Genomic DNA, 72,089 nt, shown 5'->3' with positions numbered 1-72,089 from the left:
GGTACAAACACATGCCCTTCCTGTGCGCATGGAGATACAGACACATGCCCATATGGTGGGTGTGAGGGCACAGACACATGCCCTTTAAGTGGACATGGGGGTATAGACACATGCCATTATTGTGGGCCTGGGGGTACAAACGCATGCCCTCCCTGTGGGCATGGGGGTACAGACATATGCCCTTCCTGTGGGCATGGGGGTACAGACATATACCATTCATGTTGGCATGCCGGTACAAACACATGCCCTTCCTGTGGGTATGGAGGTACAGACACATATCCTTGTGGGCATGGGGATACAGACACATGCCCTTCCTGTGGGCATTGGGGTACAGACACATGCCCTTCCTCTGGGCATGGGGGAACAGACACATGCCCTTCCTGTGGGCACAGGGGTTCAGACACACGGCCCTCCTGTCGGCATGGGGGTGCAGACACACGCCCTTTCTGTGGGCATGGGGGCACAGACATACCATTCCTGTGGGCATGGGGGTACAAACACATGCCCTTCCTGTGCACATGGGGATACAGACACATGCCCATACGGTGGGTGTGAGGGTACAGACACATGCCCTTTAAGTGGGCATGGGGGTACAGACACATGCCATTATTTTGGGTCTGGGGGTACAAACACATGCCCTCCCTGTGGGCATGGGGGTACAGACATATGCCCTTCCTGTGGGCATGGGGGTACAGACATATACCATTCATGTTGGCATGCCGGTACAAAAACATGCCCTTCCTGTGGGCATGGAGGTACAGACACATATCCTTGTGGGCATGAGGGTACAGTAACATGCCCTTCTTGTGGGCATGAGGGGTACAGACACATGCTCTTCCTGTGGGCATAGGGGTACAGACACATACCATTCCAGTGGGCATATGCATACAAACACATGCCCTTCCTGTGGGCATGGGGATACAGAGACATGCCATTCCTGTGGCCATGGGGGTACAGACACATGCCCTTCCTGTGGGCATGGGGCTACAAACACATGCCCTTCCTGTAAGCATGGGAGTACAGACACGTGCCCTTATTGTGGGCATGGGGTACAAACACATCCCCTTCCAGTAGGCATGTGGGTACAGACACATGCCCTTCCTGTGGACATGGGGGTAAAGACACATGCACTTACTGTCCACATGGGGTATAGACATTTGCCCTTCCTGTGGGCATGGGGGTACAAACATATGCCCTGCCTGAGGGCATGGGGGTACAGACATATACAATTCCTGTGAGCATGAGGGAACAGACACATGCCCTTCCTGTGGACATAAGGGTACAGACATATACCCTTACTGTGGGCATGGGGATAGACACATACCCATCATGTGGACAATGTGTTACAGACACATGACCTTCCTGTGGGCATAGGGGTACAGGCACATGTCCTTGTGGGCATGGGGGAACAGACACATGCCCTTCCTGTGGGCATGGGGGTACAGACACATGCTCTTCCTGTGGGCATGGGAGTACAAAAACATGCCCTTCCTCTGGGCATGGGGGAACAGACACATGCCCTTCCTGTGATCATGGGGGTACAGACACATGCCCTTCCTGTGGGCATAGGGGTACAGACACATACTATTCCTGTGGGCATATGCATACAAACACATGCCCTTCCAGTGGGCATGGGGATACAGACACATGCCACTCCTGTGGCCATGGGGGTACAGACACATACCCTTCCTGTGGGCATGGGGCTACAAACACATGCCCTTTCTGTAATCATGGGAGTACAGACACGTGCCCTTATTGTGGGCATGGGGGTAAAAACACATGACCTTCCTGTGGGCATGGAAGTACAAACACATGCCCTTCCAGTGGGCATGGGGGTACAGACACATGCCCTTCCTGTGGACATGGGTTACAGGCACATGCACTTCCTGTCCACCTGGGTTATAGACACATGCCCTTCCTGTGGGCATAGGGGTACAAAAATATGCCCTGCCTGTGGGCATGGGGGTACAGACATATACAATTCCTGTGAGCATGCGGGTACAGACACATGCCCTTCCTGTGGACATAAGGGTGCAGACATATACCATTACTGTGGGCATGGGGGTAGACACATACCCATCATGTGGGCAATGTGTTACAGACACATACCCTTCCTGTGGGCATGGGGGTACAGGTACATGTCCTTTTGGGCATGGGGGTACAGACACATGCCCTTCCTGTTGGCATAGGGGTACAGACACATGCCCTTCGTGTGGGCATGGGAGTGCAAAAACATGCCCTTCCTCTGGGCATAGTGGTACAGATACATGGCCTTCCTGTGGGCATAGGGGTTCAGACACATGGCCTTCCTGTGGGCATGGGGGTAGACACATGCCCTTCCTGTGGGCATGGGGGTACAGACATACCATTCCTGGGGGCATGGGGGTACAAACACATGTCCTTCCTGGGCGCATGGGGATACAGACATATGCCCATATGGTGGGTGTGAGGGTACAGACACATGCCCTTTAAATGGGCATGGGGGTACAGACACATGCCATTCCTGTGGGCCTGCGGGTACAAACATATGCCCTCCCTGTGGGCATAGGGGTACAGACACATGCCCTTCCTGTGGGCATGGGGGTACAGACGTATGCCATTCATGTTGGCATGCCGATAAAAACACATGTCCTTCCTGTGGGCATGGAGGTACAGACACATATCCTTGTGGGCATGGGGGTACAGACACATGCCCTTCCTGTGGGCATGGGGGTACAGACACATGCCCTTCCTGTAGGCACAGGGGTTCAGACACATACCATTCCTGTTGGCATATGCATACAAACACATGCCCTTCCTGTGGGCATGGGGATACAGACACATGCCATTCCTGTGGGCATTGGGGTACAGACACATGCCCTTCCTGTGGTCATGGGGCTACAAACACATGCGCTTCCTGTAAGCATGGGAGTACAGACACGTGCCCTTATTGTCGGCATGGGGTACAAACACATGACCTTCCTGTGGGCATAGAGGTACAAACATTCCCTTCCAGTGGGCATGGGGGTACAGACACATGCCCTTCCTGTGGGCATGGGGATACAAACACATGTGCTTCCTGTTGGCATGGGGATACAGACACATGCGATTTCTGTGCGCATGGGGGTATAGACACATTCACTTCCTGTGGGCATAGGGGTACAGACACATGCCCTACCTGTGGGCATGGGGGTACAGACACATGCGATTCCTGTGGCCAAGGGGGTATAGACACATTCACTTACTTTGGGCATGGGTACAGACACATGCCCTTCCTGTGGGCATGGGGGAACAGACACATGCATTTACTGTAGGCATGGGGGTACAGACACATACCCTTCCTTAGGCATAGGGGAAGAGACACATGCCCTTCCTGTGGGTATTGGGGTACAGACACATACCCTTCCTGTGGGAATTGGGGTACAGACACATACCCTTCCTCTGTGCATAGAGGTACAAACACATACCCTTCCTGTGGGCATGTGGGTACAGACACATGCCCTTCCTGTGGGCATGGGGGTACAGACACGTTTCATTCGTGTGGGCATCGGGCTACAGAAACATGCCCTTCCTCTGGGCATTGGGGTACAGACACATGCCTTTCCTGTGGGTATGAGTGTATACACACATGGCCTTCCTGTGGGCATGGGGTTACAGACACATGCACTTCCTGTGGGCATGTGGATACAGACACATACCATTCTTGTGGGCATAGGGGTACAGACACATACCCTTCCTGTGGGCATAGGGGTACAGACACATGCCCTTCCTGTGAGCATGGGGGTACAGACACATGCCCTTCCTGCGGGCATGGGAGTACAGACACATGCCCTTCCTGTGGGAAAGGGGATACAGACACATGCCCTTCCGGTGGGCATGGAGGAACAGACGCATACCCTTCCTGTAGGCATGGGGGTACAGACATACCCTTCATATGGGCATGGGGGTACAAACACATACCATCAGTGGACATGGTCATACTAACACATTCCCTTCCTGTGGGCATAGGGGTACAGACACATGCCCTTCCTGTCTGCATGGGGTACAGACACATGCCCTTCCTGTAGGCATGTGGGTACAGACATACACTTCCTGTGGCCATGGGAGTACAGTCATGCCCTTCAAGTGGGTATGAGGGTACAGACACATGCCCTTCCTGTGGGCATGATGGTTCAGACAAATACCCTTCCTGTGGGCATGGGGGTACTGACACATTCCCTTCCTCTAGGCAAGGGGTTAGACACATACCCTTCCTGTGGGCATGGAGGTACAGACATTCCCTTCCTCTACGCATAGGGTTAGACAAATACCCTTCCTGTGGGCATGGGGGTTCAGACACATACCCTTCCTGTGGGCATGGGGTTACAGACACATACTCTTCCTTTGGGCATGGGGGTACAGACATATGCCCTTCCTGTGGGCATGAGGGAAGAGACACAAGCCCTTCCTGTGGGGATGGAGGTACAGACACGTGCCCCTCCTGTAGGCATGGGGGTACAGACACATATCCTTCACGAGGGCATGAGGGTACAGACACATACCCTTCCAGTGGGCATGGGCATACTAACACATACCCTTCCTATGGGCATAGGGGTACATACACATTCCCCTCCTCTAGGCAATGGGCTAGACACATACCCTTCATGTGGGCATGGGGGTACAGACACATTCCCTTCCTCTAGGCATGGGGTTAGACACATACCCTTCCTGTGGGCATGGGGGTACAGACACATACCCTTTTTGTGGGCATGGGGGTACAGACATACCCTACATGTTGGCATGGGGGTACACACACATACCCTTCCAGTGGGCATGGGCATACTAACACATACCCTTCCTGTGGGCATAGGGGTACAGACACATGCCCTTCCTGTGGGCATGGGGTACAGACATATGCCCTTCCTGTCTGCATGGGGTACAAACACATGCCCTTCCTGTACTCATGTGGGTACAGACACATACACTTCCTGTGGCCATGGGAGTACAGATACATGCCCTTCCAGTAGGTATGGGGGTACAGACACATACCCTTCCTGTGGGCATGGGGGTACAGACACATTCCCTTCCTCTAGGCATGGGGTTAAACACATACCCTTCCTCTGGGCATGGGGGTACAGACACATTCCCTTCCTCTATGAATGGGGTTAGACACATACCATTCCTGTGGGCATGGGGGTACCGACACATACCCTTCCTGTGGGCTTGGGGTTACAGACACATACTATTCCTCTGGGCATGTGGGTACAGACATATGCCCTTCCTGTGGGCATGAGGGTACAGACACATACCCTTCCAGTGGGCTTGGGGGTACAGACACATACCCTTCCTGTGGGCATGGGGTACAGGCACATACCCTTCCTGTGGGCATGGGTGTGCAGACACGTGCCCCTGCTGTGGGCATAGGGATACAGACACATGCCCTTCTTGTGGGCATGGGGGTACAGACAAGTCCCTCTCCTGTAGGCATGGGGGTACAGACACATATCCTTCACGAGGGCATGAGGGTACAGACACATGACCTTCCTGTGTGCATGGGGTACAGACACATACCCTTCCAGTGGGCATGGGGGTACAGGCACATGACCTTCCTGTTTCATGGGGGTACAGACACATGCCCTTTCTGTGGGCATGGGGGCACAGACACATGACGCTCCTGTGGGAATGGGGTACAAACACATACCCTTCCTGTGGGCATGGGGGTACAGACACATGACCTTCCTGTATGCATGGGGGTACAAACACGTCCTTCATGTGGGCATGGGGTAGACACATGCCCTTCCTGTGGGTATAGGGGTACAAACATGTGACCTTCCTGTGGGCATGGTGGTAGACACATGCCCTTCCTGTGGGCATGGGGGTACAGACACATGCCCTTCCTGTGGGCATGGGGGTACAGACACATGGTCTTCCTGTGGGTATAGGGGTACAAACATGTGACCTTCCTGTGGGCGTGGTGGTAGACACATGCCCTTCCTGTGGGCATGGGGGTACAGACACATGCCCTTCCTGTGGGCATGGGGTAGAGACACATGCCCTTCCTGTGGGCATGGGGGTACAGACACATGCCCTTCCTGTGGGCATGGGGGTACAGACACATGCCCTTCCTGTGGGCATGGGGGTACAGACACATGCCCTTCCTGTGGGCATGGGGGTACAGACACATGCCCTTCCTGTGGGCATGGGGTACAGACACATGCCCTTCCTTTGGGCATGGGGGTACAGACACATGCCCTTCCTGTGGGCATGGGGGTACAGACACATGCCCTTCCTGTGGGCATGGGGGTACAGACACATGCCCTTCCTGTGGGCGTGGGGTACAGACACATGCCCTTCCTGTGGGCATGGGGGTACAGACACATGCCCTTCCTGTGGGCATGGGGTACAGACACATGCCCTTCCTGTGGGCATGGGGGTACAGACACATGCCCTTCCTGTGGGCATGGTGGTACAGACACATGCCCTTCCTGTGGGCGTGCTGTACAGACACATGCTCTTCCTGTGGGCATGGGGTACAGACACATACCCTACCTGTGGGCATGGGGGTACAGACACATGCCCTACTTGTGGGCATGGGCGTACAGACACATGCCCTTCCTGTGGGCATGGGGGTACAGACACATTCCATTCCTGTGGACATGGGGGTACAGACACATGCCCTACCTGTGGGCATGGGGGTACAGACACATGCCCTACCTGTGGGCATGGGGGTACAGACACATGCCCTTCCTGTGGGCATGGGGGTACAGACACATTCCCTTCCTGTGGACATGGGGGTACAGACACATGCCCTTCCTGTGGGCATGGGGTACAGACACATGCCCTACCTGTGGGCATGGGGTACAGACACATGCCCTTCCTGTGGGCTTGGGGTTACAGACACATACTATTCCTCTGGGCATGTGGGTACAGACATATGCCCTTCCTGTGGGCATGAGGGTACAGACACATACCCTTCCAGTGGGCTTGGGGGTACAGACACATACCCTTCCTGTGGGCATGGGGTACAGGCACATACCCTTCCTGTGGGCATGGGTGTGCAGACACGTGCCCCTGCTGTGGGCATGGGGATACAGACACATGCCCTTCTTGTGGGCATGGGGGTTTCAGACAAGTCCCTCTCCTGTAGGCATGGGGGTACAGACACATATCCTTCACGAGGGCATGAGGGTACAGACACATGACCTTCCTGTGTGCATGGGGTACAGACACATACCCTTCCAGTGGGCATGGGGGTACAGGCACATGACCTTCCTGTTTCATGGGGGTACAGACACATGCCCTTTCTGTGGGCATGGGGGCACAGACACATGACGCTCCTGTGGGAATGGGGTACAAACACATACCCTTCCTGTGGGCATGGGGGTACAGACACATGACCTTCCTGTATGCATGGGGGTACAAACACGTCCTTCATGTGGGCATGGGGTAGACACATGCCCTTCCTGTGGGTATAGGGGTACAAACATGTGACCTTCCTGTGGGCATGGTGGTAGACACATGCCCTTCCTGTGGGCATGGGGGTACAGACACATGCCCTTCCAGTGGGCATGGGGGTATAGACACATGCTCTTCCTGTGGGTATAGGGGTACAAACATGTGACCTTCCTGTGGGCATGGTGGTAGACACATGCCCTTCCTGTGGGCATGGGGGTACAGACACATGCCCTTCCTGTGGGCATGGGGTAGAGACACATGCCCTTCCTGTGGGCATGGGGGTACAGACACATGCCCTTCCTGTGGGCATGGGGGTACAGACACATGCCCTTCCTGTGGGCATGGGGGTACAGACACATGCCCTTCCTGTGGGCATGGGGGTACAGACACATGCCCTTCCTGTGGGCATGGGGTACAGACACATGCCCTTCCTTTGGGCATGGGGGTACAGACACATGCCCTTCCTGTGGGCATGGGGGTACAGACACATGCCCTACCTGTGGGCATGGGGGTACAGACACATGCCCTTCCTGTGGGCATGGGGGTACAGACACATGCCCTTCCTGTGGGCATGGGGGTACAGACACATGCCCTACCTGTGGGCATGGGGGTACAGACACATGCCCTTCCTGTGGGCATGGGGGTACAGACACATGCCCTTCCTGTGGGCATGGGGGTACAGACACATGCCCTTCCTGTGGGCGTGGGGTACAGACACATGCCCTTCCTGTGGGCATGGGGGTACAGACACATGCCCTTCCTGTGGGCATGGGGTACAGACACATGCCCTTCCTGTGGGCATGGGGGTACAGACACATGCCCTTCCTGTGGGCATGGTGGTACAGACACATGCCCTTCCTGTGGGCGTGGGGTACAGACACATGCTCTTCCTGTGGGCATGGGGTACAGACACATGCCCTACCTGTGGGCATGGGGGTACAGACACATGCCCTACTTGTGGGCATGGGGGTACAGACACATGCCCTTCCTGTGGGCATGGGGGTACAGACACATTCCCTTCCTGTGGACATGGGGGTACAGACACATGCCCTACCTGTGGGCATGGGGGTACAGACACATGCCCTACCTGTGGGCATGGGGGTACAGACACATGCCCTTCCTGTGGGCATGGGGGTACAGACACATTCCCTTCCTGTGGACATGGGGGTACAGACACATGCCCTTCCTGTGGGCATGGGGTACAGACACATGCCCTACCTGTGGGCATGGGGTACAGACACATGCCCTTCCTGTGGGCATGGGGGTACAGACACATTCCCTTCCTGTGGACATGGGGGTACAGACACATGCCCTTCCTGTGGGCATGGGGTACAGACACATGCCCTACCTGTGGGCATGGGGTACAGACACATGCCCTACCTGTGGGCATGGGGTACAGACATGTGACCTTCTGGACAATATCTTTTCCCACATAAAAGTTTGAAAATACAATTTAAAACATTTGAAAAAACTGAAATTAGAAAAATTTGATGTTGTATTATGTTGTATTATGTTGTATTATGTTGTATTATGTTGTATTATGTTGTATTATGCAAGAAGTGAGAGAATTCCCGACAAAATACAGAACTGCTCAGAGTGAAGAAATTGACTGTATGTAGTGAGAGCTTAACTGGAGAGGGTTTCGGGGGTCAATGTCCGCACGGCTCGGTCTGAGACCAGGCCTCATGGTGGATCAGGGTCTGATCAATCAGGATGTTGCTGCTGGCCTTGCACAGACTGACGTACAAACCACAGCCCGGTTGGTCAGGTACTGACTTTAGGTGCTTGTCCAGTGTTACGCGCCCCTACTTCACTCCATTATATACAAAAATAAAAGGCCTGGTTAAAATAAGTTCTGTAATAATATATCGCGAACCACTTTATTACTAGCTAGATAAAGCAGGTTCGACTATATATTATTATCGGGTACAGTATGAATCAAAAGTACTCTCATTGTATTATATTGTATATTATATCTTTCCCCATGATTATTATAATTATAATATTATATTATATTATTATTAGGATAGGTATTACGAATGTGTAACCACTACTGTAGTGACCAATTGGTGGTTCTAGAATTGACGCCACGCGTCGCCTTCTGGCAGAGCTGAAGTCTGACTATGAAGTAGTTGAGTGAGTCAGTCAGCTCCTAGCTCTGACTCGGTACGGGTCTTCAAGTAGTTGAGTGAGTCAGTCAGCTCCTAGCTCTGACTCGGTACGGGTCTTCAAGTAGTTGAGTGAGTCAGTCAGCTCCTAGCTCTGACTCGGTACGGGTCTTCAAGTAGTTGAGTGAGTCAGTCAGCTCCTAGCTCTGACTCGGTACGGGTCTTCAAGTAGTTGAGTGAGTCAGTCAGCTCCTAGCTCTGACTCGGTACGGGTCTTCAAGTAGTTGAGTGAGTCAGTCAGCTCCTAGCTCTGACTCGGTACGGGTCTTCAAGTAGTTGAGTGAGTCAGTCAGCTCCTAGCTCTGACTCGGTACGGGTCTTCAAGTAGTTGAGTGAGTCAGTCAGCTCCTAGCTCTGACTCGGTACGGGTCTTCAAGTAGTTGAGTGAGTCAGTCAGCTCCTAGCTCTGACTCGGTACGGGTCTTCAAGTAGTTGAGTGAGTCAGTCAGCTCCTAGCTCTGACTCGGTACGGGTCTTCAAGTAGTTGAGTGAGTCAGTCAGCTCCTAGCTCTGACTCGGTACGGGTCTTCAAGTAGTTGAGTGAGTCAGTCAGCTCCTAGCTCTGACTCGGTACGGGTCTTCAAGTAGTTGAGTCAGTCAGCTCCTAGCTCTGACTCGGTACGGGTCTTCAAGTAGTTGAGTGAGTCAGTCAGCTCCTAGCTCTGACTCGGTACAGGTCTTCAACCCAAAGCTCCTAGCTTAAACTAAAACTTTATACCAAGTCTTGCCTTTGCCATTAGTCTGGTAATTCATGTCACTTATGAAAGATAACTATTTCGTTACCCTAGACCTTTCTAAAAGAGTAGATTATTAATTGAAATTATTGTATCATACTCTGTTATTGAGAATTTGAACGTAAGATTGGGTTTCTTGCTGTATAGTGTTTCATTTATAATTGCTTGTGGGTATTTTAATTCACTAACCAAATACCAATGAAACTAAATGATTGGTAATAAAATAAAACTAACAAAAAAAATGGATTTATTTGTGCCCCTATTGTTACGGTGAAGATTAAGTCGTAACATCCAGTGCCTTCTTGAAGACAGTCAGGGTTCTATTGGTAATCCCCCTTATGTATGCTTGGAGGCAGTTGAGCAGTCTTGGGCCCCAGACAATTATTGTGTTGTCTCTCAGTGTACTCGTGGCGCCCTTGATTTTCACTGAGGGAATGTTGCATCTCCTGCCGAGTCTTTTGCTTTCATGTGGAGTGATTTTCGTGTGCAAATTTGGTACCAATCCCTACAGGACCTTCCAAGTGTATATTATCATGTATCTCTCTCGCCTGTGTTCCAGGGAATACAGATCAAGGACCTTCAACCATTCCCAGTATTCTTGGAGTCTTATGATACTTATGTGTGCCGTGAAAGTTCTTGTACACTCTCCAGGTCAGTAATGTTACCAGCCTTGAAGGGGGCCGTTAGTTGGTATAAAAACTCACGTATGTCAAGCCATTAACCTTTAAACTGTCCAAACGTAGATCTAAGTTCAGAGCGCTACACACGTCAACATAGATCTAAGTTCAGAGCGCTACACACGTCAACATAGATCTAAGTTCAGAGCGCTACACACCTCAACATAGATCTAAGTTCAGAGCGCTACACACGTCAACATAGATCTAAGTTCAGAGTGCTACACACGTCAACGTAGTTTTACCTTCATAGCGCTACACATGTCAATGTAGATCTATGTTTGGACAGTTTAAGGTTTCAGAGAGTTTAAGAAGCAAATGTGATAAAATAAGCCATCTTGAAAGTGGAAGAGGGAACTGTATTTACAAGAGGTGGCAAGACAACTTCACACAACATTAACCTGACATCACTGCTTCCAACCTTCAATGTTGCAGTGTTTAAAACCCATGACTCACACTGGCTTAAATAATAATGATAATCTTTATTTCTACAAGTACATGTACAAGGTAGCTGACATCATCTACCTTAGGTCAATTTTGTCCCAGGATGCAACCCACACCAATAGAATAACACCCAGGTACATATTTTACTGATACATAAACATTGATAGCAGGTGTCTTAAGGAAACACATCCTTATGTTTCCACCCGTACTGGGGATTGACACCCAAACCTTAGTGTGTGAGCAGTGCTAGCAATCAAGCTAACTTTGTGCCCTGATACATTCCCCTTTTTTGCCTCTATCAAGTTTCTTTACACAGCAGCCTCAATTATACCTACTTTTCAGCCTATATTTACCATAGTCTTGCATAGATTCATCTGTCGACAAGTTCACTCCCAAATATCTGAATACAGTCACTTCCTCCAGTCTCCCTCCCTCCTGTCTGATAGCCACTCCCAAATATCTGAATACAGTCACTTCCTCCAGACTCCCTCCCTCCTGTCTGATAGCCACTCCCAAATATCTGAATACAGTCACTTCCTCCAGTCTCCCTCCCTCCTGTCTGATAGCCACTCCCAAATATCTGAATACAGTCACTTCCTCCAGTCTCCCTCCCTCCTGTCTGATAGCCACTCCCAAATATCTGAATACAGTCACTTCCTCCAGACTCCCTCCCTCCTGTCTGATAGCCACTCCCAAATATCTGAATACAGTCACTTCCTCCAGTCTCCCTCCCTCCTGTCTGATAGCCACTCCCAAATATCTGAATACAGTCACTTCCTCCAGTCTCCCTCCCTCCTGTCTGATAGCCACTCCCAAATATCTGAATACAGTCACTTCCTCCAGTCTCCCTCCTGTCTGATAGCCAGTCTTCAACTGCAAATAATTTTTGATACTTTCAATACTTTGCTTTTTTCTAAGTTCACTTTTAATTTCATTATTTTACATTAACTCCCAAATTACTCCACCAAGGTTTGCAACTTGTCTTCAGTATCTTCCTAAAGAATTATCATCAGTCAAGAACAACCATTATTACTGCCACTTTGTATCAGATTCATTATCTTTTAAACTCATGTCTCTTCCTTTACAACCTTTTAAAAAGTAGAAGATCATATAGGTATAAATCAGAGGGATGGAAAGAGGTTATTGAGGTGGTTTAGACATTTAGAAGGATGGTGTAGAATAGGATAACCAGTGAAGGTTTATAAATCTTGGGTAAAAGGAAGGATGGGGTAGGGTTATTCTAGGAAGGGTTGGAAGGAAGGGTTGGAAGGAAGGGTTGGAAGGAAGGGTTGGAAGGAAGGGTTGGAAGGAAGGGTTGGAAGGAAGGGATAAAAGATTTTTGTTTTTCTTGTATATTTCCTCTTATCTCCATGGGGAAGTGGAACAGAATTCTTCCTCCGTAAGCCATGCGTGTTGTAAGAGGCGACTAAAATGCTGGGAGCAAGGGACTAGTAACCCCTTCTCTTGTAAAAATTACTAAATTTAAAAATAGAAACTTTCGTTTTTCTTTTTTGGGCCACCCTGCCTTGGTGGGATACGGCCGGTTTGTTGAAAAAAAAAAATATTAATTAACCATTAAGTTTTTTTTTTTTCAACAAGTCGGCCGTCTCCCACCGAGGCAGGGTGACCCAAAAAAAGAAAGAAAATCCCCAAAAAAGAAAATACTTTCATCATCATTCAACACTTTCACCTCACTCACACATAATCACTCTTTTTGCAGAGGTGCTCAGAACACAACAGTTTACATATCGAACCTTTCGAAAATAGGACCATTTTTTCGGACAAACTGTGTCCCTATTATCGAATGTGCCCCTATTTTTGGACTGCCGGGTACGGGACCTGTCTGCCGCTCGCTCTGTCTGCGTCCCCGCGCAGGCGCCGTGAGCAGTCTAGCTTTGTTTATGCTTGAGTGAACACTAACCTGCGCTCTCATTCACACATTTTACGATTATTTCGTTGTGTTTAGTGCTTGTGGGACTTTGAAATAAGCTGCCATGGGCCCAAAGAAACTTGCTAGTGGTACCCCTGTGGTAAAGAAAGTGAGAAACACCATAGATGTGAAGAAGGAAATAATACAGAAGTATGAGAGTGGTGTGAGACTTGTTGAGCTTGCCAGGATGTATGGGAAACACAAGTCGACCATCGGTTCTATCCTGTCAAAGAAAGAACAAATCAAGGAAGCTGATGTTGCAAAAGGTGTTAATATGCTAACCAAAATAAGACCACAAATAGTTGAAGAGGTTGAGAAGTTGTTGCTGGTGTGGATCAAGGATAAAGAGATTGCAGGTGATAGTGTTTCAGAGACGATTATTTGCGAAAAGGCAAGGAAGTTGCATGCCGATCTGGTACAGAAAACTCCTGGAACCAGTGCTGATAGTGAATTTAAGGCCGGCAGAAGCTGGTTTGAGAGATTTAAGAAGCGTAGTGGCATACACAATGTTGTAAGACATGGTGAGGCAGCCAGTTCAGAAAAACGGGCTGCTGAGAAGTTTGTACAGGAGTTTAAGGGGTACATAGATAGTGAAGAATTGAAACCTGAACAAGTGTTTAATTGTGACGAAACAGGCTTGTTTTGGAAGAAAATGCCAAAAAGGACCTTCATCACACAGGAGGAAAAGGCACAGCCAGGACACAAGCCTATGAAAGACAGGCTTACTCTTTTGTTCTGTGCTAATGCTAGTGGTGATTTTAAAGTGAAGCCTTTACTTGTGTATCATTCAGAAAATCCCAGTGTGTTTAAGAAAAACAATGTCTTTAAGAACAAGTTATGTGTCTTGTGGAAAGCTAATCATAAGGCATGGGTCACAAGACAAATTTTCAAAGAGTGGGTCCATGAAGTGTTTGGCCCCAGTGTGAAAAAATACCTCCAGGAAAAGAAATTGCCACTCAAGTGCCTCCTGTTAATGGATAATGCTCCTGCTCATCCTCCAAACTTATTAGACCTCTTGTCTAAGGACTTCAGTTTTATAAAAGTGAAGTTCTTGCCTCCTAACACCACTCCTCTCCTCCAGCCCATGGACCAGCAGGTCATTTCTAACTTCAAAAAACTCTACACAAAAGCAGTATTTGAAAAGTGCTTTGAAGTGACCACATACACTAAGTTGACTATAAGAGAGTTCTGGAGGAATCACTTCAACATCTACAACTCCATAAGCCTTATAGGTAAGGCTTGGGAGGGAGTGATTTCTAGGACTTTTAACTCTGCTTGGAGACAATTGTGGCCAGATTGTGTCCAAAAGAGGGATTTTGAAGGGTTTGAGGCTGACCCTGACCCTGACCCAGCTCACCCTCTGCCTGTTGTGGACTCTACTGTGGCATTGGGGAACACCCTGGGGTTGGAGGTGAGTGGTGAGGATGTGGAAGAGTTGATGGAGGACCACAGGGAAGAGCTAACCACTGAAGAGCTGCAAGAGCTTCTCCTGGAGCAGTATCAGACCACAGCTGAGGAACTTGCTTCAGAGGAGGAGGAAGAGGGAGTGGATGAGGTGCCTTCTTCAAAGATTAAGGAGATTTGTGCCAAGTGGAATGATGTCCAAATGTTTGTGCAGAAGTACCACCCTGAGCAAGCTGAAACAAGCCATCTCTGCAACAAGTTCAGTGACAGAACCATGTCCCATTTTAGGGAAATCTTAAAGAGGCACCAGAAACAGAGGACTGTGGACAGTTATTTTGTGAGACAGGGGTCCAGTGACTCTCAAACTGGTCCTAGTGGGATTAAAAGACAGAGAAGCAAAGTAACCCCAGAGAGGACTTTACCTGAAGTCCTCATGGAGGGGGATTCTCCTTCCAAACACTAACCCCAACTCCCTCTCTCCTCCTCCCTATCTTCCAGATACCATCACCAATCTTCAATAAAGGTAAGTAAAAATGTTATTTTATATGTATTACTATACATAATTAAAAACTATAGTATTTGTTGTATGTAAAACTGTAATTAATCTCTATAAAATATATTTTTTGTGTGAATATTTTTGGATTTCTGGAACGGATTAATTGTATTTCCATTATTTCTTATGGGAAATATTGCTTCGAATTTCAGACTTTTCGAATTTAGAACTAGCTCCTGGAACGGATTAAGTTCGATTTTTGAGGTTTCACTGTACCTGTAAAGATACACAGCATATCCCTCAAAACTGCTAATATCTCAAACCCCTCCTTTAGAGTGCAGGCATTGTACTTCCCATTTCCAGGACTCAAGTCCGGCTATATAAAAATAACCGGTTGCTATCTTCTTATATTAGATGATAAATCTCAAGTTTGCTTTTTTTCCAATTCATTCACTGATAAGATGTTGCTTGATGCTTCTGGTGATCTTAACCCTTTGACTGTTTCAGTCAAAGGGTTAAGATCACCAGGAGAAAGCTGGTAGGCCCACATGTGAGAGAATGGGTCTGTGTGGTCAATGTGCACCATATAAAACAAATCCTGGAGCACGCAGTGCATAATGAGAAAAAAAAACTCCGACCGTTTTTTTAATTAAAATGCCGAGTTTGTGGTCTATTTTTGTATAGTATTTATGGTTGTATTCTTGTTTTCTTGGTCTCATTTGTTAGAATGGAAAACATATTATAGAAATGGAGGTGATTTTGATTGATTTTACTATAAAAAAAAACCTTGAAATGGAGCTCAAAGTAGGGGAAATGTTTAATTTTTGTCGATGTTCAAAAGTAAACAAATGATGTCATTGTTCAATAAATGTCCAACTAGCCATTCTAATATGTAGTCATGAATGGCTACCTGGAGGTTACCTGGAGGTTATTCCGGGGATCAACGCCCCCGTGGCCAGGTCCATGGCCAGGCCTCCCGATGGATCAGGGCCTGATCAACTAGGCTGTTCCTGCTGGCTGTACACAGTCCAACGTACGGGTCACAGCCCGGCTGATACGGCACTGACTTTAGGTATCTGTCCAGCTCTCTCTTGAAGGCAGCCAGGGGTTTATTGGTAATTCCCCTAATGCTTGATGGGAGGCTGTTGAACAGTCTTGGGCCCCAGACAATTATGGTGTTTTCCCTTAGTGTACCAATGGCGCCCCTACTTTTTATCGGGGGCATTTTTCATTTCCTGCCCAGTCTTTTACTTTCGTAGGGAGTGATTTCTGTGTGCAGATTCGGGACCATTCCTTCCAAAATTTTCCAAGTGTAGATTATGATATATCTCTCCCTCCTGCGTTGACATTATTTATATAATTATTACAGTATTGCAGTAGTCTGCATAACAGTAAATCTTCTATTTTTTGTTTACCTGGAGTTTACCTGGAGAGAGTTCCGGGGGTCAACGCCCCCGCGGCCCGGTCTGTGACCAGGCCTCCTGTTTGAAGAAAAATTCAAAATAGAAAGCCAGAGTAATATCAGAGTGGCCTGGAGACGTGACTGATGAACAAAGAAAATGTTATTTTAGAGCCAGGAATGTCTGCATTGTTCATTCTGGACCCTATTTTGAAATTGTCATATTTTTTAATTTTCATGAAATTGGTCAAATTGGAAATTTCTGACCACGTTATTGGGTGGTTGGAATCCGTAAATGGGCAGTTTCTTGTACTCAATCGATAGAAAAAATGGAGTTCTAAAGAAATAGCTATGAGTTTGGTCGATTGGAACAATGGAATTAGCCGAAAATAGGGCTCAAAGTGGGCGAAATCGACGATTTGTAAATATCGCCGAGGTCGCTAACTTCACGAGAGCGTAATTCCGTCAGTTTTCCATCAAATTTCATGTTTTTGATATCATTACAATCAGAAGAAGATTCTCTATTACCAGGAGACACCACAGGACTGGGGGTTGTGACAGTTATGACACCAGGAGACACCACAGGACTGGGGGTTGCGACAGTTATGACACCAGGAGACACCACAGGACTGGGAGTTGTGACAGTTATGACACCAGGAGACACCACAGGACTGGGGGTTGTGACAGTTATGACACCAGGAGACACCACAGGACTGAGGGTTGTGACAGTTATGACACCAGGAGACACCACAGGACTGGGGGTTGCGACAGTTATGACACCAGGAGACACCACAGGACTGGGGGTTGTGACAGTTATGACACCAGGAGACACCACAGGACTGGGAGTTGTGACAGTTATGACACCAGGAGACAACACAGGTCTGGGAGTTGCGACAGTTATGACACCAGGAGACACCACAGGACTGGGGGTTGTGACAGTTATGACACCAGGAGACACCACAGGACTGGGAGTTGCGACAGTTATGACACCAGGAGACACCACAGGACTGGGGGTTGTGACAGTTATGACACCAGGAGACACCACAGGACTGGGGGTTGCGACAGTTATGACACCAGGAGACACCACAGGACTGGGGGTTGCGACAGTTATGACACCAGGAGACACCACAGGACTGGGGGTTGCGACAGTTATGACACCAGGAGACACCACAGGACTGGGGGTTGTGACAGTTATGACACCAGGAGACACCACAGGACTGGGGGTTGTGACAGTTATGACACCAGGAGACACCACAGGACTGGGGGTTGTGACAGTTATGACACCAGGAGACACCACAGGACTGGGGGTTGTGACAGCTATGACACCAGGAGACACCACAGGACTGGGGGTTGTGACAGTTATGACACCAGGAGACACCACAGGACTGGGGGTTGCGACAGTTATGACACCAGGAGACACCACAGGACTGGGGGTTGCGACAGTTATGACACCAGGAGACACCACAGGACTGGGGGTTGTGACAGTTATGACACCAGGAGACACCACAGGACTGGGAGTTGTGACAGTTATGACACCAGGAGACACCACAGGACTGGGAGTTGCGACAGTTATGACACCAGGAGACACCACAGGACTGGGGGTTGTGACAGTTATGACACCAGGAGACACCACAGGACTGGGGGTTGTGACAGTTATGACACCAGGAGACACCACAGGACTGGGGGTTGCGACAGTTATGACACCAGGAGACACCACAGGACTGGGGGTTGTGACAGTTATGACACCAGGAGACACCACAGGACTGGGGGTTGTGACAGTTATGACACCAGGAGACACCACAGGACTGGGGGTTGCGACAGTTATGACACCAGGAGACACCACAGGACTGGGGGTTGCGACAGTTATGACACCAGGAGACACCACAGGACTGGGGGTTGCGACAGTTATGACACCAGGAGACACCACAGGACTGGGGGTTGTGACAGTTATGACACCAGGAGACAACACAGGACTGGGGGTTGCGACAGTTATGACACCAGGAGACACCACAGGACTGGGGGTTGCGACAGTTATGACACCAGGAGACACCACAGGACTGGGGGTTGTGACAGTTATGACACCAGGAGACACCACAGGACTGGGGGTTGCGACAGTTATGACACCAGGAGACACCACAGGACTGGGGGTTGCGACAGTTATGACACCAGGAGACACCACAGGACTGGGGGTTGTGACAGTTATGACACCAGGAGACACCACAGGACTGGGAGTTGTGACAGTTATGACACCAGGAGACACCACAGGACTGGGAGTTGTGACAGTTATGACACCAGGAGACACCACAGGACTGGGGGTTGTGACAGTTATGACACCAGGAGACACCACAGGACTGGGGGTTGTGACAGTTATGACACCAGGAGACACCACAGGACTGGGGGTTGTGACAGTTATGACACCAGGAGACACCACAGGACTGGGGGTTGTGACAGTTATGACACCAGGAGACACCACAGGACTGGGAGTTGTGACAGTTATGACACCAGGAGACACCACAGGACTGGGGGTTGTGACAGTTATGACACCAGGAGACACCACAGGACTGGGGGTTGTGACAGTTATGACACCAGGAGACACCACAGGACTGGGGGTTGCGACAGTCAAGGGGTTAATGTAAGTGTTGCTTGATACTTCTGGTGATCTTAATGTAAATGTTGTTTGATACTTCTGGTGATCTTAATGTAAGTGTTGTTTGATACTTCTGGTGATCTTAATGTAAGTGTTGATTGATACTTCTGGTGATCTTAATGTAAGTGTTGCTTGATACTTCTGGTGATCTTAATATAAGTGTTGCTTGATACTTCTGGTGATCTTAATGTAAATGTTGTTTGATACTTCTGGTGATCTTAATGTAAGTGTTGTTTGATACTTCTGGTGATCTTAATGTAAGTGTTGATTGATACTTCTGGTGATCTTAATGTAAGTGTTGCTTGATACTTCTGGTGATCTTAATATAAGTGTTGCTTGATACTTCTGGTGATCTTAATGTAAATGTTGTTTGATACTTCTGGTGATCTTAATGTAAGTGTTGCTTGATACTTCTGGTGATTTTAATGTAAATGTTGTTTGATACTTCTGGTGATCTTAATGTAAGTGTTGTTTGATACTTCTGGTGATCTTAATGTAAGTGTTGCTTGATACTTCTGGTGATCTTAATGTAAATGTTGTTTGATACTTCTGGTGATCTTAATGTAAGTGTTGTTTGATACTTCTGGTGATCTTAATGTAAGTGTTGATTGATACTTCTGGTGATCTTAATGTAAGTGTTGCTTGATACTTCTGGTGATCTTAATATAAGTGTTGCTTGATACTTCTGGTGATCTTAATGTAAATGTTGTTTGATACTTCTGGTGATCTTAATGTAAGTGTTGCTTGATACTTCTGGTGATTTTAATGCAAGTGTTGCTTGATCCTTCTGGTGATCTTATTGTAAGTGTTGTTTGATCCTTATGGTGATCTTATGGTAAGTGTTGTTTGATCCATCTGGTGATCTTAGGGTAAGTGTTGCTTGATACTTCTGGTGATCTTATGGTAAGTGTTGCTTGATCCTACTGTTGATCTTAATGTAAGTGTTGCTTGATACTTTTGGTGATCTTAATGTAAGTGTTGCTTGATCCTCAGTAGTATGTTCAAGAGGTTGTATTAATCTGCTGTGGAAGGAAGGATAAGTGTCATCTCTGGAAGTGCTGAAGGGAGGCAGTATAGCAGAGGCTTGAGTATTCAGGAGGCTTATGTTAGTGGGTTAGATCAAAGTGAAGGGAATCAAGTAGTTTTTAGGACTTGACAAGCTGTTGGAGTGTGGCCATGGTAATATTTTTGAAAGGATTTAGGGAAAACAGTTAGCCAGACTTAGTTGTGAGAAATTGCCTGTATGAACTTCACTATTACGTTCATAAAAGCAATTTGGGCTAAGGATACAACTAAGGTAAACATTACTTACCTATTTCTGTTGCACCTCTGAGGTAGGTGGGATTTTAACACACTCTAGGTCACAAGGAACGTGTCTCCCTTGATATCCACAACCTCATTCCACACTCACATCAGCTGGGACCTAAAATTAATCATTACATTTAAGAAACAGTAGTAGTAGTAGGTTGGTAGACAGCAACCACCCAGGGAAGTACTACCGTCCTGCCAGATGACTGAAACAGAAACCTGTAACTGTTTTGCATGATGGTAGGATTGCTGGTTTCTTTTTCTGTCTCATAAACACGCTAGATAACAGGGATATCTTGCTACTCCTACTTACACTTTTGTCACACTTCACAGACATGCACATGCATATATATATACATACATCTAGGTTTTTCTCCTTTTTCTAAATAGCTCTTGTTCTTCTTTATTTCTTCTATTGTCCATGGGGAAGTGGAAAAGAATCTTTCCTCCGTAAGCCATGCGTGTCGTATGAGGCGACTAAAATGCCGGGAGCAATGGGCTAGTAACCCCTTCTCCTGTAGACATTTACTAAAAAAGAGAAGAAGAAGAACTTTATAAAACTGGGATGCTTAAATGTGCGTGGATGTAGTGCAGATGACAAGAAACAGATGATTGCTGATGTTATGAATGAAAAGAAGTTGGATGTCCTGGCCCTAAGCGAAACAAAGCTGAAGGGGGTAAGTAAGTAAGTAAGTAAGTAAGTAAGTAAGTTTATTCAGGTATACACAAATACAGTTACATAGAATTATCATACATAGCAGCATATGTGTAGAGAACCTAGGATAACCCAAAAAAGTCAGACAGAGTGACTTATTTCCATTGGGGTCCTTTTACCTTATTATTATAGTATAAAGGTTATAATATTTTCTTATTATTCTACAATGAAGATAACATCTTATTATCATACTAAAAAGACTATCAGCTACACCAAGGTCATTAAGACTATCTACAATACGAGGGTCATTACAAGGAATAAGGTAAAATTTACACGTATGTTAGCTAAAAAATAGAAAATCATTCCCCTCCCTTTCTGTAGCTACATTCATCAGACACCTTTTGGCACTCTTCTTGAACTGGTTCACGCTATGACTGGCTTTGACATGTGCGGGTAGTCTGTTCCATTCCTTTATTGCTGTACAATAAAAGGTGTTTGAAGCCTGGCCAATGACTGTGGGTACTACAAAGTTGTGCTCTCTCCCCCTAGTACTATGATTGCTTTGGTTCCCAACCTTGACAAATTTGACAGCAAGATATTCTGGACATTGTTTGTGAGCAATTTTATAAACATGATTTAGCTTTAGTTGTTTTACTCTGTCTTCAACATTCAGCATATCCAACTGGTGTAATTCATCCTGGCCTACATGTTCTCTTGGTCCCAGCCCCAGGATGAATCTTACGATTTTGTTCTGTGTGATTTGCAGTCTATCTTTCAGTTTTTTTGTCAAGGCAGAGTACCAAGAAGAGCAAGCGTAATCCATATGGCATTGTATAAGGGCTAGACATAGGGTCCTGCGAGCCTCAGTAGGTAGACACTGTGCTTGTCTATACAGGAACTTCAGTTTGGCATTCGGTTTCTTTACTACACTGTTCCCTATCAATTCTCCTGACATGCATGGGTCAAAGGGGATTCCCAAATATTTTACTGATGAAACCAAAGTGATGGGCTCCCCATTACATTGAACATTAAAATTATTTACCCTTCTCAGTTTATGTTTCGTGCCAAAGAGAATGGCTTCAGTTTTCCCTAGGTGTAATGATAGTTTGTTGTCTACTAACCATTTGCTGCAGGACTCCAGTTCCAGTGTTAAAACATTAGCAATATCTTGTGGGTCTTTACCTGACACTAACAGAGCACTGTCATCTGCATACAGTAGGAGTTTGCACTTGACACTGATAGGCATATCATTGACATAACATAAGAATAATAAGGGACCCAGAATACTACCTTGGGGAACTCCACATGTTATCGGCAGGGGTTCTGATTCTGTTTTGTTGATTTTGACTATTTGTCTCCTGTTGCTAAGGTAGGACTTAAACCAGTCTACAGAACCTATACCGATAGCTTTAAGTTTATTACATAATATATTGTGGTTGACAGTATCGAAGGCCTTTTGCAGGTCTAAGGTTACCATGCCTATGAGGTTCCCCTTTGACATTTCAGTTCTCAGGTAATCCATCAGATTAATAAGGGAGGTGTCGGTTGAGTAGGATCTTCTAAAGCCCGATTGATTGCTATGGAGAATGTTGTTGTCATTAAGGTACTTAACTACTTGAGAATACACCGCTCTCTCTAGAATTTTAGATATTATACTGAGTATACTAACAGGCCTATAGTTGCTTACATCAGACCTACTATTTTTCTTGAAGATAGGAGTAACTCTGGCCTCCTTGAACCCCTCCGGTACTGTATTAGTGGTGATTGATAGATTTATTATGTGAGCAATAGGGATTGACAGTTCAGAAGCACCATCTTTTAGGAACTTAGACGGGATGTTATCAGGGCCTGTGCTCTTAGTTGGGTTTAACCTGCTTAGTTCTTTTTGAATAAAGTCATGAGATACACTTACTAGTTGACAACTGTTTGGGGTTACCCCTTTATTGGTATAGTATGTTTGAAACTTATCAGAGTCTGTGTTAAAGGTATTTGATGCAGCTGGTAGTTTACTTACTAGTGTTGATGCAACAGATGTGTAGTAGGAATTAAAGCAATTTGCCACCTTAGATGTTTCGTGGCATACCTCATTATCGATAGTGAGTACTATGTTAGACCTATCTACTGGCTTATGGCTATACCCCAACTGTTTTAGTTGTTGCCAGAGCTTTCTGGGGTTATGCTTATACTCTTCAATTTTTGAGCAGTAGTGCTTTGCCTTTGCTCCTTTTATAAGTCTCTGTACTCTGTTCCTCACCCTTTGGAATTCATTTAGTGCTGCAATATCCTGTCTGTTTGCTTTAAATCTTTTTAGCAGCTGGTCTCTGAATTTCATATTATCTAATATCTCAGTAGTCATCCAGGGTTCAGTTCTTCGTTTAATCCTAACCTCTTTAACTGGTGCAATATTATCAAGGATGGTAGTGAACATTGTTTTGAATTTTTCCCAGGCATCGTTTACGTCCGTGCAACTTGTTATCTCTGTCTAGTCACAATTGTGTAGCCTATTTACCAGTGTTTCTTTACTGTAGTTTCTAGTTGACCTCATTTTTATTGTCCTGTGTAGGCCTATCCTATCCCTAGTTATTTTCCTGGTGCAGTAAATGATGAAATGATCACTAAGACCTGTGGTAATGACGCCTGACTGACTAATGTTCTCAGCGCGGTTACAAAGTATGTGGTCAATTAGGGTGGCTGAGAACTGTGTGATCCGGGTTGGAGTATTAATTAGTTGAGTGTAACTATTTAATCCTAGAATTTGCTTATACCTTTTGCATAGCCCGTTATTTTGCTGCTGAAAACAGATATTAAAGTCGCCCAGTATTATTGTCTCGCAATTGTTTTCAACTCCGGACAAGACTCTGGAAAAGTCTTCTAAGAACTGGTCCTGGGTAGGAGGGCGGTAACTAGTTCCTACTAAGATGGGTTTGGTCTTAGGAAGCAGCACTTCAAACCATAGAATCTCCAGTTTATTGTTATTTAAATCAGGTCTTGGGTTGTAAGCTAAGTCATTTCTAATGTAGGCACATACTCCACCACCCTTTCTGTTCCTATCTAAGCGTTTTATATTGTAACCATCTATTTTGACCTCGTCGTCAGTCACCGTATCATCCAACCAAGATTCAGAGATGGTTATAACTGCCGCCCTAATTTTGTTAGCTAGAATCCTAATCTCTGCCAATTTAGGAAGAAGTGATCTTGCATTGACATGAATAAAGTGAAGGCCTGTTTTCATAAAACAATCATAATCATCAATATATGGCAATGGGTCATTTGTATTAAAATTAGGTAGATCAATGTCATCACTGCTAAAGGGTAACTGTGCCAAAGTGCATTTGTTACACACAAAATGAATTCTGGCACCGTTGCTATAATTGTACATACATCCAACATGCACCCACCCCTTACACATTTTACATAAGGTGCCTTTTCTGTTTTTCATGCGTACTTTAGTACAGTGTATGCACCTGTTTGGTAGTGTTTGAGATAATAATGGCTGTATTGTCTCACATTGACCTATGTATGCATTACATATGGAGTTTCAGTGGGGGGAAATAAATGGGATTAAATCTGGAGTATCTGAGAGAGTTAGAGCAAAGGAAGGGGTAGCAGTAATGTTGAATGATCAGTTATGGAAGGAGAAAAGAGAATATGAATGTGTAAATTCAAGAATTATGTGGATTAAAGTAAAGGTTCGATGCGAGAAGTGGGTCATAATAAGCGTGTATGCACCTGGAGAAGAGAGGAATGCAGAGGAGAGAGAGAGATTTTGGGAGATGTTAAGTGAATGTATAGGAGCGTTTGAACCAAGTGAGAGAGTAATTGTGATAGGGGACCTGAATGCTAAAGTAGGAGAAACTTTTAGAGAGGGTGTGGTAGGTAAGTTTGGGGTGCCAGGTGTAAATGATAATGGGAGCCCTTTGATTAAATTTTGTATAGAAAGGGGTTTAGTTATAGGTAATACATATTTTAAGAAAAAGAGGATAAATAAGTATACAAGATATGATGTAGGGCGAAATGACAGTAGTTTGTTGGATTATGTATTGGTAGATAAAAGACTGTTGAGTAGACTTCAGGATGTACATGTTTATAGAGGGGCCACAGATATATCAGATCACTTTCTAGTTGTAGCTACATTGAGAGTAAAAGGTACATGGGATACAAGGAGAATAGAAGCATCAGGGAAGAGAGAGGTGAAGGTTTATAAACTAAAAGAGGAGGCAGTTAGGGTAAGACATAAACAGCTATTGGAGGATAGATGGGCTAATGAGAGCATAGGCAATGGGGTCGAAGAGGTATGGGGTAGGTTTAAAAATGTAGTGTTGGAGTGTTCAGCAGAAGTTTGTGGTTACAGGAAAGTGGGTGTGGGAGGGAAGAGGAGCGATTGGTGGAATGATGATGTAAAGAGAGTAGTAAGGGAGAAAAAGTTAGCATATGAGAAGTTTTTACAAAGTAGAAGTGATGCAAGGAGGGAAGAGTATATGGAGAAAAAGAGAGAGGTTAAGAGAGTGGTGAAGCAATGTAAAAAGAGAGCAAATGAGAGAGTGGGTGAGATGTTATCAACAAATTTTGTTGAAAATAAGAAAAAGTTTTGGAGTGAGATTAACAAGTTAAGAAAGCCTTGAGAACAAATGGATTTGTCAGTTAAAAATAGGAGAGGAGAGTTATTAAATGGAGAGTTAGAGGTATTGGGAAGAAGGAGGGAATATTTTGAGGAATTGTTAAATGTTGATGAAGATAGGGAAGCTGTGATTTCGTGTATAGGACAAGGAGGAATAACATCTTGTAGGAGTGAGGAAGAGCCAGTTGTGAGTGTGAGGGAAGTTCGTGAGGCAGTAGGTAAAATGAAAGGGGGTAAGGCAGCCGGGATTGATGGGATAAAGATAGAAATGTTAAAAGCAGGTGGGGATATAGTTTTGGAGTGGTTGGTGCAATTATTTAATAAATGTATGGAAGAGGGTAAGGTGCCTAGGGATTGGCAGAGAGCATGCATAGTTCCTTTGTATAAAGGCAAAGGGGATAAAAGAGAGTGCAAAAATTATAGGGGGATAAGTCTGCTGAGTATACCTGGTAAAGTGTATGGTAGAGTTATTATTGAAAGAATTAAGAGTAAGACGGAGAATAGGATAGCAGATGAACAAGGAGGCTTTAGGAATAGGGGGTGTGTGGACCAGGTGTTTACAGTGAAACATATAAGTGAACAGTATTTAGATAAGGCTAAAGAGGTCTTTGTGGCATTTATGGATTTGGAAAAGGCATATGACAGGGTGGATAGGGGGGCAATGTGGCAGATGTTGCAAGTGTATGGTGTAGGAGGTAGGTTACTGAAAGCAGTGAAGAGTTTTTACGAGGATAGTGAGGCTCAAGTTAGAGTATGTAGGAGAGAGGGAAATTATTTCCCAGTAAAAGTAGGCCTTAGACAGGGATGTGTGATGTCGCCGTGGTTGTTTAATATATTTATAGATGGGGTTGTAAGAGAAGTGAATGCGAGGGTCTTGGCAAGAGGCGTGGAGTTAAAAGATAAAGAATCACACACAAAGTGGGAGTTGTCACAGCTGCTCTTTGCTGATGACACTGTGCTCTTGGGAGATTCTGAAGAGAAGTTGCAGAGATTGGTGGATGAGTTTGGTAGGGTGTGCAAAAGAAGAAAATTAAAGGTGAATACGGGAAAGAGTAAGGTTATGAGGATAACAAAAAGATTAGGTGATGAAAGATTGAATATCAGATTGGAGGGAGAGAGTATGGAGGAGGTGAATGTATTCAGATATTTGGGAGTGGACGTGTCAGCGGATGGGTCTATGAAAGATGAGGTGAATCATAGAATTGATGAGGGAAAAAGAGTGAGTGGTGCACTTAGGAGTCTGTGGAGACAAAGAACTTTGTCCTTGGAGGCAAAGAGGGAAATGTATGAGAGTATAGTTTTACCAACGCTCTTATATGGATGTGAAGCATGGGTGATGAATGTTGCAGCGAGGAGAAGGCTGGAGGCAGTGGAGATGTCATGTCTGAGGGCAATGTGTGGTGTGAATATAATGCAGAGAATTCGTAGTTTGGAAGTTAGGAGGAGGTGCGGGATTACCAAAACTGTTGTCCAGAGGGCTGAGGAAGGGTTGTTGAGGTGGTTCGGACATGTAGAGAGAATGGAGTGAAACAGAATGACTTCAAGAGTGTATCAGTCTGTAGTGGAAGGAAGGCGGGGTAGGGGTCGGCCTAGGAAAGGTTGGAGAGAGGGGGTAAAGGAGGTTTTGTGTGCGAGGGGCTTGGACTTCCAGCAGGCATGTGTGAGCGTGTTTGATAGGAGTGAATGGAGACAAATGGTTTTTAATACTTGACGTGCTGTTGGAGTGTGAGCAAAGTAACATTTATGAAGGGGTTCAGGGAAACCGGCAGGCCGGACTTGAGTCCTGGAGATGGGAAGTACAGTGCCTGCACTCTGAAGGAGGGGTGTTAATGTTGCAGTTTAAAAACTGTAGTGTAAAGCACCCTTCTGGCAAGACAGTGATGGAGTGAATGATGGTGAAAGTTTTTCTTTTTCGGGCCACCCTGCCTTGGTGGGAATCGGCCAGTGTGATAATAATTAAAAAAAATAATTTAAGAAACAAGTAGTTTTGGTAAAAATTGTTTATATGAGGACTGTATCAATTGGAGTTGACTTGTTGAAATAGATTGGGAGTCTGATATAGTTAATGTCAAACATGTATCCACCTAACGTGAACATACAAAATTCCTGGTATTAACTTACCAAATAGGACCACCGGTAGAACACACCCTAATGCTACAAAGCCAGCAAGACATACGAAGGCCAACGTAAAATTACTGAACAAAGGGAACGGCACACTGTAGGAAGTCACTTGCCTCCCTTTATATTTTCAAATTTATCCACTATATTTTTAGTGGTTTTAATTATTTTCTTCACAATCTGCAGTGTAGAGCATCACTGAATTATTTTCTGGTCATCTGAGGCTGTTCCATTACAATTTAGCTCCGATGACGATGAACTGAATTAGCCAGTTATTCAGACCGGTCTTCCACTATTTTTCATTATGGTGTCCTGTCCCTCCGACCCAGCTGTCCCCGCAACACACTTTTTTTCAAAATTTCTCCAAGGGTCAAATCAGCATCATTTTAATACAGTACTATTTTATACAAAATTACACAGGTTGACTTCCGAAAAATTCAAAATTTTCCACATTAGTCGTGGAGATGGAAAATACAGTGACTGCACTCTGAAAGAGAGGTGTGTAGTGTTGCAGTTCAGACAGTTATTTGACCTGTAATGTCTGAGCACTTTTGGCAAGACAGTTATTCAGTGAATGATGGTGAAAGTGTTTCTTTTATCAGGGTCCCCCTACCTAGGTGGGAGATAGCCAATGTTATTAAAAAAAAAATTAAAATTGAAGAATTTTGTCCACTAATAAATTAACCAGCATGAAATTTTGTCAGTATATTATAAAACAACATTGATAATGAATAAAAATGTATAGAGCATATCTTGTAAATACTGTATCTTGTAAATACTGTATCTTGTAAATACTGTATCTTGTAAATACTGTATCTTGTAAATACTGTATCTTGTAAATACTGTATCTTGTAAATACTGTATCTTGTAAATACTGTATCTTGTAAATACTGTATCTTGTAAATACTGTATCTTGTAAATACTGTATCATGTAAATACTGTATCAAGTCAATACTGTGTCGAGTCAGTACCGTATCATATAAATACTGTATCGATCAATACTGTATCATATAAATACTGTATCTTGTAAACACTGTATCGAGTCAATACTGTATCATATAAATACTGCATCAAGTCAAAACTGTATTGAGTCAATACTGTATCATATAAATACTGTATCAAGTCAAAACTGTATTGAGTCAATACTGTATCGAGTCAATACTGTATCGAGTCAATACTGTATCGAGTCAATACTGTATCGAGTCAATACTGTATCGAGTCAATACTGTATCAAGTCAATACTGTATCAAGTCAATACTGTATCAAGTCAATACTGTATCGAGTCAATACTGTATCGAGTCAATACTGTATCGAGTCAATACTGTATCAAGTCAATACTGTATCAAGTCAATACTGTATCAAGTCAATAGTGTATCGAGTCAATACTGTATCAAGTCAATACTGTAATCTTCCATCACAGACTCAGTGACATGTATAATTAATGTCCTTACCAAGTGAGTCACATTATAGACAGTCATGTCCCTGGTAAAGGCTTCCAAACACACTAAGGGCTTCCAGCCCTTGACTGGGAATGTCCTTATTTTTTGCACTTCCATCATGGTGCTTTGATTACAGTAAAGGGCTCTTGATACAAGGAACTGGGGCTCCCCCTCTCTTGAATTACCTCCCAGGTGCTGTATTATCCCCGTAGTATAAATGCTGTACTACGGATATAATAATAATCAATAGTTTTATTATCCTGAGAAAATCTGTGTTAATTAACATTACAAATTATTGTATTATAATGTAAATTAAACTATTTTCTGTAATGTTGTGAACATAAATTATTACAGAATTTATACCATTTAAATAATTTATTGTTACAATTGTTAGTGATAAAGATAAACGTAGTTATTATAACAGGTTGTTATTTTCTTAACTATAATTTAACAGGTTTTCCTTAACTTCCTGGTAAATCATTATTATTGTTAAATGTTAATTAAACTTCTGTTATTTTTATTTGATAAGTTTATTATGCAACTCATAACCCACTGAACAGTAGTTAAAACATCTGGGTCCAGGTGATAGAGCCCAACATTGTGATGGTGAAGCATAACAGAAGGAACGAGTTGACAATAATATCAAGAATAATGAATTTTTTCTTGGTAGAATGTACAGTATGTTTGTGTAGATTTATTAATATAAACTGTGACACACAACAGTGATGGTGACACACAACAGTGATGGTGACACACAACAGTGATGGTGACACACAACAGTGATGGTGACACACAACAGTGATGGTGACACACAACAGTGATGGTGACACACAACAGTGATGGTGACACACAACAGTGATGGTGACACACAACAGTGATGGTGACACAACAGTGATGGTGACACACAACAGTGATGGTGACACACAACAGTGATGGTGACACACAACAGTGATGGTGACACACAACAGTGATGGTGACACACAACAGTGATGGTGACACACAACAGTGACGGTGGCACACAACAGTGATGGTAGAGTGAACTAGAGAGTCAAGACAACACCACAGTCTACCACAGTCACCTCTGTAATGTCACTGTGGTTGACTGCTGCTCTCACCACATCCAGACCACTCACTACCTCACCAAAGACATTGGACCACTTGTCACGATCTGTGCGGTCCCTGGTGCTGATGACAAACTGTGCACTGTAGCTTCTCCATGGCACACTCCATGACCACACAGCACCAGCACTGCCTGACTCCTGGTATTTTTGATAACGCTGGTGAGCCAGCAATGGTTGTCCTCCACGACCATTATTATACTGGTAGTCTCCACCTCTCACACACTCTCCTGGTTCACCCTTCTTCGTCACCTCCAACAGTTTAGTGTTGAGGAAGGAGGAGCCTGATGGATGTTGTCCAGTACACAACAACATAAACTGTCTGGCCAGTGAGGTGTCAGTATTCAGCTGGATGTGGAGTCTTCCTCTGGTGGAGCCAGGCCAGGTCAGGTCAAGGAATACCCGGCTGGAGGACAACTCCATCTCCTCCATCACCTCCATCACCTCAACAAACATCACTAACTATAATTTTAACACTTTACATATTATACATACTGAATTATAACTGTTACTGTTATAAAAATATAATTATTATTATTCAAAGTGGATTATAATTATGTATGTTTTATTAAAATAATATTGCTATAACATTATTATTATTATTACCAAATATTAACTCTGAATAATAAAATTTTATTAAAATATTATTTTATATTTATTACATTAATGAATTATTAATAATTCTTATTACAAATATTGAATAATAATTCTTATCATTATTAAATATTAATATTACTTCTTTCTTATTAATTAAAATTATGATAATTTTATAATTATTCTTATTAATAATAAAAAATATTTTTATACCATTATTAAATTATAATTATCGATAAATTATTGTTGTTTAATTCTTATAAATAATTATCATTCATTTACTTATATAGTATTAAAATAAATAATTATTAAACTATTATTATTATTATCATTAAAGCACTAAACCTAAATGGTTTAAACAGCAAATGAGAAATAAACTACATTTTAGTTCCTCTTCAACTGGGGTTCCTTGCCATGGTGAAGAAGCTCTTGGTCTGAGGAATTAGACCTGTCGGTCTCCTTCCTCAGACCGAACCTAATTACCCCCCAATCCCCCCTTCCCTATCCCATCCTCCCCTTTTTCCTTTCCTCCTCCCCACCCCTCCCTTTTGCCCTTCCTCTTTTTGACCTTGGGGATTCTTCCCACAAGCGTGCTAGTTCCTAGGTAGGGAAGGTACCGGGGTCCATCCCATTCTGTTGAGGTTCTTGGCGGTGGTGTAGTTTGCTGTGGAATCTGGATCGCCTGGGGATATCCTGTTCCCTCTCCGGTATCCCGGAGGGTGGCTTTGGGTGTCTTTCGGGCGACGGGTGTATCTCTCGAAGCCACCTTTCGGATTCCGGGGGTGGTGGCCGAAGGAGGTATGCTTTGTGGCAGATATCCGGCAGCCCTCTCTTTTGTCTACCGAGGTAGCTCGGCAGATGTGAGGTTGCTATCCTGGATTGCTGGTTTACTGGCATGAAGGGTAGGGTATGGCACGGGTTCCATGCTGCATCTGCACTACTTGTGGTGCTGAGGTCCTCTTGGGCGTGGAGGGAGATTTTTGACCCTTTCATTCCTCCTAGGAACTACCCCTCCCCGGTCCCCCATTTTTTTTATTTTCATTTTCTTTTCTTCTTTCTTTCTTTCTTAAAAGCAAAAAGAAAAGAAGTAACATAATCATGGAGAACCCAGTCCATGAACCTACTACCCCGAGCCCCTTCTTGATACCGAACCCCATTCTGACCCTGCCTCGTTTTTTGACCACCCTTCGAGCATTCCTAAGGCCCCTGTATCTATTGCTGGTGCTGTTTCCTCATCCGTTTCAGGTACCAGGGTTACGACTGACTCCTTCGATTTGTCTGACCTCCGCTCTTCTTTGACTATGCTTCCGGCCTCTCCCTCTACGGTGCAGCAATTTTCGAATCACCAGCCCGTTTCACGTCAGACCAACTCCGGTCCCACTCCTAAATGCCAACGACAATTGCCTGATGATGCTTCACCACCACCTCGTTTTTCTCATAAAAGATCAACACATCAAACACTCCCTTTCCATACTCAGTTTCGGAATGCACAATGGACAAAATTTTTTACTTTACGACCGACTTCCTCTGTTGCGTATCTTTCCAACTATAGTATTGGCAAGGCGCTTCTCCACCATGTTGGTAGAGATATTTCCTTCCATGCTCTGAAGAGCGGTATGTGCATCATCACTTCAGAATGCTACCCAAGCTCATGATCTTTCTCCTCTTTCACATATCGATACTATTCCTGTCGCTATCGAAAAACATCATTCCCTCAATTCTTGTAGTGGTACTGTTATTCTGCCCCATACCATAGTCCAACAGAATTTTCAGACATGTGGCAATGACATTCTTGAACAGCTGGAACTCCAAGATCTCCCAATTCTCAAGGTAGACACATGTCCTTCTAGCCCGGGGGTGGAGACGATACCCTTGCAATGTGACTCGACAGCCGTGAACTCCCGTCCTCTGTTTATGTAGCAGGACATTAGTTACAAGTTTGAAAGGTGATCCCTACACCGCAACAGTGTAGAAATTGCTGGCAATTTGGTCACCCAGCAAAATATTGCAGAGCTATAGCCGAATGCCCAGTCTGTGGTGCCGACGACCATTCTAATATGTCTTGCAGTCGACCTCCCTCTTGCCTTAATTGTCATGAGGCTCACCCTTCGTACTTTCGCCATTGCCAGGTCTACTTAAATGAAATCCGTTGCCTCAAAGAGGCAGAAGGTCTCCCTTATACTATGGCAGTTTCTCATCTCCGCCTCCAAGGGAGACTCCCCGTGTTTCTTATTCCCATGTTTCAAAATGTCCCCCCACTTCTGGAGTCCCATCTTCTGCAGCCTCCTCTGTTGTTACCTCTCCCATAGTCACTCCTGTATCTAATTCTTTTGCTGTCCTGGGCTCAGACGTCCCTACTTCAACACCTCAGTCTGTTCTGGCATCTTCGAGTTCTCCCTCACAAGCCCCGGTATCTACAAGATCTCATACGACACCTACCAATCGCCCCTCTACTTCTCAGAAGTCCAAAAAATATAATTTTGCTCAAATCTTCTTTGCCCCCTCCTTCCCTTCTTCTGCCCCAACATTTTGCCTTTCCAGTCTCTGTACCTGGTTCTTTCACTCTCACTAGCTCTATTACAAGTGTGGAGGTTCACCCTCCTCCTCGTTCTGTGCCTTCCTCCCCTGTCCCCTCCCAAGTCTCTCCCTCTTCTGCCGCCTCCCACACTTCTACTCCAGTTCCCAACATGCTTTCGTCCCCCCCTACTTTAGTACAGTCCATTACTGTCCCAATCTTTACTCACCCTTCTCCTTCTATCTCCAATATTGTCTCCCATACAACGTCTTTGAATTCAGAAACACTTGACGCTATTTCAGAATATATTGCAGGGACTAAACCTTCAATGGACACTTATCCACCTCCTGTTCCTTCTCTTCCCTCTCCTCCATCTCCACAACTCCATTCTTCACAACACTCCATTCCTTTGCTGCTTGAACGTTTTCCGATGCCACTGCACGTAGACTTTTCTAATCCCTCTAGTCCGTAGGTGCCCTTACCTGCGGATTCCTGGTATTTTCCTCATTGCCAATCATGGCCTATTTACAGTGGAATATCCGTGGCCTCAGGGGTAATCGGGGTGAGCTTCAGATGTTGCTTTCCAGGTTTTCCCCTGTTGGTGTTTGCTTACAAGAACCAAAATTACACTCAACTGTTTTCCAACCCATCTCAGGCTATAATTTATTGTATTCTTCGGATCCTTTCTCAGATGGGACCTTTAATGAAAGTGCCCTTCTTCTACACAATGATATTCCGTACTGTCAACTATTTGTCCATACCTCGCTGCATTACACTGCAGCCCGTATCCACTTGAATAAGTGGTTTACAATATGTTCTTTATATCTCTCTCCTTCTGGGGCCTTATCTATCCCAGATTTTGCCTTTCTTGTTTCATCCTTACCGCCACCACTTCTGTTACTTGGCAATTTTAATGCCCACCATTTCCTATGGGGGGGGTCTCATTGTGACTCTTGCGGCATTCAGTTGGAGGGTTTACTCACTTCTCACCCCCTCCATGTTTTAAATACAGGCACCCCCACCCATTTTGATCCTCATATTCACACTCTCTCTTGCATCGATCTCTCGGTCTGCTCTTCCTCCACTGCACTAGACTTTGCCTGGTCTGTTCTACCGGACTTACATTACAGCGATCACTTTCCAATCATTCTTACCTCTCCTTCATATTCACCACCTCTTCGTAGCCCTTGCTGGCAATTTGATCGAGCAAATTGGGACCTTTACTCGCAACTAACTGCTTTCAGTGAAGTTTCTTCTTCATCCTCCATTGATGAACTTTTACACCTCTTCTCGACATCAGTTTTAACCGCAGCTTATCATTCTATACCCCAAACCTCAGGCAGGCATTCTCAGAAGTGTGTGCCATGGTGGTCTCCTGCCTGTGCTCGGGCAGTACAATTGAAACGCACTGCATGGGGCAGGTACCCATACAGTAGACCCACAGAGAGACTTCTTGATTTGAAGCAGAAGCGAGTGGTCGCTCGCCGTGTCATCTGTGACGCTAAACGCATTTGCTGGCGAGATTATGCTTCCATCATTACCTCGGCTTCCTCTATGAGTGCAGTCTGGAAAAAAGTACGGAAATTGAGTGGTAAATACTATCCTGACCCAGCTCCTGTTTTGCAGGTTGCTGGTGTTGAAATAGCAAACCCTCTTGATGTTGCCATTGAAATTGGCAATCACCTGGTCCGTATTTCTCAGGGGCTCCATCTATACCCCTTGTTTCTTTCCTCAAAGTCTGCCAGAGAGTTAGCACCCTTGAATTTTTCTTCTCACATTGAAGAACCATGTAATGTGCCTTTTACACTTCAGGAACTGGAGGCAATGCTCTCCACTTGCCGATCATCGGCAGCTGAGCCTGACGACATTCATATTCGGATGTTACAACATTTACATAAGTCAGCACTTGCAGTCCTCTTACACCTCTTCAGTCTTATTTGGTCACAAGGAGTTCTTCCCCAGCTGTGGAAATCTGCTGTTGTTCTCCCGTTCTGCAAACTGGGTACTACGGGACATGATGCCTCCCACTACCGTCCCATTTCTCTTATCAGTGCAGTTTGCAAAGTGGTGGAACGTCTGGTAAATTAACGTTTAATGTGGCATTTAGAGACACACAACAGTCTCTGCACTAGTCAATATGGCTTTGGTATGAGCCCTTCTACCATAGACCCCTTACTACACTTAGATTTGTAATGCCCTTGCGAATAACCGCTCAGTTATTGCTATATTTTTTGACCTTGAGAAGGCATATGACACAACTTGGAGGTATAATATTTTGGCCCAGGCCCACTCCTTAGGCCTCCAAGGCAATCTACCATCCTTCCTTAAGAACTTTTTAACTGACAGACATTTCCATGTTTGGGTTAATAATGTGCTCTCCCTGGACTTTATCCAAGCTGAAGGTGTCCCTCAGGGATGTGTTCTGAGCACAACACTTTTTCTCCTTGCTATAAATGATTTGGCTTCTAGTCTTCCATCCAATATTTGGTCGTCACTCTATGTTGATGGCTTCGCTATTGCTTGTGCAGGCGCTGACTGTCACCTCATTACAGTTTCTTTCCAGCATGCGGTCAACCGTGTTTCTAATTGGGCCACCATGCATGGGTTTAAATTTTCCAGTACCAAAACTCACCAAATTACTTTCACTAGATGCTCTGTAATTTCCAATCATCCTTTGTACCTTTATGGCTCACGTATCCCTGAACATGATACAGTCAGGTTTCTAGGTCTTCTCTTTGACCATAGGTTATCCTGGAAACCTCACATTACCCTTCTGAACGCAACTTGTCACAGCCGGCTGAACCTTCTTAAAACCCTTGCTCATCTTTCATGGGGAGCTGATGGTCAAACCCTCCTTCACCTACATTCCACCCTCATTTTATCGAAACTCGATTGTGGTGACCAGATCTATTCAGCGGCCTCTTCTGCTACTCTCTCTAGCCTTAATTCCATCCGTCATCAGGGATTACGTTTATGCCTTGGTGCTTTTCGCTCTTCCCCTGTTGAGAGCCTCTAAGCAGAAGCGAATGTTCCATCCTTGACCGATCGCCGTGATGCTCATTGCCTTCGCTACTATGTACGCTCTCATGATCTCCACAATCCTTCCATTTATGGAATAGTCACTGATTTTAGTAGACATTCTTTATTTGTTTGTTGCCCCTGTTTGTTCCATCCCTTTTCACTTCACCTACATTCACTCTTGTCTTCCCTTCAGTTGCCACCTTTCTATGTTCATGTAGCATCTCACTTTTCCCTAACTCCCTGGGAAGTTCCAGCTGTTCGAGTCTGTTCTTTCTCACTCCCTTGTTCAGAAGCCCAACTACCTATGGTAGCTTCCTGTTCTCTTTTTCTTGACTACTTCCAATCGCATTCTCATGCCATCACAATGTGCACAGATGGCTCTAAGTCTTCTGATGGTGTCGGATTCCCAGCAGTGTTTCCGGACAGCGTCGTGCGAGGGCATTTACTATCTTCGGCTAGCATTTTTACTGCAGAATTGTATGCCATTCTTGCAGCACTTATCTGTATTGCATCTATGCCTGTGTCATCATTTGTGGTTGTCTCAGACTCCCTTAGTGCTTTACAGCCTATACAAAAATTTGATACACCTCACCCCTAGTTCACCGTATTCAACTTTGGTTACGCCGTATCTCTACCAAACATAAGGATATTGTTTTTTGTTGGGTCCCTGTTCATGTTGATATACAGGGCAATGAACAGGCAGACACTGCTGTGCGGTCAGCAGTACATGACCTTCCAGTTTCAAATAGAGGTGTTCCATTCACGGACTATTTTGCTGTTATAGCTACCCACCATCACACCCGTTGGCAACAACATGGAAATTTCCCTAATTCCTTCTATCTTGCACCAACTGAGCCCACGGAAGTCATTGAGATCATAAAGTCACTTAAAAATAACTCGGGGAATCTGTCTCATGTCCCACCATTACTGTACAAGCGAGCGGCCCATGTCCTTTCGCATGCTATTTCATTACTTTTTAACAAGTCAATAGAGACTAGCACCTTCCCGAAACTACTCAAGATGGCAAGGGTTACACCAATACATAAAGGTGGTGACCCTACAGACTTAAACAACTATAGGCCAATATCTAACTTACCATTGCTATCCAAAATCTTTGAGAAACTCGTGCACAGGAGACTGTATTCATTTATAACGGCTCAAAACATACTCAACCCCTGCCAGTTTGGATTCAGGAAAAATAAAAGCACTAATGATGCAATCATAAAAATGCTAGATCTGCCTTACACAGCATTGGAAAATAAGGAATATCCACTAGGAATTTTTATTGACCTAAGAAAAGCTTTTGACACAGTAAACCACGAAATCCTACTCCACAAGCTTGACCACTACGGTATAAGAGGCCATGCGCTTGCTTATTTCAAATCTTACATTACTAATAGGTATCAGTACGTCACCATTAAAGACACAGCATCAGCAACACGGCCACTTGATACTGGAGTTCCGCAGGGAAGTGTCCTTGGTCCCCTGCTCTTCCTCATATACATCAATGACCTTCCAAACGTATCCCAACACCTGAAACCCATTCTCTTTGCTGATGACACGACTTATGTCATCTCTCACCCTAATCTTGCCACCCTTAACACCATTGTGAATGAGGAGCTGATTAAAATATCGACTTGGATGACAGCCAATAAACTTACGCTTAACACTGACAAAACTTACTATATTATGTTTGGTAGCAGAGCAGGAGATGCACAAATTAACATTAAGATTGACAACACTCTAATTACCAGAAATAATGGGGGAAAATTCTTAGGCTTATACCTTGACAATAACCTGAATTTCAGCACCCATATCCAGCATATAGCCAAAAAAGTATCCAAAACGGTTGGGATCCTCTCCAAGATACGATACTACGTGCCGCAAAATGCCCTTCTCACACTATACCACTCACTTATTTATCCATACCTCACCTATGCTATTTGTGCTTGGGGATCAACTGCAGCAACACACCTAAAGCCAATAATAACCCAACAAAAAGCTGCAGTAAGAATAATCACTAAATCCCATCCCTGGCAGCACACCCCCCCACTCTTCAAAGATCTAAACTTACTCCCAGTTCAGTACATCCACACTTACTACTGTGCAATCTATATCTACAGGGCCTTAAACTCTAATATCAACCTTGACCTAAAACGCTTTCTTGATAGTTGTGACAGAACCCACAGGCATAACACCAGAAATAAACATCTCTACGACATTCCCCGTGTCCGACTAAACCTTTACAAAAATTCAATGTATGTCAAAGGCCCTAAAATCTGGAATACCCTACCTGAGAACTCTAGAACTGCAGACACATTCATCACCTTCAAAACTACCATTAGAAAACATCTTATCTCCCTGATACACCCCGTCAACTAACTTCACGAATACCACCTGGTGGTTCACACTTACACTCGCTTACTCATTTGACCATAAACAGAAATATTAATCTCAGTCTTAAAATAATGAATCCTGTGATACTCCAATACTGAAACTATATACTGTGCCAAAACAAAAGCATTCACATTGCTAAACTCACAAAATAGTATTTAGTCACTTAGCCATAATACCAACTTACCTCATAATTTGTAATATTTTACATTTAAGAATAAAACTAAGTATGCCCGAAATGCCTAGCCATGCTAAGCATTCTAGTGGTACACTCTGTAATCTCAATTTTACTACATGTAAACCAAACAATAACCAAATTTCTGTAAACTCAGCATTGTAATCCTTATAGAGAATAAACTTTGAATTTGAATTTGAATTTGAACATTGGTCTGCTCTGCTCAATAACAAACTTCGTTCTATTAAACCGAGTATAGGTTACTGGCCGTCTTCTTGTCACCAATGTCGAGGTTGGGAGACTACTCTCTCCCACCTTCGCATTGGCCATACTCGTCTTACTCATGGATATCTCATGGAGAGGCGCCCTGCTCCTCTCTGTGAGAATTGTCAGGTTCCAGTATCAGTCAGCCACATTCTGTTAAACTACCCACTTTATCAAAGAGCACGCACAATTTACCTCCAACATCGTCTCCATTCTACTACTCTCTCTTTACCTTCCCTTCTTCCTGATGGGCCCTACTTTAATCCTGACTCTCTCATTGACTTCTTGACAACAACTGACTTACTCCACAAACTCTGATGACACCTTCAGCCCTTTCTACCTCAATCTCTTGCTACCCTCTACCCCCGCACTATCCCCTGCCCCGCTGTTTTCTGTAACCTACTAATCATCCCTCCCCCTTCTGCTGCCCGATACCCTCGCTTCCTTCCCTGCCCTGCAGTGCTGCATAGCCCTTGTAGTTTAGCGCTTCTTTTTAATTATAATAATAATTATACATTTTAGTTTGATCCAATGCAACGAAAAATTTACTTCCTTGCACCAATATCCTCTCAGTAGGGACATTGTTTCATGGGAGGCAGCAGGTGAGAGGCAGCAGCAGGTGAGAGGAAGCAGCAGGTGAGAGGCAGTAGCAGGTGAGGGGCAGCAGCAGGTGAGAGGCAGCAGCAGGTGAGAGGCAGCAGCAGTTGAGAGGCAGTAGCAGGTGAGAGGCAGTAGCAAGTGAGAGGCAGCACTAGGTGAGAGGCAGCACCAGGTGAGTGGCAGCAGCAGGTGAGAGGCGGCAGTAGGTGAGAGGCAGCAGCAGGTGAGTGGCAGCAGCAGGTGAGAAGCAGCAGCAGGTGAGAGGCAGCAGCAGGTGAGAGGCAGTAGTAGGTGAGAGGCAGCAGCAGGTGAGTGGCAGCAGCAAGTGAGAGGCAGCAGCAGGTGAGTGGCAGCAGCAGGTAAGTGGAAGAGAGGAGATGACATGGCAGTGTGTGAACATGGCAGTGTGTGAACATGGCAGTGTGTGAACATGGCAGTGTGTGAACATGGAAGTGTGTGAACATGGCAGTGTGTGAACATGGCAGTGTGTGAACATGGCAGTGAGTGAACATGGCAGTGTGTGAACATGGCAGTGTGTGAACATGGCAGTGTGTGAACATGGCAGTGTGTGAACATGGCAGTGTGTGAACATGGCAGTGTGTGAACATGGCAGTGTGTGAACATGGCAGTGTGTGAACATGGCAGTGTGTGAACATGGCAGTGTGTGAACATGGCAGTGTGTGAACATGGCAGTGTGTGAACATGGAAGAGTGTGGACATGGCACTGTGTGAACATGGCAGTGTGTGTGAACATGGCAGTGTGTGAACATGGCAGTGTGTGAACATGGCAGTGAGTGAACATGGCAGTGTGTGAACATGGCAGTGTGTGAACATAGCAGTGTGTGAACATGGCAGTGTGTGTGAACATGACAGTGTGTGAACATGGCAGTGTGTGTGAACATGGCAGTGTGTGAACATGGCAGTGTGTGAACATGGCAGTGTGTGAACATGGAAGAGTGTGAACATGGCAGTGTGTGAACATGGCAGTGTGTGAACATGGCAGTGTGTGAACATGGCAGTGTGTGAACATGGCAGTGTGTGAACATGGCAGTGTGTGAACATGACAGTGTGTGAACAGGGAAGAGTGAACATGGCAGTGTGTGAACATGGCAGTGTGTGAACATGGCAGTGTGTGTGAACATGGCAGTGTGTGAACATGGCAGTGTGTGTGAACATGGCAGTGTGTGAACATAGCAGTGTGTGAACATGGCAGTGTGTGTGAACATGGCAGTGTGTGAACATGGCAGTGTGTGTGAACATGGCAGTGTGTGAACATGGCAGTGTGTGAACATGGCAGTGTGTGAACATGGAAGAGTGTGAACATGGCAGTGTGTGAACATGGCAGTGTGTGAACATGGCAGTGTGTGAACATGGCAGTGTGTGAACATGGCAGTGTGTGAACATGACAGTGTGTGAACAGGGAAGAGTGAACATGGCAGTGTGTGAACATGGCAGTGTGTGAACATGGCAGTGTGTGTGAACATGGCAGTGTGTGAACATGGCAGTGTGTGTGAACATGGCAGTGTGTGAACATAGCAGTGTGTGAACATGGCAGTGTGTGTGAACATGGCAGTGTGTGAACATGGCAGTGTGTGTGAACATGGCAGTGTGTGAACATGGCAGTGTGTGAACATGGCAGTGTGTGAACATGGAAGAGTGTGAACATGGCAGTGTGTGAACATGGCAGTGTGTGAACATGGCAGTGTGTGAACATGGCAGTGTGTGAACATGGCAGTGTGTGAACATGGCAGTGTGTGAACATGGCAGTGTGTGAACATGACAGTGTGTGAACAGGGAAGAGTGAACATGGCAGTGTGTGAACATGGCAGTGTGTGAACATGGCAGTGTGTGAACATGACAGTGTGTGAACAGGGAAGAGTGAACATGGCAGTGTGTGAACATGGCAGTGTGTGAACATGGCAGTGTGTGAACATGGCAGTGTGTGAACATGACAGTGTGTGAACAGGGAAGAATGAACATGGCAGTGTGTGAACATGGCAGTGTGTGAACATGGCAGTGTGTGAACATGACAGTGTGTGAACATGGAAGAGTGAACAGGGCAGTGTATGAACATGACAGTGTGTGAACATGGCAGTGTGTGAACATGGCAGTGTGTGAACATGGAAGAGTGAACATGGCAGTGTGTGAGCATGGCAGTGAGAATATGGCAGTGTGTGAACATGGCAGTGTGTGTGCATGGCAGTGTGTGAACATGGCAGTGTGTGAACATGGCAGTGTGTGAACATGGCAGTGTGTGAACATGGCAGTGTGTGAACATGGCAGTGTGTGAACATGACAGTGTGTGAACATGGCAGTGTGTGAACATGGCAGTGTGTGAACATGGCAGTGTGAACATGGCAGTGTGTGAACATGGCAGTGTGTGAACATGGCAGTGTGTGAACATGGCAGTGTGTGAACATGGAAGAGTGTGAACATAGCAGTGTGTGAACATGGCAGTGTGTGAACATGACAGTGTGTGAACATGGCAGTGTGTGAATATGGCAGTGTGTGAGCATGGCAGTGTGTGAACATGGCAGTGTGTGAACATGGCAGTGTGTGAACATGGCAGTGTGTGAACATGACAGTGTATGAACATGACAGTGTGAACATGGCAGTGTGTGGACATGGCAGTGTGTGGACATGGCAGTGTGTGAACATGGCAGTGTGTGAACATGGCAGTGTGTGAACATGGCAGTGTGTGAACATAGCAGTGTGTGAACATGGGGAGAAATCAGAATGGGGGTACGTCACAAGCGGTGTTCCTCAGGGGTCAGTGTTGGGCCCGTTGTTGTTCACAATTTACATAAACGACATAGATGAGGGAATAAACAGTGACAAGCAAATTTGCTGATGGCACCAAAATAGGCCGTCCAATTCATTGTAATGAGGACACTAGAGCACTCCAGGATGATTTGAATAGACTGATGCAATGGTCATAGAAGTGGCAGATGCAGTTTAATATTGACAAATGCTAAGTTCTAAATGTTGGACAGGTAAATAACCATGCCACATATAAACTAAATAATGTAGATCTTATTATTACAAATTGCGAGAAGGATTTAGGAGTTCTTGTTAGCAGTAACCTAAAACCAAGACAACAGCGCATTAGTGTTCGCAGTAAAGCTAACAGAATTCTTGGCTTCATATCAAGAAGTATAAATAATAGAAGTTCTCAGGTTGTTCTTCAACTCTATATATCCTTGGTTAGGTCTCATTTAGACTATGCTGCTCAGTTCTGGTCACCGTATTACAGAATGGAAAACGTACAGAGGAGGATGACAAAGATGATCCCATGTATCAGAAATCTTCCCAATGAGGATAGACTGAGGGCCCTGAATCTGCACTCTCTCGAAGGGCATAGAATTACGGGGGATATGATCGAGGTATAGAAATGGAAAACAGGAATAAATTAAGGGGGTGAAAATAGCATGCCAAGACAGGACTCGCAGCAATGGTTTCAAGTTGGAAAAATTCAGATTCAGGAAGGATAAAGGAAAGCACTGGTTTGGTAATAGAGTTGTGGATGAGTGGAACAAACTCCACTGGCCAACGCAGTGGAGGGAGGTGTTAGGTCTTTAAACTAGGAATAGTTAGTTGTATGGGTTTTGGCGGGAAAACAGTGAAGTCGCAGTGTAGTAATATGAGTACTAGGAGAACTAGAAATAGGCAAAATGAGGTGGATATTGGAAAGCCAGTGGCACTAATTGACAAGGACAGTAATAGGTTTAGTAGAATAATAGAAAGGAGCAGGAAAGGTAAAGAGAAAGGAGGGTCCTTAAATATATATTACGCAAATAGTCGTAGTGCTAGGAATAATATGGACGAGTTGAGACTAGTTGCTAGTGCAGGTAACATAGATGTATTTGCCATTACTGAGACGTGGTTTAATTCAAAAAGTCGGGACATGCCTGCAGAATGTCACATTCAGGGTTTCAAATTGTTCCAAGTAGATAGAAGTATCGGGAAGGGGGGTGGGGTGGCATTGTATGTCCGAGATCGCTTGAACTGTTGCATTAAAACGGGTATTAAGTCTGAAGTAACACATACAGAGTCTGTTTGGATAGAATTTTCAGAGGGGCATGAAAAATTAATTTTAGGTGTGATATACCGTCCCCCAAACTTAAATAAGATAAGATAAGATAAGATTTCGTTCGGATTTTTAACCCCGGAGGGTTAGCCACCCAGGATAACCCAAGAAAGTCAGTGCGTCATCGAGGACTGTCTAACTTATTTCCATTGGGGTCCTTAATCTTGTCCCCCAGGATGCGACCAACACCAGTCGACTAACACCCAGGTACCTATTTGCTGCTAGGTGAACAGGACAACAGGTGTAAGGAAACGTGTCGAAATGTTTCCACCCGCCGGGAATCGAACCCGGGCCCTCCGTGTGTGAAGCGGGAGCTTTAGCCACCAGGCCACCGGGCCAAGGGAGACTACTATGGGAGGAAATTGTTAGGGCCACAAGGCACGATAATGTAGTAATTCTAGGAGACTTTAACTTTAGTCATATTGATTGGAATTTCTTGACTGGGAATTTAGAATCATACGACTTCTTAGAAGTAGTTCAGGATTGTTTTTTGAAGCAGTTTGTGACAGAACCTACAAGGGGTAATAACCTGCTTGACTGAGTTCTGGCAAACAATGAATCCCTTGTTAATAATTTAGAAATTTCAGAGGAACTGGGTGCTAGCGACCACAAATCAATTACATTTAGCATTGAATGTAAGTATGATAGTAGGGATAACTCAGTAACAGTCCCAGATTTTCGCTTAGCAGATTACGATGGGCTTAGAGAACACTTATCATCTGTTGACTGGGGTAACGAAGAGAGCTATCAATATGACAGTTTTCTGAACACTATACATGCTGCTTAAAGAACGTTTATCCCGTATAAAGAAATTAGATCAAATAGAAATGACCCAAAATGGATGAATAATAGGCTGAAATATCTACTAGGGCATAAGACAGGAATTTATAGGCGTATCAAAAGAGGTGAGGGTCATCTTATGAATCAGTATATTAGCATTAAGAGGGACATTAAAAAGGGGATAAGAAAAGCTAAAAGGGACTATGAAATTAAAGTTGCTAGGGATTCTAAAACTAACCCAAAAAGTTTTTTCCAGGTATATAGAACAAAAGTCAGAGATGTGGTGACGTGTACTTAGCCCTGTGAAGACCAGTTTGTGTGCTCTCTGTGAATCTGTACCAGGATGCCCTATCTTGAGCAACTTTACCAGCAGCTGAGAGAAGAGCTCAGAGTTGCTAAGATGGAGATACGGCGATTAACGGAGGAGAACAAGAGGATTGGTAGTAATCCTTCTGTTGTGAGTCCCCAGGTTAAGAGGGGAGCTTGGTCAGTGGCCGGGCAACATGGAACCAAGCTGAAGATCAAGAAAACGGTTGGAGAGGCAGAAACAACGAGAAACCAGAAGACTACCATGGAAACTTCCAACTCATTCTCGGTGCTACCTGACGAATGTGAGTGTTCTACTGGGAATGCCACAACGAGCACCAAAGAAGCATTGGCAGACGTGAGTAAGACATCCCTAGAAACCCCAACGAAGACCATCGAGAACGTCTTGACGAATTCTACAAGTGGTGTAATGCTACCTGGCGAATGTGAGTCGACTACTCGGAGCATCACGACGGACGACGCCAAGGAAGGTAAAAACATTGTTGTTGTTGGGGATAGCCAGATTAGGTACATGGATAGGGCATTCTGCTAGAAGGATAGGAGTAGGAGGCAGAGAGTGTGTTTTCCTGGGGCTGGGATGAAGGATATTGTTAGCCGTCTGGATGACATCATGAGAGGTAATGGGAGCAATCCTATTATCTGTCTCAGTGCTGGAGGCAACGATGTTGGCAGACGGTAGGAGTGAGGACCTGATTAGCAGGTATAGGTCAGCAATAGAGATAATTAGGAGGAAGGGTGGGAAACCTGTCATATGTGGCATTTTGCCAAGGAGAGGAGTTGGAAATGAATAGTTGTCCAGAGCAATTGGTGTCAATTGCTGGCTGGACAAATACTGTAAGGAAAATGCGGTAACATTCATTGACAACTGGGACCTCTTCTATGGCAGAAATGACATATATGCCAGGGATGGGGTTCACTTATCTAGGTGTGGGGTGGGAGCACTGGCCAACGCAGTGGAGGGAGCTGTTAGGTCTTTAAACTAGGAATAGTTAGTGGTATGGGTTTTGGCGGGAAAACTGTGAAGTCTCAGGGAAGTAATATGAGTACTAGGAGAACTAGTAATACGCAAAATGAGGTGGATATTGGAAAGCCAGTGGCACTAATTGACAAGGACAATAATAGGTTTAGTGGAATAACAGAAAGTAGCAGGAAGGGTAAAGAGAGAGGAGGGTCATTAAAAATTTATTACACAAATAGTCGCAGTGCTAGGAATAAGATGGACGAGTTGAGACTAGTTGCTAGTGCAGGTAACATAGATGTATTTGCCATTACTGAGACGTGGTTTAATTCAAAAAGTCGGGACATGCCTGCAGAATGTCACATTCAGGGTTTTAAATTGTTCCAAGTAGATAGAAGTATCGGGAAGGGGGGTGGGGTGGCATTGTATGTCTGAGATCGCTTGAACTGTTGCATAAAAACGGGTATTAAGTCTGAAGTAACACATACAGAGTCTGTTTGGATAGAATTTTCAGAGGGGCATGAAAAATTAATTTTAGGTGTGATATACCGTCCCCCAAATTTAGATAGGGACCAAGGGAGACTACTATGGGAGGAAATTGTTAGGGCCACAAGGCACGATAATGTAGTAATTCTAGGAGACTTTAACTTTAGTCATATTGATTGGAATTTCTTGACTGGTAATTTAGAATCATACGATTTCTTAGAAGTAGTTCAGGATTGTTTTTTGAAGCAGTTTGTGACAGAACCTACAAGGGGAAATAACCTGCTTGACTTAGTTCTGGCAAACAATGAATCCCTTGTTAATAATTTAGAAGTTTCAGAGGAACTGGGTGCTAGCGACCACAAATCAATTACATTTAGAATTGAATGGAAGTATGATAGTAGGGATAACTCTGTAACAGTCCCAGATTTTTGCTTAGCAGATTACGATGGGCTTAGAGAACACTTATCATCTGTTGACTGGGGTAACGAAGAGAGCTATCAATATGACAGTTTTCTGAACACAATACATGCTGCTCAAACATAAGAAACATAAGAAACATAAGAAAGGAGGAACACTGCAGCAGGCCTGTTGGCCCATACTAGGCAGGTCCTTTACAATTCATCCCACTAACAAACATTTGACCTACCCAATTTTCAATGCTACTCAAGAAATAAGCTCTGATGTGCAAGTCCCACTCAAATCCAACCCATCAGACTCATGTATTTATCCAACCTAAATTTGAAACTACCCAAAGTCCTAGCCTCAATAACCCAACTAGGTAGACTGTTCCACTCATCTACTACCCTATTTCCAAACCAATACTTTCCTATGTCCTTTCTAAATCTAAACTTATCTAATTTAAATCCATTACTGCGGGTTCCCTCTTGGAGAGATATTCTCAAGACCTTGTTAATATCCCCTTTATTAATACCTATCTTCCACTTATACACTTCGATCAGGTCTCCCCTCATTCTTCGTCTAACAAGTGAATGTAACTTAAGAGTCTTCAATCTTTCTTCATAAGGAAGATTTCTAATGCTATGTATTAATTTAGTCATCCTACGCTGAATGTTTTCTAACGAATTTATGTCCATTCTGTAATATGGAGACCAGAATTGAGCTGCATAATCTAGGTGAGGCCTTACTAATGATGTATAAAGCTGCAGTATGACCTCTGGACTTCTGTTGCTTACACTTCTTGATATAAATCCCAGTAATCTATTTGCCTTATTACGTACGCTTAGGCATTGCTGTCTTGGTTTAAGGTTGCTGCTTACCATAACCCCCAAGTCCTTTTCGCAATCTGTATGGTTAAGTTCTACATTATTTAACTTATAAGTGCTAGGGTTATGGACACTCCCGAGCTTCAGAACCTTGCATTTATCTACATTGAACTGCATCTGCCACTTTTCTGACCAAGAGTAGAGTTTGTCTAAATCCTCCTGAAGTTCCCTAACATCTACGTTTGAATCAATTATCCTACCTATCTTCGTGTCATCGGCGAATTTGCTCATATCACTAGTAATTCCTTCATCAAGATCATTGATATATATTATAAACAACAACGGGCCCAAGACTGATCCCTGTGGAACGCCACTTGTTACTGATCCCCACTCGGATTTAACCCCATTTATGGACACTCTCTGCTTCCTGTCTGTGAGCCATGATTCGATCCACGAGAGCACTCTTCCCCCAATGCCATGAGCTGCTACTTTCTTCAACAGTCTTCGGTGCGGAACTCTATCAAATGCCTTACTAAAATCTAAGTAAATAATATCAAATTCTTTATCGTGGTCAACAGCCTCAAAAGCTTTACTGAAAAAAGTTAATAAATTAGTTAGACAAGACCGGCCTCTCGTGAATCCATGCTGAGTATCATTAATCAAGCTATGCTTATCGAGATGGCTTCTTATAATTTGAGCTATAATTGACTCTAGTAATTTGCCTACAATTGAGGTCAGGCTTATTGGGCGGTAATTTGACGGTAACGACTTGTCCCCTGTTTTAAAAATAGGAATTACATTAGCCATCTTCCACATATCAGACACTACACCTGTTTGAAGAGATAAATTAAAAATATTAGTTAATGGTTCACAGACTTCCATTTTGCATTCCTTTAGAACCCTTGAAAAAACCTCATCAGGACCCGGTGACTTATTTTGCTTCAGTCGGTCTATCTGCTTCACAACCATTTCACTAGTGACTATGATGTTACATAATTTATCTTCTTCTGGCCCACTATAAAAATTAATTACCGGAACACTACTAGTGTCTTCCTGTGTAAAAACCGAGAGAAAATAATTATTTAAAATCGAGCACATTTCATTCTCTTTGTCAGTAAGATGCCCATAGTTATTTTTAAGGGGACCTATCTTATCTCTGACTTTTGTTCTATATACCTGGAAAAAACTTTTTGGGTTAGTTTTAGAATCCCTAGCAACTTTAATTTCATAGTTCCTTTTAGCTTTTCTTATCCCCTTTTTAATGTCCCTCTTAGTGTCAATATACTGATTCATAAGATGACCCTCGCCTCTTTTGATACGCCTATAAATTCTTTCTTATGCCCTAGTAGATATTTCAGCCTATTATTCATCCATTTTGGGTCATTTCTATTTGATCTAATTTCTTTATAAGGGATAAATGTTCTTTGAGCAGCATGTATTGTGTTCAGAAAACTGTCATATTGATAGCTCTCTTTGTTACCCCAGTCAACAGATGATAAGTGTTCTCTAAGCCCATCGTAATCTGCTAAGCGAAAATCTGGGACTGTTACTGAGTTATCCCTACTATCATACTTCCATTCAATTCTAAATGTAATTGATTTGTGGTCGCTAGCACCCAGTTCTTCTGAAACTTCTAAATTATTAACAAGGGATTCATTGTTTGCCAGAACTAAGTCAAGCAGGTTATTACCCCTTGTAGGTTCTGTCACAAACTGCTTCAGAAAACAATCCTGAACTACTTCTAAGAAGTCGTATGATTCTAAATTCCCAGTCAAGAAATTCCAATCAATATGACTAAAGTTAAAGTCTCCTAGAATTACTACATTATCGTGCCTTGTGGCCCTAACAATTTCCTCCCATAGTAGTCTTCCCTGGTCCCTATCTAAATTTGGGGGACGGTATATCACACCTAAAGTTAATTTTTCATGCCCCTCTGAAAATTCTATCCAAACAGACTCTGTATGTGTTACTTCAGACTTAATACCCGTTTTAATGCAACAGTTCAAGCGATCTCGGACATACAATGCCACCCCACCCCCCTTCCCGATACTTCTATCTACTTGGAACAATTTGAAACCCTGAATGTGACATTCTGCAGGCATGTCCCGACTTTTTGAATTAAACCACGTCTCAGTAATGGCAAATACATCTATGTTACCTGCACTAGCAACTAGTCTCAACTCGTCCATCTTATTCCTAGCACTGCGGCTATTTGTGTAATATATACTTAAGGACCCTCCTTTCTCTTTATCATTCCTGCTCCTTTCTGTTATTCCACTAAACCTATTACTGTCCTTGTCAATTAGTGCCACTGGCCTTCCGATATCCATCTCATTTTGCCTATTACTAGTTCTCCTAGTACTCATATTACTACCCTGAGACTTCACAGTTTTCCCGCAGAAACCCATACCACTAACTATTCCTAGTTTAAAGACCTAACAGCTCCCTCCACTGCGTTGGCCAGTGCTCCCACCCCACACCTAGATAAGTGAACCCCATCCCTGGCATACATGTCATTTCTGCCATAGAAGAGGTCCCAGTTGTCAATGAATGTTACCGCATTTTCCTTACAGTATTTGTCCAGCCAGCAATTGACACCAATTGCTCTGGACAACCATTCATTTCCAACTCCTCTCCTTGGCAAAATGCCACATATGACAGGTTTCCCACCCTTCTTCCTAATTATCTCTATTGCTGACCTATACCTGCTAATCAGGTCCTCACTCCTACGTCTGCCAACATCGTTGCCTCCAGCACTGAGACAGATAATAGGATTGCTCCCATTACCTCTCATGATGTCATCCAGACGGCTAACAATATCCTTCATCCCAGCCCCAGGAAAACACACTCTCTGCCTCCTACTCCTATCCTTCAAACAGAATGCCCTATCCATGTACCTAATCTGACTATCCCCAACAACAACAATGTTTTTACCTTCCTTGGCGTCGTCCGTCATGATGCTCCGAGTAGTCGACTCAAATTCGCCAGGTAGCATTACACCACTTGTAGAATTCGTCAAGACGTTCTCGATGGTCTTCGTTGGGGTTTCTAGGGATGTCTCACTCACGTCTGCCAATGCTTCCTTGGTGCTCGTTGTGGCATTCCCAGTAGAACACTCACATTCGTCGGGTAGCACCGAGAATGGGTTGGAAGTTTCCACGGTAGTCTTCTGGTTTCTCGTTGTTTGTGCCTCTCCAACCGTTTTCTTGATCTTCAGCTTGGTTCCATGTTGCCCGGCCACTGACCAAGCTCCCCTCTTAACCTGGAGACTCACAACAGGAGGATTACTACGAATCCTCTTGTTCTCCTCCGTTAATCGCCGTATCTCCATCTTAGCAACTCTGAGCTCTTCTCTCAGCTGCTGGTAAAGTTGCTCAAGAGAGGGCATCCTGGTTCAGATTCACAGAGAGCACACAAACAGGTCTTCACAGAGCTAAGTACACGTCACCACTGAGCTAAGTACACGTCACCACTCAAGCTGAATTTTTTTTAATTTTTTTTTTTTTTAAATTTTAACTAGTAACCCCTTCTCCTGTATGTTACTATATTTAAAAAGAGAAACTTGCTATTTTCTTTTTGGGCCACCCTGCCTCAGTGGGATATAGCCAGTTTGTCGAAAGAATTCTTTCATGTAGTGACCTGTGCATACAGAATCTAGAAACAAGTAAACTCTTAAGAGCTAACAAGTAAAAACAATATACCACATTAGTTTTTGCACCTAACACTTAAAAAAAAAAAGTGAATTGCAAGCATTTTATTCACTTGTGTGTTAAAAATCATACAAGTGTATATGAATGAAGATTCTCACATTTCAAACTGTTGATCAGTGGAACAGTCTACCTAGTTGGGTTATTGAGGCTAGGACTTTGGGTAGTTTCAAATTTAGGTTGGATAAGTACATGAGTGGGAGGGGTTGGATTTGAGTGGGACTTGCACATCGGAGCTTGTTTCTTGGGTAGCATTGAAAATTGGGTTGGGCATATGTTTTGTTAGTGAGATGAATTGTAAAGGACCTGCCTAGTATGGGCAAGCAGGCCTCCTGCAGTGTTCCTCCTTTCTTATGTCCTTATGTTATTCAGGCTAAAATGTTGTGTAGTTTTGAAAATAGGTTAGATAAATACATGAGTGAGTTGAACCTGACTAGCTTGTGCTGCTGGGTCTGGTGCTGTGCTCCTTCTTTGAGTGGAGGTGGCCAGACTGTGTGGGTCATTGGGCTAATCCAGGGAGGGGGGACATGGACCTGCTCCGCATGGGTTAATAGGCCTGTTGCGGTGTTCCTTCTTTCTTATGTTCTTATATTCTTATGGAAGAGTATCAGCATGGAAGAGTGTCACCAAGGAAGAGTGTCAACATGGAAGAGTGTCAACATGGAAGAGTGTCACCATGGAAGAGTGTCAGCATGGAAGAGTGTCAGCATGGAAGAGTGTCAACATGGAAGAGTCTCAGCATGGAAGAGTCTCAGCATGGAAGAGTGTCAACATGGAAGAGTGTCAGCATGGAAGAGTGTCAACATGGAAGTGTCAACATGGAAGAGTCTCAGCATGGAAGAGTGTCAACATGGAAGAGTGTCAACATGGAAGAGTGTCAGCATGGAAGAGTGTCAGCATGGAAGAGTGTCAACATGGAAGAGTCTCAGCATGGAAGAGTGTCAACATGGAAGAGTGTCAGCATGGAAGAGTGTCAACATGGAAGTGTCAACATGGAAGAGTCTCAGCATGGAAGAGTGTCAACATGGAAGAGTGTCAACATGGAAGAGTGTCACCATGGAAGAGTGTCAGCATGGAAGAGTGTCAGCATGGAAGAGTGTCAACATGGAAGAGTCTCAGCATGGAAGAGTGTCAACATGGAAGAGTGTCAGCATGGAAGAGTGTCAACATGGAAGTGTCAACATGGAAGAGTCTCAGCATGGAAGAGTGTCAACATGGAAGTGTCAACATGGAAGAGTGTCAGCATGGAAGAGTGTCAGCATGGAAGAGTGTCAACATGGAAGAGTGTCAACATGGAAGAGTGTCAACGTGGAAGAGTGTCAGCATGGAAGAGTGTCAGCATGGAAGAGTGTCAACATGGAAGTGTCAACATGGAAGAGTGTCAACATGGAAGTGTCAACATGGAAGAGTCTCAGCATGGAAGAGTGTCAACATGGAAGTGTCAACATGGAAGAGTGTCAGCATGGAAGAGTGTCAACATGGAAGAGTGTCAACATGGAAGAGTGTCAGCATGGAAGAGTGTCAACATGGAAGAGTGTCAACATGGAAGAGTGTCACCATGGAAGAGTGTCAGCATGGAAGGGTGTCAACATGGAAGAGTGTCAACATGGAAGAGTGTCAGCATGGAAGAGTGTCAACATGGAAGAGTGTCAACATGGAAGAGTGTCACCATGGAAGAGTGTCAGCATGGAAGAGTGTCACCATGGAAGAGTGTCAGCATGGAAGAGTGTCACCATGGAAGAGTGTCAGCATGGAAGAGTGTCAACATGGAAGAGTGTCAACATGGAAGTGTCAACATGGAAGAGTGTCAACATGGAAGAGTGTCAGCATGGAAGAGTGTCAGCATGGAAGAGTGTCACCATGGAAGAGTGTCAACATGGAAGAGTGTCAACATGGAAGAGTGTCAACATGGAAGAGTGTCAGCATGGAAGAGTGTCAGCATGGAAGAGTGTCACCATGGAAGAGTGTCAACATGGAAGAGTGTCAGCATGGAAGAGTGTCACCATGGAAGAGTGTCAACATGGAAGAGTGTCACCATGGAAGAGTGTCAGCATGGAAGAATGTCAACATGGAAGAGTGTCAGCATGGAAGAGTGTCACCATGGAAGTGTCAACATGGAAGAGTGTCAGCATGGAAGAGTGTCAGCATGGAAGAGTGTCAGCATGGAAGAGTGTCACCATGGAAGAGTGTCAACATGGAAGAGTGTCAGCATGGAAGAGTGTCAACATGGAAGAGTGTCAACATGGAAGGGTGTCAACATGGAAAAGTGTCAACATGGAAAAGTGTCAACATGGAAAAGTGTCAACATGGAAGAGTGTCAACATGGAAAAGTGTCAACATGGAAGAGTGTCAACATGGAAGAGTGTCAACATGGAAGAGTGTCAGCATGGAAGAGTGTCAACATGGAAGAGTGTCAACATGGAAGAGTGTCAGCATGGAAAAGTGTCAACATGGAAGTGTCAACATGGAAAAGTGTCAACATGGAAGAGTGTCAACATGGAAGAGTGTCAACATGGAAGAGTGTCAACATGGAAAAGTGTCAACATGGAAAAGTGTCAACATGGAAGAGTGTCAACATGGAAAAGTGTCAACATGGAAAAGTGTCAACATGGAAGTGTGTCAACATGGAAGAGTGTCAACATGGATGTGTGTCAACATGGAAGTGTGTCAACATGGAAGTGTGTCAACATGGAAGAGTGCCAACATGGATGTGTGTCAACATGGAAGAGTGTCAACATGGAAGTGTGTCAACATGGAAGAGTGTCAACATGGAAGAGTGTCAACATGGAAGTGTGTCAACATGGATGTGTCAACATGGAAAAGTGTCAACATGGAAGTGTGTCAACATGGAAGTGTCAACATGGAAAAGTGTCAACATGGAAGAGTGTCAACATGGAAGAGTGTCAACATGGATGTGTCAACATGGAAGAGTGTCAACATGGAAGAATGTCAACATGGAAAAGTGTCAACATGAAAGTGTCAACATGGAAGTGTGTCAACATGGATGTGTCAACATGGAAGAGTGTCAACATGGAAGTGTGTCAACATGGATGTGTCAACATGGAAGTGTGTCAACATGGAAGAGTGTCAACATGGAAGAGTGTCAACATGGAAAAGTGTCAACATGGAAGAATGTCAACATGGAAAAGTGTCAACATGGAAGAGTGTCAACATGGAAAAGTGTCAACATGGAAGAGTGTCAACATGGAAGAGTGTCACCATGGAAGAGTGTCAACATGGAAAAGTGTCAACATGGAAGAGTGTCAACATGGAAGAGTGTCAACATGGAAAAGTGTCAACATGGAAAAGTGTCAACATGGAAGAGTGTCAACATGGAAGAGTGTCAACATGGAAGAGTGTCAACATGGAAAAGTGTCAACATGGAAGAGTGTCAACATGGAAGAGTGTCACCATGGAAGAGTGTCAACATGGAAGAGTGTCAACATGGAAGAGTGTCAACATGGAAAAGTGTCAACATGGAAGAGTGTCAACATGGAAAAGTGTCAACATGGAAGAGTGTCAACATGGAAGAGTGTCAACATGGAAGTGTGTCAACATGGAAGAATGTCGACATGGATGTGTCAACATGGAAGAGTGTCAACATGGAAAAGTGTCAACATGGAAGAGTGCCAACATATAAGTGTGTCAACATGGAAGAGTGTCAACATGGAAGAATGTCAACATAGAAGAGTGCCAACATGAAAGAGTGTCAACATGGAAGAGTGTCAACATGGAAGAGTGTCAACATGAAAGAGTGTCAACATGGAAGAGTGTCAACATGGAAGAGTGTCAACATGGAAGAGTGTCAACATGGAAGAGTGTCAACATGGAAGAGTGTCAACATGAAAGAGTGTCAACATGGAAGAGTGTCAACATGGAAGAGTGTCAACATGAAAGAGTGTCAACATGGAAGAGTGTCAACATGGAAGAGTGACAACATGAAAGAGTGTCAACATGGAAGAGTGTCAACATGAGTGTCAACATGGAAGAGTGTCAACATGGAAGAATGTCAACATGGAAGAATGTCAACATGGAAGAGTGTCAACATGGAAGTGTCAACATGGAAGAGTGTCAACATGGAAGAGTGTCAACATAGAAGAGTGTCAACATGGAAGAGTGTCAACATGGAAGAGTGTCAACATGGAAGAGTGTCAACATAGAAGAGTGTCAACATGGAAGAGTGTCAACATGGAAGAGTGTCAACATGGAAGAGTGTCAACATGGAAGAGTGTCAACATGGAAGAATGTCAACATGGAAGAGTGTCAACATGGAAGAGTGTCAACATGGAAGAGTGTCAACATGGAAGAGTGTCAACATGGAAGAGTGTCAACATGGAAGAATGTCAACATGGAAGAGTGTCAACATGGAAGTGTCAACATGGAAGTGTCAACATGGAAGAGTGTCAACATGGAAGAGTGTCAACATGGAAGAGTGTCAACATGGAAGAGTGTCAACATGGAAGAATGTCAACATGGAAGTGTCAACATGGAAGAGTGTCAACATGGAAGTGTCAACATGGAAGAGTATCAACATGGAAGTGTCAACATGGAAGTGTCAACATAGAAGAGTGTCAACATGGAAGTGTCAACATGGAAGAGTGTCAACATGGAAGTGTCAACATGGAAGAGTGTCAACATGGAAGAGTGTCAACATGGAAGAGTGTCAACATAGAAGAGTGTCAACATGGAAGAGTGTCAACATGGAAGAGTGTCAACATGGAAGAGTGTCAACATAGAAGAGTGTCAACATGGAAGAATGTCAACATGGAAGAGTGTCAACATGGAAGAGTGTCAACATGGAAGAGTGTCAACATGGAAGAGTGTCAACATGGAAGAGTGTCAACATGGAAGAGTGTCAACATGGAAGAGTGTCAACATGGAAGAGTGTCAACATGGAAGAGTGTCAACATGGAAGAGTGTCAACATGGAAGAGTGTCAACATGGAAGAGTGTCAACATGGAAGAGTGTCAACATGGAAGAGTGTCAACATGGAAGAGTGTCAACATGGAAGAGTGTCAACATAGAAGAGTGTCAACATGGAAGAGTGTCAACATGGAAGAGTGTCAACATGGAAGAGTGTCAACATAGAAGAGTGTCAACATGGAAGAGTGTCAACATGGAAGAGTGTCAACATGGAAGAGTGTCAACATGGAAGAGTGTCAACATGGAAGAATGTCAACATGGAAGAGTGTCAACATGGAAGAGTGTCAACATGGAAGAGTGTCAACATGGAAGAGTGTCAACATGGAAGAGTGTCAACATGGAAGAGTGTCAACATGGAAGAGTGTCAACATGGAAGAGTGTCAACATGGAAGAGTGTCAACATGGAAGAGTGTCAACATGGAAGAGTGTCACCATGGAAGAGTGTCAACATGGAAGAGTGTCAACATGGAAGAGTGTCAACATGGAAGTGTCAACATGGAAGAGTGTCAACATGGAAGAGTGTCAACATGGAAGAGTGTCAACATGGAAGAATGTCAACATGGAAGAATGTCAACATGGAAGTGTCAACATGGAAGAGTGTCAACATGGAAGAGTGTCAACATGGAAGAGTGTCAACATGGAAGAGTGTCAACATGGAAGTGTCAACATGGAAGAGTGTCAACATGGAAGTGTCAACATGGAAGAGTGTCAGCATGGAAGAGTGTCAACATGGAAGAATGTCAACATGGAAGAATGTCAACATGGAAGAGTGTCAACATGGAAGAGTGTCAACATGGAAGAGTGTCAACATGGAAGAGTGTCAACATGGAAGAGTGTCAACATGGAAGAGTGTCAACATGGAAGAGTGTCAACATGGAAGAGTGTCAACATGGAAGAGTGTCAACATGGAAGAGTGTCAACATGGAAGAGTGTCAACATGGAAGAGTGTCAACATGGAAGAGTGTCATGTCAACATGGAAGAATGTCAACATGGAAGAGTGTCAACATGGAAGAGTGTCAACATGGAAGAGTGTCAACATGGAAGAGTGTCAACATGGAAGAGTGTCAACATGGAAGAGTGTCAACATGGAAGAGTGTCAGCATGGAAGAGTGTCAACATGGAAGAGTGTCAACATGGAAGAGTGTCAACATGGAAGAGTGTCAACATGGAAGAGTGACAACATGAAAGAGTGTCAACATAGAAGAGTGTCAACATCATTAATGAAGGTTGGTTGACACAGAAAAAGACACATTCACCATTATTTATACAACAGTTGTCTTGCCATACACACACAAACACAGCTCAAATATCTGTCCAATGTCAACACCACCAACCCTCCTCCAGAGTACATTCACTCTAGTTATACCCACCTCCATTAATGTCAACATTACAACCCCTCCTTCAGAGTACATTCACTCTAGTTATACCCACCTCCATTAATGTCAACATTACAACCCCTCCTTCAGAGTACATTCACTCTAGTTATACCCACATTCATTAATGTCAACATTACAACCCCTGCTTCAGAGTACATTCACTCTAGTTGTACCCACCTCCATTAATGTCAACATTGGTTTAGAAAGACACGTAAGCAAACACTATGACACATTTATTAGAAAACGTTTCGGTCCTGGGACCTTGATCACTTCTAACATACAGAGGTAGAAAGGCATTTTATATATATAGGCAGAGAGTGAGGTGTGACGCACGTGACCTGAGGAATGTCATAAGAACACAAGAATGGAGGAACACTGTAGAAGCCCCACTGGCCCATGCGAGGCAGGTCCTTATCAAAACAACCTCTGCCTATGATCAGGACGGGTAGACGATGAAATCATGTGACTCCTGTGTTGTTGGGTTGGTGGTGCTTAAGTATCATGTATGCCAATGTTTTTGAAATTTTGTAGTTTCCAGTGTTGCGCTCTATAGTGTCGGTGATGGCGATTAGTGAGGCTTCTAGGCACCATCGGCGTCTGAGGTCTGGTTCGGTGAGAACGAGTTGTGCCTCATTCCAGTTCATCAAATGTCCCGTGGAGTCTCTGTGGAGGACACAGGCGTACCTTATATCGTCTCTGTTAGAGGCATTTCGATGCTCATTCAAGCGGACTGTAAGATCTCTGCCTGTCTCGCCTACATATTTCTTGGGACAGAACCCACAGGGGATAGTGTAGACGCCTGCTGTAGAAGTTAGAGGTGTGGGGCTGCATTTTGTAATGAGGTCTTTGATAGATGATGTGTTTATGGTGGAAACGTTGATGTTACTCATAGCAAGTGCCCGGCGAGTATTCGTGGCAACATCACCACATGGGAGTACTATGAACTGCTTAGGGGGCTGTTCCATGGGCGGTTTGTTGAGAATAGCTTGTGCCTTAAGTCTGCAATCTCGGATGAAGAAAGATGGGAACTGAAGACGTGTAAAGGCTTGTGTTATGTAAGTGCATTCTTCTTCTAGAAAACAAGGGCTGGAGATGCGAAGAGCTCTCAAGAAGAAGCCAATGAGGACTCCTCTCTTAGTGCGAGTGTCTTGGTGTGAATAAAAGTGTATAAGATCGTCCTTGTTGGTAGGTTTTCTATGCACTTTGAAGAGAAGTTTGTCACTGTCGGGAGATCTGCACAGTAGAACGTCGAGGAAAGGAAGTTTGCCATCATTTTCGAGTTCAAGTGTAAACTTTATTGATGGTTCAACTGCATTGATCTTGCTGAGAAGGGCCTGGATATTGAGACGTCTTGGATAGAAAACCAATACATCATCAACGTATCTTAGCCAGGTAACGGTGTTGGGAATGAGGGTGCTGAATTTCTCTGTCTCCAGGTTTTCCATGAAGAGGTTGGCAAGCACAGCACTGAGCGGGCTGCCCATTGCCATCCCAAAGCATTGTTTGTAACAGTTGTCCTGATACTTGAAGAAGTTGAAATTAACACAAAGTTCCACTAGATTGATGAAGTCTAGAAGAGGTAAAGGGAGGTCGTGGTTTTCAGTGAGCCTCTGTCTCAGAATGTTGATTGCAGCGTCAGTAGGAACGTTGGTAAAGAGGGCTGTGACATCGAAGGAAGCCATGCTTTTGTTTTTGACATTCAGGTTGGAAATTCGGGAGAGAAGGTCACCTGAGTGCTTGAGGTGGGCTTGACTGATGGTGCCCAGAAGCGCTGAAAGGTATTTGGCAAGATGGCCGGCTAGCCTGTGTGGTGCACTCCCTATGCCCGAAGTGATAGGCCGTAGTGGGATGCCAGGTTTGTGTGTCTTAGGAAGGCCATACAGACGTGCTGGTTTCGGTTGACCTGGTAAAAGTTTAAGTAGTTTTTTGCCTTGTTCTGATTTTCGTAAGATGCTACGAGCCTTTTGAAGAAAAGTAGCACTGATTCTGATACAGGCTGGTATGTGTTGGCATCGTTGAGAAGATTTAAAACTTTATTGTTGTAGTCGACAGTGTTGAGTAACACCACACCACCTCCTTTGTCAGCGGTTGTAATGACGATATCATCGTTGTTGGCCAGGTTCCTGAGTGCTTGGATGTATCTTCTGGGAATGACCGGTCTTGAAGGCTCAGTAGCTGCAGCAGTGATAATTCCTTGAACAAAGCCTTTTTGAAACTCGGAGCCTCCAAAAGGTTGGTTCTTGGTTACCATATCCACCAGATTATGTTTCTTGTTGATGCCAGTAGTAAACTTGAGCCCTAGGCTGAGGGCTTCTGTCTCGGTGACGGTTAGTGTATAGGAAGATAAGTTATTTATGATTTCTGGAGTCCCCATTGGCTTCTTCTTGAGAGCTCTTCGCATCTCCAGCCCTTGTTTTCTAGAAGAAGAATGCACTTACATAACACAAGCCTTTACACGTCTTCAGTTCCCATCTTTCTTCATCCGAGATTGCAGACTTAAGGCACAAGCTATTCTCAACAAACCGCCCATGGAACAGCCCCCTAAGCAGTTCATAGTACTCCCATGTGGTAATGTTGCCACGAATACTCGCCGGGCACTTGCTATGAGTAACATCAACGTTTCCACCATAAACACATCATCTATCAAAGACCTCACTACGAAACGCAGCCCCACACCTCTAACTTCTACAGCAGGCGTCTACACTATCCCCTGTGGGTTCTGTCCCAAGAAATATGTAGGCGAGACAGGCAGAGATCTTACAGTCCGCTTGAATGAGCATCGAAATGCCTCTAACAGAGACGATGTAAGGTACGCCTGTGTCCTCCACAGAGACTCCACGGGACATTTGATGAACTGGAATGAGGCACAACTCGTTCTCACCGAACCAGACCTCAGACGCCGACGGTGCCTAGAAGCCTCACTAATCGCCATCACCGACACTATAGAACGCAACACTGGAAACTACAAAAATTTCAAAAACATTGGCATACATGATACTTAAGCACCACCAACCCAACAACACAGGAGTCACATGATTTCATCGTCTACCCGTCCTCATCATAGGCAGAGGTTGTTTTGATAAGGACCTGCCTTGCATGGGCCAGTGGGGCTTCTACAGTGTTCCTCCATTCTTGTGTTCTTATGACATTCCTCAGGTCACGTGCGTCACACCTCACTCTCCGCCTATATATATAATGCTTTTCTACCTCTGTATGTTAGAAGTGATCAAGGTCCCAGGACCGAAACGTTTTCTAATAAATGTGTCACAGTGTTTGCTTACGTGTCTTCCTAAACCAACTTGTCGGTATTTATTACCAAGGTTTATACCAATGTCAACATTACAACCCCTCCTCCAGAGTACATTCACTCTAGTTGTACCCACCTCCAGTACTCAAGTGCAGCTAACCAGTATCTCTGAAGTTCTTCAAGTTACCTTGCTTGTCCTCCTACAACATGTAATGACATAAACAAATCTTATCTCATGGTCACACACCCCTGCTGGATGCTAAACCCATTACCACTCAAAACTTCCCTTATAATCCTTTCAACCTTTCCTGAGAAAACCTCTACCCTTCCCTTATACCCCTTTCAACCTTTCCTGAGAAAATCCATACCCTTCCTTTATACCCCTTTCAACCTTTCCTGAGAAAACCCATACCCTTCCTTTATACCCCTTTCAACCTTTCCTGAGAAAACTCATACCCTTCCTTTATACCCCTTTCAACCTTTCCTGAGAAAACCCATACCCTTCCTTTATACCCCTTTCAACCTTTCCTGAGAAAACCCATACCCTTCCCTTATACCCCTTTCAACCTTTCCTGAGAAAACCTCTACCCTTCCCTTACACCCCTTTCAACCTTTCTTGAGAAAACCCATACCCTTCCATTATAGCCCTTTCAACCTTTCTTGAGAAAACCCCTACCCTTCCCTTATACCCCTTTCAACCTTTCCTGAGAAAACCCCTACCCTTCCCTTATACCCCTTTCAACCCTTCCTGAGAAAACCCATACCCTTCCTTTATACCCCTTTCAACCTTTCCTGAGAAAACCCATACGCTTCCTTTATACCCCTTTCAACCTTTCCTGAGAAAACCCATACCCTTCCTTTATACCCCTTTCAACCTTTCCTGAGAAAACCCATACCCTTCCCTTATACCCCTTTCAACCTTTCCTGAGAAAACCTCTACCCTTCCCTTACACCCCTTTCAACCTTTCTTGAGAAAACCCATACCCTTCCCTTATAGCCCTTTCAACCTTTCTTGAGAAAACCCATACCCTTCCCTTATAGCCCTTTCAACCTTTCTTGAGAAAACCCCTACCCTTCCCTTATACCCCTTTCAACCTTTCCTGAGAAAACCCCTACCCTTCCGTTATACCCCTTTCAACCCTTCCTGAGAAAACCCCTACCCTTCCCTTATACCCCCTTCAACCCTTCCTGAGAAAACCCCTACCCTTCCGTTATACCCCCTTCAACCTTTTTTGAGAAAACCCCTACCCTTCCCTTATACCCCCTTCAACCCTTCCTGAGAAAACCCATACCCTTCTTTCCTCCCATTAAAGGTTTAAACATTCTCTTGGTCATCTTATTTTGTTCTGTCTTCTATAAATTCAGAAATCACATCAGCAACTCCTCGTCAGCCCTCTGAATTATACCTTTGTGTTGGTGCAGTAGTTTGTCGAGGGTGGGAGTAGGTGGGTGTATACTGTAAGAGTGAGTGGTAGTGTAATAAAGTACCTGGACAGTGTGGTGGTACAGTAAGAGTGGTAGTGTAATAAAGTACCTGGATAGTGTGGTGGTAGAGTAAGAGTGGTAGTGTAATAAAGTACCTGGATAGTGTGGTGGCAGAGTGTAATAAAGTCCCTGGATAGTCTGGTGGTACAGTAAGAGTGGCAGTGTAATAAAGTACCTGGATATTGTGGTGGTACAGTAAGAGTGGTAGTGTAATAAAGTACCTGGATAGTGTGGTGGTAGAGTAAGAGTGGTAGTGTAATAAAGTACCTGGATAGTGTGGTGGTAGAGTAAGAGTGGTAGTGTAATAAAGTACCTGGATAGTGTGGTGGCAGAGTGTAATAAAGTACCTGGATAGTATGGTGGTACAGTAAGAGTGGTAGTGTAATAAAGTACCTGGATATTGTGGTGGTACAGTAAGAGTGGTAGTGTAATAAAGTACCTGGAGAGTGTGGTGGTACAGTAAGAGTGGTAGTGTAATAAAGTACCTGGATAGTATGGTGGTACAGTAAGAGTGGTAGTGTAATAAAGTACCTGGATAGTATGGTGGTACAGTAAGAGTGGTAGTGTAATAAAGTACCTGGATAGTGTGGTGGTACAGTAAGAGTGGTAGTGTAATAAAGTACCTGGATAGTGTGGTGGTACAGTAAGAGTGGTAGTGTAATAAAGTACCTGGATAGTGTGGTGGTAGAGTAAGAGTGGTAGTGTAATAAAGTACTTGGATACTGTTGTGGTACAGTAAGAGTGGTAGTGTAATAAAGTACCTGGATACTGTTGTGGTACAGTAAGAGTGGTAGTGTAATAAAGTACCTGGATAGTGTGGTGGTACAGTAAGAATGGTGGTGTAATAAAGTACCTGGATAGTATGGTGGTACAGTAAGAGTGGTAGTGTAATAAAGTACCTGGATAGTATGGTGGTACAGTAAGAGTGGTAGTGTAATAAAGTACCTGGATAGTATGGTGGTACAGTAAGAGTGGTAGTGTAATAAAGTACCTGGATAGTGTGGTGGTACAGTAAGAGTGGTAGTGTAATAAAGTACCTGGATACTGTTGTGGTACAGTAAGAATGGTGGTGTAATAAAGTACCTGGATAGTGTGGGCGTGGGTGGGTGGTGATGGTTGGTGCTGGAGAACATGGAGATACAGTTGACCATCTTGTAAAGTTATCCTGGAGTAGCGGAGGTCATCTTGGTTTTGATGGACACCCAACACCAGGCCAGCCTCCACCAGCCTCTTCACGGCCTTACTCATCCCACGAAGATGATCAACCTGTGGATAGTGACACTGCTGTTATCACCTGTGTACAGTGTCATCACCATTATAACCTGTGTACAGTGTCATCACCATTATAACCTGTGTACAGTGTCACTACCATTATAACCTGTGTACAGTGTCATCACCATTATCACCTGTGTAGTGTCACCACCATTATAACCTGTGTACAGTGTCATCACCATTATAACCTTTGTCCAATGTCACCACCATTATAACCTGTGTACGGTGTCACTACCATTATCACCTGTGTACAGTGTCACCACCATTATAACCTGTGTACAGTGTCATCACCATTATAACCTGTGTACAGTGTCATCACCATTATAACCTGTGTACAGTGTCACCACCATTATAACCTGTGTACAGTGTCACCACCATTATAACCTGTGTACGGTGTCACTACCATTATCACCTGTACACTGTGTCACCACCATTATCACTTGTGTATACAGCAGACTGTAGAGTAAGACATGATCTATTAAGATGTTTTTGCTATATCTTGGTTGAATAACAGCGCCATTATTTACCATGAGACCGTAACGTTCATTTATGAAATTGTTACTTAAAGGTAAAAACATGGAATGCTACAGAAGGTTTCCATCCACGTCACTTGCAGCCTCTGAGTCAGACCATGGAAGTAAAGTAACGTCACTTGCAGCCTCTGAGTCAGACCATGGAAGTAAAGTAACGTCACTTGCAGCCTGTGAGTCAGACCATGGAAGTAAAGTAACGTCACTTGCAGCCTCTGAGTCAGACCATGGAAGTAAAGTAACGTCACTTGCAGCCTCTGAGTCAGACCATGGAAGTAAAGTAACGTCACTTGCAGCCTCTGAGTCAGACCATGGAAGTAAAGTAACGTCACTTGCAGCCTCTGAGTCAGACCATGGAAGTAAAGTAACGTCACTTGCAGCCACTGAGTCAGACCATGGAAGTAAAGTAACGTCACTTGCAGCCTCTGAGTCAGACCATGGAAGTAAAGTAACGTCACTTGCAGCCTCTGAGTAAGACCATGGAAGTAAAGTAACGTCACTTGCAGCCTCTGAGTCAGACCATGGAAGTAAAGTAACGTCACTTGCAGCCTCTGAGTCAGACCATGGAAGTAAAGTAAAGTCACTTGCAGCCTCTGAGTCAGACCATGGAAGTAAAGTAACGTCACTTGCAGCCTGTGAGTCAGACCATGGAAGTAAAGTAACGTCACTTGCAGCCTCTGAGTCAGACCATGGAAGTAAAGTAACGTCACTTGCAGCCTCTGAGTCAGACCATGGAAGTAAAGAAACGTCACTTGCAGCCTGTGAGTCAGACCATGGAAGTAAAGTAACGTCACTTGCAGCCTCTGAGTCAGACCATGGAAGTAAAGTAACGTCACTTGCAGCCTCTGAGTCAGACCATGGAAGTAAAGTAACGTCACTTGCAGCCTCTGAGTCAGACCATGGAAGTAAAGTAACGTCACTTGCAGCCTCTGAGTCAGACCATGGAAGTAAAGTAACGTCACTTGCAGCCTGTGAGTCAGACCATGGAAGTAAAGTAACGTCACTTGCAGCCTGTGAGTCAGACCATGGAAGTAAAGTAACGTCACTTGCAGCCTCTGAGTCAGACCATGGAAGTAAAGTAACGTCACTTGCAGCCTCTGAGTCAGACCATGGAAGTAAAGTAACGTCACTTGCAGCCTCTGAGTCAGACCATGGAAGTAAAGTAACGTCACTTGCAGCCTCTGAGTCAGACCATGGAAGTAAAGTAACGTCACTTGCAGCCTCTGAGTCAGACCATGGAAGTAAAGTAACGTCACTTGCAGCCTCTGAGTCAGACCATGGAAGTAAAGTAACGTCACTTGCAGCCTCTGAGTCAGACCATGGAAGTAAAGTAACGTCACTTGCAGCCTGTGAGTCAGACCATGGAAGTAAAGTAACGTCACTTGCAGCCTCTGAGTCAGACCATGCAAGTAAAGTAACGTCACTTGCAGCCTGTGAGTCAGACCATGGAAGTAAAGTAACGTCACTTGCAGCCTCTGAGTCAGACCATGGAAGTAAAGTAACGTCACTTGCAGCCTCTGAGTCAGACCATGGAAGTAAAGTAACGTCACTTGCAGCCTCTGAGTCAGACCATGGAAGTAAAGTAACGTCACTTGCAGCTTCTGAGTCAGACCATGGAAGTAAAGTAACGTCACTTGCAGCCTCTGAGTCAGACCATGGAAGTAAAGTAACGTCACTTGCAGCCTCTGAGTCAGACCATGGAAGTAAAGTAACGTCACTTGCAGCCTGTGAGTCAGACCATGGAAGTAAAGTAACGTCACTTGCAGCCTCTGAGTCAGACCATGGGAGTAAAGTCACGTCACTTGCAGCCTCTGAGTCAGACCATGGAAGTAAAGTAACGTCACTTGCAGCCTGTGAGTCAGACCATGGAAGTAAAGTAACGTCACTTGCAGCCTCTGAGTCAGACCATGGAAGTAAAGTAACGTCACTTGCAGCCTCTGAGTCAGACCATGGAAGTAAAGTAACGTCACTTGCAGCCTCTGAGTCAGACCATGGAAGTAAAGTAACGTCACTTGCAGCCTCTGAGTCAGACCATGGAAGTAAAGTAACGTCACTTGCAGCCTGTGAGTCAGACCATGGAAGTAAAGTAACGTCACTTGCAGCCTCTGAGTCAGACCATGGGAGTAAAGTCACGTCACGTGCAGCCTCTGAGTCAGACCATGGAAGTAAAGTAACGTCACTTGCAGCCTGTGAGTCAGACCATGGAAGTAAAGTAACGTCACTTGCAGCCTCTGAGTCAGACCATGGAAGTAAAGTAACGTCACTTGCAGCCTCTGAGTCAGACCATGGAAGTAAAGTAACGTCACTTGCAGCCTCTGAGTCAGACCATGGAAGTAAAGTAACGTCACTTGCAGCCTCTGAGTCAGACCATGGAAGTAAAGTAACGTCACTTGCAGCCTCTGAGTCAGACCATGGAAGTAAAGTAACGTCACTTGCAGCCTCTGAGTCAGACCATGGAAGTAAAGTAACGTCACTTGCAGCCTGTGAGTCAGACCATGGAAGTAAAGTAACGTCACTTGCAGCCTCTGAGTCAGACCATGGAAGTAAAGTAACGTCACTTGCAGCCTCTGAGTCAGACCATGGAATAAAGTAACGTCACTTGCAGCCTGTGAGTCAGACCATGGAAGTAAAGTAACGTCACTTGCAGCCTGTGAGTCAGACCATGGAAGTAAAGTAACGTCACTTGCAGCCTCTGAGTCAGACCATGGAAGTAAAGTAACGTCACTTGCAGCCTCTGAGTCAGACCATGGAAGTAAAGTAACGTACACAACCTCTCATGCTTCAGTTCTCTGTGCACACCTTCACATACCATCAGTTCTCTGTGCACACCTTCACATACCATCAGTTCTCTGTGCACACCTTCACATACCATCAGTTCTCTGTGCACACCTTCATATACCATCAGTTCTCTGTGCACACCTTCATATACCATCAGTTCTCTGTGCACACCTTCATATGCCATCAGTTCTCTGTGCACACCTTCATATACCATCAGTTCTCTGTGCACACCTTCATATACCATCAGTTCTCTGTGCACACCTTCATATACCATCAGTTCTCTGTGCACACCTTCACATACCATCAGTTCTCTGTGCACACCTTCATATACCATCAGTTCTCTGTGCACACCTTCATATACCATCAGTTCTCTGTGCACACCTTCATATACCATCAGTTCTCTGTGCACACCTTCATATGCCATCAGTTCTCTGTGCACACCTTCATATACCATCAGTTCTCTGTGCACACCTTCATATACCATCAGTTCTCTGTGCACACCTTCATATACCATCAGTTCTCTGTGCACACCTTCACATACCATCAGTTCTCTGTGCACACCTTCATATACCATCAGTTCTCTGTGCACACCTTCATATACCATCAGTTCTCTGTGCACACCTTCATATACCATCAGTTCTCTGTGCACACCTTCACATACCATCAGTTCTCTGTGCACACCTTCATATACCATCAGTTCTCTGTGCACACCTTCATATACCATCAGTTCTCTGTGCACACCTTCATATACCATCAGTTCTCTGTGCACACCTTCATATACCATCAGTTCTCTGTGCACACCTTCACATACCATCAGTTCTCTGTGCACACCTTCATATACCATCAGTTCTCTGTGCACACCTTCATATACCATCAGTTCTCTGTGCACACCTTCATATACCATCAGTTCTCTGTGCACACCTTCATATACCATCAGTTCTCTGTGCACACCTTCACATACCATCAGTTCTCTGTGCACACCTTCACATACCATCAGTTCTCTGTGCACACCTTCACATACCATCAGTTCTCTGTGCACACCTTCATATACCATCAGTTCTCTGTGCACACCTTCATATACCATCAGTTCTTTGTGCACACCTTCATATACCATCAGTTCTCTGTGCACACCTTCACATACCATCAGTTCTCTGTGCACACCTTCATATACCATCAGTTCTCTGTGCACACCTTCATATACCATCAGTTCTCTGTGCACACCTTCATATACCATCAGTTCTCTGTGCACACCTTCACATACCATCAGTTCTCTGTGCACACCTTCACATACCATCAGTTCTCTGTGCACACCTTCATATACCATCAGTTCTCTGTGCACACCTTCATATACCATCAGTTCTCTGTGCACACCTTCATATACCATCAGTTCTCTGTGCACACCTTCATATACCATCAGTTCTCTGTGCACACCTTCACATACCATCAGTTCTCTGTGCACACCTTCATATACCATCAGTTCTCTGTGCACACCTTCATATACCATCAGTTCTCTGTGCACACCTTCATATACCATCAGTTCTCTGTGCACACCTTCATATACCATCAGTTCTCTGTGCACACCTTCACATACCATCAGTTCTCTGTGCACACCTTCACATACCATCAGTTCTCTGTGCACACCTTCACATACCATCAGTTCTCTGTGCACACCTTCACATACCATCAGTTCTCTGTGCACACCTTCACATACCATCAGTTCTCTGTGCACACCTTCACATACCATCATGTTAGGATAGCAATCCTGGCAGTCAAGACAAATGTGAGAGATTCTGGAAGTGGAAAGAACTATAGGAATAAAAGACTTATTGTTAACAAAAAAATAAAGATAACAGATAATTTTAAGCATTTGTGGTGATGGTGTGTATACCGGAGGGTGTTCAGGGGGATCATAGCTCATATTGCCTTGGCTGGTGATGGTGTGTATACCAGACGGTGTTCAGGGGGATCATAGCTCATATGGCCTTGGCTGGTGATGGTGTGTATACCGGAGGGTGTTCAGGGGGATCATAGCTCATATGGCCTTGGCTGGTGATGGTGTGTATACCGGAGGGTGTTCAGGGGGATCATAGCTCATATGGCCTTGGCTGGTGATGGTGTGTATACCGGAGGGTGTTCAGGGAGATCATAGCTCATATGGCCTTGGCTGGTGATGGTGTGTATACCGGAGGGTGTTCAGGGGGATCATAGCTCATATGGCCTTGGCTGGTGATGGTGTGTATACCGGAGGGTGTTCAGGGAGATCATAGCTCATATGGCCTTGGCTGGTGATGGTGTGTATACCGGAGGGTGTTCAGGGGGATCATAGCTCATATTGCCTTGGCTGGTGATGGTGTGTATACCGGAGGGTGTTCAGGGGGATCATAGCTCATATGGCCTTGGCTGGTGATGGTGTGTATACCGGAGGGTGTTCAGGGGGATCATAGCTCATATGGCCTTGGCTGGTGATGGTGTGTATACCGGAGGGTGTTCAGGGGGATCATAGCTCATATGGCCTTGGCTGGTGATGGTGTGTATACCGGAGGGTGTTCAGGGGGATCATAGCTCATATGGCCTTGGCTGGTGATGGTGTGTATACCGGAGGGTGTTCAGGGGGATCATAGCTCATATGGCCTTGGCTGGTGATGGTGTGTATACCGGAGGGTGTTCAGGGAGATCATAGCTCATATGGCCTTGGCTGGTGATGGTGTGTATACCGGAGGGTGTTCAGGGGGATCATAGCTCATATGGCCTTGGCTGGTGATGGTGTGTATACCGGAGGGTGTTCAGGGAGATCATAGCTCATATGGCCTTGGCTGGTGATGGTGTGTATACCGGAGGGTGTTCAGGGGGATCATAGCTCATATGGCCTTGGCTGGTGATGGTGTGTATACCGGAGGGTGTTCAGGGAGATCATAGCTCATATGGCCTTGGCTGGTGATGGTGTGTATACCGGAGGGTGTTCAGGGGGATCATAGCTCATATGGCCTTGGCTGGTGATGGTGTGTATACCGGAGGGTGTTCAGGGGGATCATAGCTCATATGGCCTTGGCTGGTGATGGTGTGTATACCGGAGGGTGTTCAGGGAGATCATAGCTCATATGGCCTTGGCTGGTGATGGTGTGTATACCGGAGGGTGTTCAGGGGGATCATAGCTCATATGGCCTTGGCTGGTGATGGTGTGTATACCGGAGGGTGTTCAGGGAGATCATAGCTCATATGGCCTTGGCTGGTGATGGTGTGTATACCGGAGGGTGTTCAGGGAGATCATAGCTCATATGGCCTTGGCTGGTGATGGTGTGTATACCGGAGGGTGTTCAGGGACATCATAGCTCATGTGGCCTTGGCTGGTGATGGTGTGTATACCGGAGGGTGTCCAGGGGGATCATAGCTCATATTGCCTTGGCTGGTGATGGTGTGTATACCGGAGGGTGTTCAGGGGGATCATAGCTCATATGGCCTTGGCTGGTGATGGTGTGTATACCGGAGGGTGTTCAGGGGGATCATAGCTCATATGGCCTTGGCTGGTGATGGTGTGTATACCGGAGGGTGTTCAGGGGGATCATAGCTCATATGGCCTTGGCTGGTGATGGTGTGTATACCGGAGGGTGTTCAGGGGGATCATAGCTCATATGGCCTTGGCTGGTGATGGTGTGTATACCGGAGGGTGTTCAGGGGGATCATAGCTCATATGGCCTTGGCTGGTGATGGTGTGTATACCGGAGGGTGTTCAGGGGGATCATAGCTCATATGGCCTTGGCTGGTGATGGTGTGTATACCGGAGGGTGTTCAGGGGGATCAAAGCTCATATGGCCTTGGCTGGTGATGGTGTGTATACCGGAGGGTGTTCAGGGGGATCAAAGCTCATATGGCCTTGGCTGGTGATGGTGTGTATACCGGAGGGTGTTCAGGGGGATCAAAGCTCATATGGCCTTGGCTGGTGATGGTGTGTATACCGGAGGGTGTTCAGGGGGATCATAGCTCATATTGCCTTGGCTGGTGATGGTGTGTATACCGGAGGGTGTTCAGGGGGATCATAGCTCATATTGCCTTGGCTGGTGATGGTGTGTATACCGGAGGGTGTTCAGGGGGATCAAAGCTCATATGGCCTTGGCTGGTGATGGTGTGTATACCGGAGGGTGTTCAGGGGGATCAAAGCTCATATGGCCTTGGCTGGTGATGGTGTGTATACCGGAGGGTGTTCAGGGGGATCATAGCTCATATTGCCTTGGCTGGTGATGGTGTGTATACCGGAGGGTGTTCAGGGGGATCATAGCTCATATTTCCTTGGCTGGTGATGGTGTGTATACCGGAGGGTGTTCAGGGTGATCAAAGCTCATATGGCCTTGGCTGGTGATGGTGTGTATACCGGAGGGTGTTCAGGGGGATCATAGCTCATATTGCCTTGGCTGGTGATGGTGTGTATACCGGAGGGTGTTCAGGGGGATCATAGCTCATATGTCCTTGGCTGGTGATGGTGTGTATACCGGAGGGTGTTCAGGGGGATCATAGCTCATATTGCCTTGGCTGGTGATGGTGTGTATACCGCAGGGTGTTCAGGGGGATCATAGCTCATATGGCCTTGGCTGGTGATGGTGTGTATACCGGAGGGTGTTCAGGGGGATCATAGCTCATATTGCCTTGGCTGGTGATGGTGTGTATACCGGAGGGTGTCCAGGGGGATCATAGCTCATATTGCCTTGGCTGGTGATGGTGTGTATACCGGAGGGTGTTCAGGGGGATCATAGCTCATATGGCCTTGGCTGGTGATGGTGTGTATACTGGAG

The 72,089-nt window shown here is 44.9% G+C and overlaps 1 protein-coding gene across 2 annotated transcripts; it reads right to left on the bottom strand.

Moving 5' to 3' along the window:
* Positions 1-29,950: 29,950 nt before the first annotated feature.
* On the bottom strand, positions 29,951-63,987 carry LOC128691960 (peptidyl-prolyl cis-trans isomerase-like). Of its 2 annotated transcripts, none has more exons than XM_070080176.1 (2): positions 63,809-63,987; positions 29,951-31,024 (listed from the first exon to the last, which is right to left on the bottom strand). In XM_070080176.1, exons 1-2 carry the CDS (start codon positions 63,971-63,973, stop codon positions 30,485-30,487), a joined length of 705 nt encoding a protein of 234 aa, XP_069936277.1. In that variant the 5' UTR covers positions 63,974-63,987; the 3' UTR covers positions 29,951-30,484. The 2 variants fall into 2 exon arrangements, with proteins under 2 accessions (XP_069936277.1, XP_069936278.1); XM_070080177.1 differs by having other exon boundaries at positions 29,951-31,006.
* Between the last annotated feature and the right edge of the window lie 8,102 nt (positions 63,988-72,089).

The sequence above is a fragment of the Cherax quadricarinatus genome, unplaced genomic scaffold, assembly GCF_038502225.1.
Source record: "Cherax quadricarinatus isolate ZL_2023a unplaced genomic scaffold, ASM3850222v1 Contig199, whole genome shotgun sequence".
NCBI classification, from domain to species: domain Eukaryota; kingdom Metazoa; phylum Arthropoda; class Malacostraca; order Decapoda; family Parastacidae; genus Cherax; species Cherax quadricarinatus.
The sequence above is the reverse complement of the archived record's forward strand: the minus strand, read 5'-3'. Positions and strand labels throughout refer to the sequence as shown.

Bases quoted from the DNA above. Each gene is read 5' to 3' on its own strand.
- LOC128691960 (XM_070080176.1), bottom strand. From the start codon at position 63,973: ATGAGTAAGGCCGTGAAGAGGCTGGTGGAGGCTGGCCTGGTGTTGGGT. The intron at 31,025-63,808 runs GTACTTTATTAC...TTAAAATTATAG, and splicing joins CCCACGCCCACACTATCCAG to TTAGTGATGTTTGTTGAGGT.